Source organism: Anopheles merus, chromosome 2L (genome assembly GCF_017562075.2).
Source record: "Anopheles merus strain MAF chromosome 2L, AmerM5.1, whole genome shotgun sequence".
Taxonomy (NCBI): Eukaryota; Metazoa; Arthropoda; class Insecta; order Diptera; family Culicidae; genus Anopheles; species Anopheles merus.
In genome coordinates this window covers 17,074,352-17,146,440 of record NC_054083.1, presented here as the reverse complement: position 1 = coordinate 17,146,440, position 72,089 = coordinate 17,074,352, and the positions used below count along the sequence as shown (strand labels likewise).

General features: G+C 43.4%; 1 protein-coding gene and 2 pseudogenes across 1 annotated transcript; 1 reads left to right on the top strand and 2 right to left on the bottom strand.

The window, feature by feature from the left end:
* Positions 1 to 506, top strand: part of LOC121593172 — a 963-nt pseudogene extending 457 nt beyond the window's left edge.
* Positions 507 to 1,568: 1,062 nt separating this feature from the next.
* LOC121593500 lies at positions 1,569 to 7,202 on the bottom strand (annotated as a pseudogene).
* A 5,070-nt stretch (positions 7,203 to 12,272) lies between these two features.
* On the bottom strand, positions 12,273 to 32,841 carry LOC121592251. Its single transcript, XM_041913652.1, is given in 15 exon segments — positions 12,273 to 16,424; positions 16,427 to 24,162; positions 25,310 to 25,434; positions 25,521 to 25,754; positions 26,565 to 27,334; positions 27,403 to 27,425; positions 27,923 to 28,231; positions 28,320 to 28,339; positions 28,471 to 28,740; positions 28,811 to 29,080; positions 29,154 to 29,323; positions 29,405 to 29,599; positions 29,675 to 29,763; positions 30,633 to 30,732; positions 32,763 to 32,841. Coding segments are annotated over 14 exon segments (11,343 nt in total). The 5' UTR covers positions 30,661 to 30,732; positions 32,763 to 32,841; the 3' UTR covers positions 12,273 to 15,320.
* Between the last annotated feature and the right edge of the window lie 39,248 nt (positions 32,842 to 72,089).

The following is a 72,089-nucleotide window of genomic DNA, read 5'->3' as shown; positions in this document are numbered from 1 at the left end:
CGCTGGGATCGACCCTGTTTACCGTGTACGGTGGGGAGGAGATGGAGCTGCCGCGCATCAACAGCGCACTGTACGAACAGGCCCGTTGCCTCCGAATTTGGCCACACAAATGTACGTGAGCAAAGCGGAAGGTAAACGACAAGACAAAGAAGAGGTTTTATTCGAAATATTTCCCCATTTCAGATGCCGCTGAGTGCGACCAATTTTCTGTTCGAGCTGGACAAAAGCACGCAGACGATCATCGACCAGATAGCGGCGGCAAGGAAAATTGCCTGGACGGCCCGGTAGAGATACCGCAGGCAGGCATGCGTGCGGAAGTCCCGTCGAACATGAGTGTGGCGCAGCTGAACCGGCATCGGCGACAGTTTTTGAACTACGTGAAAATGCACACGAACGTTAGCTCGGATATTAGCAAAATACCGGCCATCTTTGTACAGTTTCTCAACACAAATACAAATGGCGCTTAACGATGAGCGTTTGATGCAACAATTTAAAACGTTGTAGCTGTACATTGATTTTTTTGTTCAATTCACACACTTACTGATGAATTTTAAAGAATAATTTTCTACTGCCTGAGAAAAAATAATAATTAAAAACCCTGCACAATCTGGCTTTTCTTTGTAACCACCATGTTTAGTTTGTAAAGCTTGTCCAATATTGACCTTTAACCTTTTACGAAATGGTTCACACTTCCGGTGCTCAAGACGAAAGCCTACAAAGATAAGGTGACGCGCATTAAAATGCAAATGCATCAAATTCATCAACGAACAAAGAATCTCAGGGTGAATAATTACTTATGCTGTGTAATGTAGAAAATGCATAATTTTGTTTAAAAAAAAAATCCTTCATTCTCTTTTCATATAGGCAAAAGCGTTAGAAATCCAAGAACTCAAGGTGAACCAATGTGCAACGAAGCTGCAACAGCTGCATTACGAAGAATCGCTGGTTGCGAACAGTAAACGAACCCCACGGAAATCTTAATCCCGTTTCCCGCTCAAGACCAGCAGGAATAGTGGAAGTGGTAATCAGCAATCCCAACCCGATACTGTTTGAAAAAACATAAATTGCATTTAATTAACGACATTGATCAGGGGACTTTTGTCCCCATTCTCCCCACCCTTGTTCGAAGACTAAAGACAGAGGCAGGAGGCAAGCAAGACTAATGATGATGCACTGCCCTCTCAACGAAGCAATCTTTTAACACAACAAAGCAACCATAGAACAAGTGGGATGGAATGGAAACGTATAGTGAGAGCTGTTTGGAAGCGCTAAAAGTCTCCGTTTAGCAACTTTGTTGCAAAAACAAAACGAGTGTGTCAACCGTGCCTGAAGGAAGGGTCCATGATTGGTTGCAATGTGTCGTGTTTGAATGATTGCCACACTGATATTGCCAAACTTAAAACAAAAAGAGGTAAAAACAAATCATAGACGAGTCTAATATTTTATCTTCCAAAAAAAAACGTGGGAAAGTTGGGATTTTACCGGTACACTTGTTAAGAGCGCAGAGAGCGCTAGTACGGCGAACAATCAAATAAAGTAAAACCTGTAATCAAAATAGTAATGCCCGCTTTTCGTGTCGTTTCTTCACTATGTAATGAGCTTTATTTCACTCTACTTCTATTATTGGTAAATATTGTAAAAAACACACACACCTGATCTCTGCAATAATGCCCAATATACCCGTTTACTCACATGCACACACACACACACGTATCTATTCTAAGCACACGCACATACACGCACTGGAATGTGTCTCACTTGTAGGATAAAGTTAGTTAAATGCATTTCGTCAGTTAAAAAAAAATAGTCAGAGACACGACAGGACACGATAAAATAAGCTTTCGCCGCGTGTGGCGCTAGTGAACGTTCCTTCCATTCCATTACTTCTGATAGCTGCCGCCGGGCACGATCGGTTCATCATCTTCTACGTTTTCCAGCGCCTCCTTTGGTGGTGCGTAACCGGGACGCGTTTCTGCAACAAATAGAGAAAAGATGGGAAATTATTTAAGAAAGAAAGAAAGCGTATTGAGAGAAAAGACGAGAGCAAACAACAGATCTAAGTAACATGCTGCTTTTCATGCAGGAAATAACCCCAACCTCAAGAAAGGAAAATTACACAAGGAGGACCACACGCTAGGTAAAAGCATATCAAAGATTAACGAATAAAAAAGAGGAATTGCAAAAGCAAACTAAATATGCAAACACAGACACATTTTGTGTGCTGAACCTAAAGAGGGGTGCTTGATGGTTTCAATTTGACCATCACGAGTGAAACACGTGGTTTAAGCGTGGCAGCAACACTAGCACGTGGAGCGTTCGCCGTGTCCGTCTCCGTGTTGGGTGCAATTGGAGGAGATATCAAATGGACGCCGAGACGCTTGTTAATTGTTTTAAAGCGCGTCGCCGACAGAAGATAGTGACAATCTTGCCGTTTAGTGGGTACGATGGCGATGTTTATAGATAGGTATAAAAGTGCACCGTAAGCTACATTATTGCGCGCTACGTTCCGATAGGAGACAATGTTGTCCGCGGCTACATTTAGCTGCCAAACGTTGGGAAAGAAAGAGCAATCACTCGCACATCTGGATAGCAGGAGTAGTAGCGAAGCAGGGCATCTTTAATTATTGTTCGCAGATCATGCACAATCTTGGAGCCGAAACGTTCTGATGGGAGTTTGTCTAGCATGTCTAGAGTGTGGTTCGCAAAAAGGGTATCAGCACTAAATCAACTCTACGAAAATAGAAATTAAATAAAGCAACCAACAAATATACGAGCAAACACACGGTTTACGCAGTGGTACGGTAAAAGAAACGTATTGTAATTGACACCCACCTTGCGCCTGGGGCGAGATGGCTTGTGGTTGCGTACGAAAGAGACGTGTTGATTGAAGCGCTTTGTACTACGGTAGCTATGGTAGCGAAAAACGTGTTGTTTGTACTTCCTATTTCATTTGTTACTGATTGCAACCATGTTTAGGGCAACAAACCCCCTTTTTGTTGTTTCTTTTATATGATTTCGTAATGTTGTCAGAGAACGCGTGTCGTCGCATGGTCCGGTAAATGAACTACTCAACGTGGCAGGGAAGCAAATAATGATGAATTATAATCGTATTTATTACTTGTACACAATGCTAGTCTATGAACATCATAGCAGGTAGAAAGATAGGGGACCGTCAAAATCAAAAACCAAGAAAAGACATAAATGCAAACTTATCGCAAACTAACAATCAGTTACCGAAAGAAAAAAATGAACCGCCGTTCTTTGTACGTCCATAATCCGTTCGATGGGAAGGATTTGGTGAGGTGAAGTGGTCTTTTTTTGTGTACGGATGTATGCGTTGGTATGTGTGTTGTATGTGTGGTCGTGGCAATGGTTGTGGCAGATTGCGAGAATGTAAAAGGTATCAGTACGCGGGCGTAGAGCTTACAACTAATTGATTTTCCAAACCCCCTTCCATTTTGCCCGGATGTGTAATATCATGTTGAATTGTTGAAAGGACAACATAGTAGGAGGAAGAAGCGATCTCTCCCGTTCAACCTAATTTAATGGCACTTCGTACAGCTGGCCTGGACAGCGGCGGCGGCAACCGTATTGCCGTTCGGCTGTTTTTCTCCCTCGTGTCCGGCCACGTTCCCGTTGGAGGCATTCTTCTGCCCCTCTGCCTGGCTGGCGGGGGGGCAATCGTGTAGCTGGTCCTGCTCATGGTCGGTTTCGTGCAGCACCTCCTGCACGGTGGACTCCGACAGGACGGAGCCGCTTTTGCCCAGCTGCCCGTTGCAGAGACCGTTCTCGCCCAGCCCGCCACCCGACCCGCAATGCGTTCCGTTTTCCTTGAGCTTAACGTCCGTCAAGCCGTTCATTTTCTGTTGCTTTTGCTTACCCTGGCTGCTGAAGCGGTCGGTCAGCTTCTGCACGACGACGTGCAGCACGAAGAGTATGAGCGCCGCCGTGCCAAACGCGCGGAACGTTGCACTGCCACCGATACGATGGAACAGATTGCCGGCCAGCAAGCTGCCGAGGGAGACACCGACACCTTCGAACACTGCTCCCACGAGTCCCTGGAGGGAGAAGAAATTCAACGATTAATTATAGAAGAATGGCGCTCCTTGTAGACATAGTTGCGTTGTATTGCCCTTACCTGCATGGTTGCTTCTGTGCCGGGCGGTGCAACGATGCTGGCGTAGGATGCCATCGTTGCGTAGAACAGACCGAACGTGATGCCGTTCATGAACTCGATCGGTATGACCCACCACGGATCGGTCAGCAGCGAGTACAGCAGGAAGCGTACGCCGAACCCAAGCAGCACCAGGCTCATCGCGTGGATGTGGCCAATCTTTTTCAGTATCCAACCGGACAGGAAAAAGAATGGCAGCTCACCGCCGAACGTTTGGATCGACATGATGATGCCTTCCAGCGTTTTAATCCAAGTCGAATGGCCACATCTAGCGAAGAAGAGAAAGAAAGAACCGTTTATTGTGCTCCGTCGAAGAGAAACACAACAGCAACACGCTTACCCTTCCTGGGCGCTGGCCAGATCCTCCAAATGCCAGAACAAAAAGTTCCAAATCAGTGCCGTTCCGAAGCCGATCAGCACACACCAGCAGAAAAAGACACAAATCCGGAAGTTGACAAATATTTTGCCAACATCTTTCAGAATGTTGGTGGACAGGCGTGTCTGGGTGTGCTAAAAAATGCCAAAAACAGAGATTAGTCGTGGCATCATCCGCTGTACGGTTCGTTTACTACCTGCAATTTGGAGGAGCAAAGCATATCGAACCCAATCAGCACGATCGTCATGTAAAACACGATCGTGTAGTCCTTCGTCAGCTTGCCCTCGGACAGCGTGTCGACCAGGAAGCCGGCAAACAGAGACACCGTGCCCCAGCCGATCGAACCCCACAGCCGCTGGTTGCCGTACAGGTGCGGCTTGTCGCCCAGCATCTCAAAGCAGATCGCATCGCCGACGCTAACCACACCGCCATACCGGCCCAGCTGACGATCAGGAACAGGAACAGCAACCAGAACTGATACAGCCCCGTCACGTCGCCGTCGGCAATTTTCGAGTGTGAGATTGCACCCATCACCTGCTCGTTGTTGCACTGCACCTGGCAGCTCGTCCGGAAGTCGGTCGCGTTCGCGGGACAGTACAGCGGTACCCGGTCGCCGTCCATCTGGCCCTCGCGCAGCATAAAGTACAGACACTCGTCGACCAGATTGATGTGGTTGTTGGGCACGACGCCCGTCAGTCGGAGGATGCGATCGGCCGGTATGTTCTTCTCGTCGCAGTACGCCGACACGTTCCAGTACTTGCACACCGTGTCCCACATCCACGGTTCGGTGCGGCACTCCATATCGCACAGCAGCGTGCCGTTGCTCTCGTTCGTGGTGATGCTTTCCACCAGGCACGCGTCAATGCTGGTCCCATTGTCCGGGCAGTACTTCAGGTCGGCCGCCCCATTGTGGCAGTGGAATGTGACGGTCGAGTCCTGTGGGATCGCCGGGATGAACATGATCAGAAAGAACGGAACGGCTGTAAGGATCTACAACAATAGAGAGAGAAAAAAAGTGCGTAAAATAGGAGGAAAAGAGATTGGCGAAACATTGGGATAACAGCAGTAGCAGCAACCAGTGCTGCAAAATGTCATGAGCATCACGAGATGTTCACCAACGAAAACAATGAACATATTCGTGGTTGCTTGATGCTCATTGCTGATACTCAATGAAAGTGTGTCATGACATGCCGAAGGCGATATACTTGGCGTGTGGTCCCAAGCAACAAAATGAGCATGCTTTCACGCTCTGTCTGCTTTGATTTCCTGTTGGGTCAAACAGAGCGAGAATATATCCTTATTATATTTTTGGAACCACTCGCAAGCACCGTATATCTCCCAAGACCATCGTGATGATCACCGACACAAAATGTCGCGACCAAGTGACTGACCAAAAGATCGTCGAACAAAATGTCACTAAGTTTGGTCGCACCAACTGTTTGAGGCTCACCTCTGATCATCACAGTAGAGCTCGTGACGCTTACATGAATTTGTTTCGGCAGGAATTTGTCATGACTATGTCAGTGACATTTTGCAGTGCTGATCACAGTAAAAAAAAGTCATGACATAGTGACTAACTAAGCGATGGTCACAAAAATGTCATGAAGCATGTATTGGTAGCACCAATCGTTCTGCGTATCACCTCTGATCATCACAATTGAGTACGTGACGCTGGCATGGTTTTTGTTTCGGTCAGATTTTTTTATGACATTGACAGCGACATTTTGCAGCACTGGCAGCAACACCTACCTGAAAGATCAGAAACAGCAGCTTCTGGCGCTGAAACCGATCGGCAATGATGCCGAACAGGGGTTTCACCAGCATGCCCACGATCGGCAGGACCGTGTAGATCGTTCCGACGATCACCGTAGAGAAGCCGAGCTGCCGCACGAGCGTCGGCATAAAAGGCACTACTGGAGCCGTTCCTGAAAGACGCACATCAGCATAAGAGAGCATAAGAATGTATGTAACGCTACCGGTGCCGGTATCAATGTACGACCAGCACGTGTCATGGGGTGTATGAGTGTGATAGTGTGTGTAGCCCTGCGTTTGGGCCCATTGGTGAGGGCTGGTGAAACGCCCGATTTTACTATGTGTAATAGTAGAGCGATTTGGACAAACTGCTATGTAAGAAGTACCGCTTACATAACTATGCTGCAAGTATATCTATTTTAAACGCATTCTTTGTCCCATCGGCAGCTAATGGTTACAAAATGTGAAGTACGGCTGCAACGGCCAACGAAAATAGCCCGTGTAAAAGTGGTGTAATACCGAAATTCTTCCGAGGGCTTCCGTTGCTTCGCGGACAAACCGGTTTACCGGGGTAGTCGTCGTAAATCATTTTTTGTGCCGTCCCGCGTGCGCACACACCTGGAAGATGCTGCATGGTCGCAGCGTTCTTTTGGACTGTTGGGAGGGGGGGGGGGATAAAACAAAACGGGAAGAAGAAAGCTTACCTGCATTGAAGAGGAAGTAGTGTGCCTTCATGGGCAACAGTTTCTTGTTAATCTCGACCATTTTGGATGCCTTCTTGCTGCGTCTTCAGCACGAACGTAACAGGCGAAAGAACCGAAGCTAAAACTGCGTACGACAGTGAAATATAATCATGAGCCAACGGGGCGGGGCGCCGTCGTTCCCTCGTGGCGTGTTCTACCCTTCCCGAAATTGGGGTAGATATTGGGCCAAATATTGGTTGGCAAACGGTAGCTCCTGGTGGGAAGGGGACTCTCGAAACGAAGGATTTCACTCTATTCTAACAGTACCGATAGGCGCATACGCACACATAACACACACACGCACTGTTCTGCCACTGTTTTCAGTTCATTTTCGGCATGTTTTTCAATGCAAATGGTCGAGGACGGGTTACACCTATAACATAAACACATGTAATGGAAACCACACTTTCTACTCGTTCCGGTACACAACGTTTCGCGGTGTTGCGTTTGTTTATGTTTTGTCGTTTTTTCCTCTCTCTCTCTTTGCAAACGCACAACACAGTGTGGACGGGCAGTGCGTCGAGCTAGAGCAACAACACCAGCCACGAGATCCCAGAACAGATGTACCGAGAAGCGTACGCGTCCGCGACGAAGGGTAGAGTCAGAATGCAACACACTGAGTGCGCTTGGCAGCTGCACCGCCCGGTCTCCGTGCTTGCGGTTTGGCAATTATGCAACTCACACTCTTTGCTGTCGGACGGCCTGTAACCAACACCACGATGTATCGGGTGTATCGATGCAGGTTGACAGATGCGATCTAGGGCACAAGGTTACAGGGGTCGTCGGTTAACCTTTCCGTGCGGTCGTATATGTTTTAATTTAATTTCGATAAATTAATGAAGAAATAGATTCAAATTGAAATTCTTAAATGTTTTTCCCAAATTTGTTTATGCTGGGTTGGATAATGTAATTTTTGCGATTGTGATTTATGCGTTTGAATTATTTGCGCAAAATATAGTTTAATAACAATTTTTTTAACGAGTTATTGCTGACTAAAAGCAGAAAGGCAACGTTTTATTCTAAAAAAAAAACCCCACATCCCACAGTTTTAATTTGAACAAAATCCGTCTTCAAATTTACTCATCCATAGCACCTGGAGGCACCTACAACTAAACCCCCTGCAATCGCAAAGTTTGACGGACGGTGGTTTCCCTTCGCACGTGGTTTTGATGTTGCGCCGTCGCGCGTGGAAAACCGTTGAAAATCACAAGTGGACGGTTCAAAACGCGCAATGCGCGCAAGAGATTAAATTGTTCGTGTTGATTTTACGAACGTGCCCGCCTGGTTTAAAGCAAAATAAATAAACTGTAATTGAATTTATTTTCCAAACAACGGGTAAAGTTGTATGCTGCAGTATTTTGATAGTTGTAGTATTAAAGAAGGGTAAAAGCTGTAGCCAAATAATCTGCATAGCATTTCGTACCAATATTAATTATTGCATTGATCTGTACTGAAATATGCCTGAATCTTATAATGGTTATGAGAATTTCAGTATAATCGGCTTATGGTTGCGTTTCATACACTTGATGAAATAATATTGAAACGATTTGGAAAGCGAGATGGCTGTCAGACCAGAACGATCACAAGTCTGAATGGATCACATTGCAACATCAGTATCAAAAGTACGCATTTTGTACACAATTCATCATGCATTCACTCAACATTTCTCTATCAAATGCACCAAAAGAGGATTTTTTGCGCATAATAATCCATGCGCAAAGTTTGCAATTTCTACCGCCTTTTTGTCATTTTGTTGCAGAGTATTGCGAAATGATTACAGAACGAAAAAAAGGAAGAACTATGCTGACACTCCGTAATTGGAATATGCTAATTGGTGGCATCTGGTTGCACTCTCTTCCTATCGCTAAAGGGTTCATGTAGAAAGTGCTGATGCGGCGACGAGGCACGAGTTAATCTTTTTGAGCTCTTTTTTTCAAAACAAACTTCTTTTACTATACATCTTCCCATGCCCTGTTACTATAGACAGCCGATAAGAAACCAATCAGTTGTGGGTACCAGCGCGGCGAGCGTGTAATTGTGAGCGATGGTGGATAATCGTCGCCCGCCTATCACTATCAATCGTTTTTCTATAAATACGATTGCACATATACGGAAAGCGGTAAATTGGTACCGGCAAAACGATAAGGGTTTTGGCTCGCCGGAATGTAACCACGTTCAAAGATCACTCTGATCACACGGGCCTTGAAGCAACGGACCATGTGTGTTCTCTCTAACCACACATTAAGACTAATTGATCACTCAATCAAGTTAGCAGCTGGATTGAAACGATGCCGCTAGAAACCTACAACGCAAGTTCAATTACACTACGACCCTGATTTGCTCGACAATGAAACACGAAGTAGCCGGGGTGAGTAGCTCGCCCGTTAAACGCCCGAATTCCAAATTGACCAGATCCCGATGGGCAATGACTATAACAACAGCACACCACAGAACAGGGTACCGAAATAAACGCACTTTCTGTTACTTTCTAGTACAACGACCGATCAAGCACGAACCTCGCCGTGGCGTGTATGGCACTGTACTGAAACCAACCGAAGTCGATTCATCCCATGAAGCTCCTTGGACGGACCAGCCACACTCGCTCGGCGGTTATCAGCGGTCATGCGGAGAGAAGAATCTGGGAAGCCGTCATCGATAAGATTGCTACTGCTGCTGTTGCTGCTGCTGATGGTGGACGAGAATCGTCACCGTGTGCTTGTGTCTGTTCTGGGTCTGGCGACGCGTTGATAAGAAGAATGCACTTTCTTTTCCATGGGGGGTGGCGAAACGAGGAGCGAGAAGAAAATGGGCGTTAAAGCGATTGCCGATGCATTGGCTCTACTAGTTCGGTGAGCTGTATGAGTGCGCAATTTGTGCACTTGTTGCATAGACCTGCAAAGAAGGGCAACAACAGTTACACACAATGACTCACTGCAATGGTATCAGCATCCAGAGAGCGAGAGGGAGTCGTGGGCCTTTCAGAAGGGGTAAGACAGAAGTCTCCAGAACTGAGAACCTGACCAAACAGTGGGGTGAAACTTGTTTATGAGTTACACAAAACTATTGCTGTAAACAAATCCAATGTGACAATCTAATGAGCACATTCTGGTACGTTGGGAGAATTATTGGACCGAGGATGAAGTTGCTTTTGATCATTTCTCAACATGTCAATATATTGTTTCTATATGACATCAATCGGATGACAAAAGGCATGCACCTAATTGTATATTAATAAAGATTGATAAGCTTAGATGCTCTAAGGGAGATCTCAAGCGACCATAATAAAAACACCACTTATAGCATACACCTGCAACCGTCATAGTTATGCATCTGATCTGACTAGGTATAGGAGTAGTGGTGGGAGCCGGGAATCGGAACGATGCTGTAATCGATTCCAATACCGGAGCCAATTCCGATTTTGGAATCGATTAAAATTAAAGAGCCGACTTCAATTCCGGAGTCGAATTTAGCTCTGGAATCAGAATCAGTTCTGGCATTGAAATCAGAACTTTTAGAAGTGCAATCCATTGCCCGGAATCTCGATGAGAATAGACCGTTAACAAATACATTTGGATCCTTTGCGGGTATCGATACAATCGTAGCTGCATACGACCCAAGTACCTATTATCATGAAGATGTCGAGGTCTCAACCTATAAATCTAATGAAGAACAATAAGCAAACGAAGGCGAAGTATCAATGTGACAAACGTAAAGTACCTTCTGGCCAGAGGCTCAATCCCGAAAGTGTATTAGTTGACGGCGACAATATCCAGGTGGTAAAGGAGTTTGGGTATCTTTGGACGGTCGTTACTTCAGAACGTCACTCCGAATCAGCAGTGAAATCCGAAGATGGATTGTGCAGTGGAATCGTACAAACTATGGACTTCACCATCTGTTAAGATTCAAACGACATCGAGACCGCAAGAAAATCTAGATATATCGCTCATTGATTCACCCGCGTGATCCTCTATGGACAGCGGAGGATGCAAACGCTCTGGGCATATTTGAGCGACGCATCCTCCGGACCTCCTCCGACGGGTCTTTGGCGGTGTGTTCGAGCATGGAGCGTGGAGGAGAAGGATGAACCACTGGCTTGCTGAGCTGTACGGCAAACCGAGCATCCTGACGGTGGCAACGGCTGGCAGGATACGTTGGCTAGGGCATGCCATGAGGGTGCCGGACTCATGCCCCACCAAAAAGGTGTTCGACAGTGATCCCCAGTTCGGAATAAAGCGCAGGGGAGCATAGCGAACTCGATGGCTGGATTAGGTGAAGGGAGACCTGTCAGAGATCAGGTATCTACATGGATGGCAGGCTGCACCCAGCGACCGAGCATCCTCAAAAATGATTGTTGGACGGGCCATGTCACACCGACGTGCTCTACCGTGAGCTGACCAACAATAGAGAGAAAAAGAGAGAGAGAGAGAGAGAGAGATAGGAGGCACAGTTTACTCGAACCTAGCTATCTTCAATAATAATTTTTGAAGATAATTCTTCCAAATGTTAAGAAATACTATAGACAGCCGATAACGAATTGTAGACAAAAACCTACATGTTATGTTCTTTGCACTGTACACGTAAATCTCAGGACTGGCGTGTCAAAAAAGGTACAACCGACTTTGGTTTAAAAAAAAACGACATATGACTCATGTTTTAATGGACTATGTTTTGTCCGAAAATTCTTTACGATTCGTAAACTATAGGTTATTTTTTTCACCTTAAAAGTATAAGTTCTGGATGCATAGGAACAATTAAGAAAAAAAAAGAAAACTAATCACACTTACATTTCTAGACTGGATTACAATACAGTTCGATGCACCTGATTTCTTTCATACGATGATCGTTCTCTTCGCTTTTTCATTGACTTCGTGTTGTTTGTTTAAATTCACTATATTTTCTCTTATTTTTCGCGGTGTGTGTGTGTTTGTTTTCTTTTTTTAATGTGTTTTGTATGTAGGTATGTTATGTCTTACATGTTTGCGATGTTCGCTTAGTTCTTACCTCTGTTTGCACTACTGTTTCACACTTTACAATCGATTTTGCATTAAAATATGGGATTACAACATAAGAGTGACTGAGGCGATGAAGAAAAAACGGACGTTTAACGTAGATATATGTATCTAGATTACATTTTGCGTTTGCTGCTATTTTGTTTTGATCTGCCGTGTTTTCCTTGTTTACATCTCTCACTGAATAATTCCTATTTTTATGCTGAATATGTATATTGTTTTTGTCGAATTTCGTTTTTAACTACCCCTTCAAATCCCGAAAACATTATGTTGTGGATAGACGTTAATAGTCTAAAACATAAAACATTACAACAACAAAAAGTTTTTCAGCTTTCTTAACCAAACAAGGCTTTTGTGGTGGATGCTGTTGGTTTGTTGCTCTACAACTTTTGCTACTCAAAGCAACTCAAACGCGCTATATCATCAGTTAACATATGCGTTAGTGAATTAACTTTTGCTAGAATTATTTCCTTTTCCTGTAAGGGGTAATTTAGCTCCTGTTGTTAATTATCCTCAACACAGCAATTATGAAATGCGCACACGACGACAGGCACACACAGCTGACGACTAACCTTACAAACACACACACACACACGCACACACACGCACACGCACGGAATTTCACTACACTAGATGTACGGTTTCGAAAACAGTTCTTTATGCCGTTGTTGCGTACAATTGTTGTGTTGTCTTGTATCGTTTAATAACTTATACTACCCACTTAATACGATTCTTTTTGTGTACGCACTCGCCCACATCCCCAACTGGTGTGAAACGCTGTGGAGGTGTAGGAAAGTCTATACTTAAAACGTGTATTAACTAATATATATTCCGATGGCTATAGCATTGTTCTTCTCTAAAATCGCATTTTGTCAAACGATTTTTTTAGCAATTCGCCTTGATCCACATTACGCTAATTCGACAGACTATGCGCATGCCTGTTTTTGTTCTTTTGTTCTAATAATTAACAAGTTGTTTAGCTTAACCTACGCACACCAGTACGCACAACATCTATACAAGGAACGGAAGAGTTTATAGTGTATGTAAGGTTTCCTTTCCAGCAAAGAAAACGCTACATTTGGTCGTGGGAGAAGGTTCGCCGCCTACAGTTCGTATTACCAAGAGCGATCGGATCGCACTCTTTATCCGACTAAATGTATGTACAAAAAGGCTTACTAGGGTGAAAAAGAAACCTAAACAACCGTAATGTTCATTGCGATCGTCATCGTCTAATGTTTGTGTTGCTGTAACTACTGATGTGCTTTTAAAAAACGACTTTTTACATTTTCTCGAATGCCCTCGGTTTAATTGTATGAAAGAGAAAGAGAGCTAGAAACAAAGAACATAAGATGAAGAAAAGGAAAAGCGAACATGATCAATTTGTCTGTTTTTGTTCCGTCCGATCAGTTTCTACTTTTGTTTACACACAAAAAAATAAAGAAATGAAAATTGTACAACCACAGTAAAAGAATACATAATTTTTGTTCTTTCACGCATGTGATTGGTAATCGTGCTGAGGGGTGAACCCGTACAGAAAGATCACAACAAGGATCAGAACCCAGATACAGATCGTGTAGCAATGATATACATTTTCAAATATAAATAGATCCTATAGTCAAATTTTGATTATTATTCAACTCCTAACAAATTTGTTGCCTTTTATATCTTTTTTTATCTCTTTCTCTTTCTTTCTCACTAATCTCGTTACGCTTTGCTCGGGGGTTTGATTATTGTGTTATTTTAAATTCTCCATTAGCTTAGATCGATAAACTTCTATTTTCCTATGTTCTGTTTGCATGCAGACAAACGATGATTAACCGTTTCCACACATTTTTTTTGGTGGAAGTTACGCTGACGAATAAGGCGTACAGTACAGGGGCTGGGGGTGGCGAGTGGCTGCACTTTTACTGTATTAAACGAAATGGTTACCATTTTGTTTTCATCTGCTTGTGTTATAATAGAATATTCTTCAATATTTACTTATTCGAACTATCGACTGGTATTATTTGTGAGTGTTACGGTTACTGATGAAATATGTTTTACCATTAATTGATATTTCTGTTTAAAAAGTGAAGGAAACTCATCGAGGGAATGTGGTAATGTATCTTCTTGGTAGTAAGGGAACTAGTTAATTCATATTTATGTAGCAGAACTTAAGCAGAATCGCGGCTAAGTAGCTTCGACAAGTTGAGGCTAAAGTTAAATGCTGTCTGATATTTTCACCCTTGAAACCTTTACACTCGACCAATTCTGAGAATATTCAATGTGTGTGTTCATTTAAGACCATAACAACGAAAAAAACCAAAAGTATACTTCACAAACTGCGCATAACTGAGTACATAATTTACGTTATTAAAAACAACCTAATTCATACAAAACCCAGCCGTTTGCAGTTTATAACATTCTGAGACACCACACACCAAAATAGGATAATAGCCGCTAGAGAAATACAATCTTTTCCTTTAGCAGCGACATACATTTATCACACAATCACTGCATCATCGTCTAAGACGAGGCATAAACATGACGTTTGCACAATGTGAACGAATCTACAACTATACACAGGTTTTGTAGTTTTATGAGACAATTCAACCTTATTCCAACTCAGTTCTGGTCGGAAAGACAATACAAAAAAAAACACGTAAAGAAAAATACTTCAACTTATTGACGGTTGTTTTCCCTTATTCCTTACTGGGACGAATAAACATATTGTATAAGCAACGAAACAATCTTGCAACAGTTGCATAAGAATGATACAAAACTAGGGACAACAAGGGTCTGGACTGATTACAAAACGAAAAAAAGGAAAAGAAAATAAGAGAGAGGTCTAAAACATAAAATACTAAATTGAAGTAAATGTTCGCAAATTCAACCTTTCACAAACAATTAGCGGTGGACCCTTGCAAGATGTGATTGGTGTAACTTTTTGCTTAGTTTTTAATGGATTATTCAAGTAACAACACTACCGTTCTTATTCCACTCTGTGCAAAAGGTTAGAAGAAGTAAAATAATCTGCCAAAATCCCCCAAAATAGAAAACATCAATACAGATGCACAAAGCATTTTAGGTTGCACAAACTCGTTCTACCCTTCGTACATCGTTCTTAGAACGGATGATAATGTCAACTGAAGTAAACCTTTTACTTTGTATGCAGGACGAGAAGGGGGACATCGTTTTTTAGTTTGTTTTCATTCGCTGCCATTCATCTCTGTCCCCACTGGTGCCGTTTTTCCCAAAAGTTCACCCGCAGCCGGTGGTTGCGGATGTTATAGGAAGGGCGAGCGGTTCATGCTGTTCATCGCGTCGTACGGCTTGTGCATACCGATCGCGGGATGATGGTAACCGGGCTGTCCGTACGCACCAGGCGGAGCGGCACCCGGCGCGCCCAGAAGCCCCTGGTTGATCATCATCTGTGCCCGAAGCTCCTCCTGTCGCAGGTACTGTTGGTGTAGTGGATCAAACTGGTTCATGAACTGGTACGGGCGTGTGCCGTGATGCGAAGCCAGGAACTGATGGTACGGCGAGGCAGCGGTCGGTGGCGGTGGGCCGTGTACGGAGGCAACGGCAGCGGCAGCGGCGGCCGCCGCTACCGACCCGGGCGGGGTAGCCTGGGAGCCGATCGGGTTGCCAAGCTTGTCGGCCTCGGTACCGGTGCTACCCGAGCCCGTCGCCGATGTGCCCCGATGGCTGGGCGGGAGGTAGTACGGATTTTGGGAGTTGCGGTACGACTCCTCCAGGTACGTGGTGGCAGACGTGTCACCGTAAAGGCCACCCGGTGGCAGACCGAGCCCAGCCGGCCCGGGGCCAAAATTGAACGCGCTGCCGGGAACGATGTTGGCCGTTTTCAGCGAAATGGCGGACGTTTCCGCGCTGCTTGCCGGATTCCCAACCGCACCGGGCGCAGCGGAAGCCGAACCCATTCCGGGTGGACCACCGCCAGCACCACCCGCACCACCACTGGCGGAGGAGGTAGAGTTGGATGGTTTTAGCCCAGGGTAGGCGGGGAATCCTTGATGTGGGCCGAGTGCCTGCTGCTGATGGGCGGCATGCATTGCGTGCTGATGTAGCGTTTGCTGCTGCTGTTGGGCTGCTGCCGCTGCCGCTGCTGCTGCTGCAGCTGCTGCTGACGCCGCCGCCGCCGCTGCCTGTTCCTGCGCTAGCTGGTCCTTCTTTTTCCGCGAGCGTTTGGGTTTAGCCGGTGGCGGCGCAGGTTCACTGCTGACCGACGCATTACCGGCACCGCCGCCCGAAGCCGACGGTACGTTGGCATTGTGGGACATCTTTTGCGGCTGGATGTTGGTTGCATTCATCATGTCGGTCCGCTGCTGATGCTGCTGCGGATGGTGATAGTTGGGCGATGGCACGTAGGAGCAACGTTCGGCTGCTCCCGGTTGGCGTTGTACGCTGCCATCGTGGTGGCCGCCATGGTGTTGTTGAACATCTGCTGCAGGGCCGACGTGGTGGCAGCGGAGGAGGACGCGACCGGCGGCTGGGATAGATTTTTGCCAAACATGTGCGCGGCCGACGGCATACCTTTGTCGTAGAAGCCGCCAGCCGTGGTCGCAGATGGCGCACCAGGACCACCGAGCAGTCGGTCCGGGTCCGGGTTGTAGAGGGAGGACAGGGAGGTGAGATTGCGTATTGCCGGGTCCATCAGCGATGCCGATGCGGCCGTGGCTGGAGTACCCGGTACACCATATGATTTGTAGCCGCCACCCGCGCTGCTGAGATCCGTCGACGCGTTGCCGCTGCCGCTTGGTTGCGATGATGGCCCAGAGGAAGCGGATGTTACACCGTGCTGTTGCTGCTGCTGCTGTTGCAAATGTTGCGGACTGCGCTGATCGTAGCGGGGCAGATGCAGCTGGTCCGCTGGGTGTTGATTGGCCTGTTTCCCGCCCGCCGGCTGCATGATGTAGCCGGTTGGTGCGGTGGACACGCTAGCCGTCGCCGAACCTGCTCCACCACCGCTCATATCGTGCGCCTTGTTCATGTTGGTCGCCTGTGACAACGAGCGGTGATGATCGTAGCCGCCGGTGCTGTTGGCCCCAACGTTGCCAGCGGGTGCCGGCTGATGGATGCCCGGAGCACCGAACCCGCGCGGGAAATTCATCGTCGCCGCACGATTAAACATATCGAACGCCTTCGATTTGCTGATGGAAATATCCATCGGGTTTCCGTAACTCATGCCCATATGATGATCGAAAGATTGGTGTTGCTGTTGTTGTTGTTGCTGCTGCTGCTGCAAATGTTTGTTGTCCTTCGTACCATCTGCTTTCTCCTTGCCCAAACCGCTCGAAGATTCCATGTTCATTGGAACGTCCTGCGCCGGTTTGCTGCTATTGGTATCAGGTTCGCTATAGCCTAGGTTGATCATTTCAGGTACTTTCGAAGTGTTGGTGATTGAGGCCGTGCTAGGGCTGTTCTTGTTGCTGATGCCGCTTAAACTCGGATGCTGTGGATGATGCGGCGCCGAATGCTGCTGTTGGTGTTGCTGATGATGAAGATGCTGCTGCTGTTGCTGCTGGGAATGATGTTGCGGCGCATGATGGTGATCAATGTTGGATGATGTCGCGGTCGTTCCCGATCCGCCCACCGTTGCTGCTGCTGCTGCTGCTGAAGCTGATGACGATGTGTTGGATGCCGACGCCGAATTGAGATCGTACGGCCGACCGTACGTGGAAGTGTAGGGGTTGTTGTTGGATCCCATTAGCAGATTGCCAAGATGGCTTTGCTGCTGCTGCTGTGTCGTCGCTAGATGGTGCCCGTGTGGCGTTTGCTGATGATTTGGTTGGTGTTGCTGTTGATGACTTTGCTGGTGTTGCTGCTGTTGTTGGTGGTGTTGCAGTAGATGCTGTTGCTGCTGCTGCTGCTGTTGCTGCTGCTGCTGCTGCTGCTGCTGCTGCTGCTGCTGCTGCTGCTGCTGCTGCTGCTGCTGCTGCTGCTGCTGCTGCTGCTGCTGCTGCTGCTGCTGCTGCTGCTGCTGCTGCTGCTGGTGCTGCTGGTGGTGCTGGTGGTGTTGGTGCTGCTGGTGCTGCGTGTGGGCGGGCGATGGATGCGTGTGCACGTTGCTAAGATGTCCCTGCTGAGATGGTGGCATATGAGCCGGTGCTGGGGGCAACGAGGACGACATGCTGCCCGCCCCGCCGGCCGTATCGCCCGGATGGTTCAGGTACGGGTTGTACTGATTGTGGTGCGCCGTCCAGGGCGATTGGTGCGAGTTCAGCTGCATCGGTGTGGACGCGATCGTCGTTCCCGGCGTGCTTGAGGGGGCAGAACTGTTGTTGCCCGTGCCCGTACTGCCGCCCGATCCGGTCAGGTTTTGTGCCTGATGCACACCGATCGTCGCGGCCGTCGTCGCTTGCGAATGGGCGGGAGATTCGGGTGGAAGTGTTACGCCAGCGGCAGCGGCGGCCTGTTGCGGCGTGATGATCGGGGGAGCGAGCTTAATCGCATTGTTGGCGTTGCTGTTGCTGGTGTTGCCGGCAGCGGACGGAGCAGCCGGCTGCTGGGGTTTCGGGGACATCGGCTGGAACGGCGACAGCTGGCCACCTTGGGAGGAGTAGGGCGAGTTGGGATCCTGCTGTGAGTAGGGGGAGCTTTGGTTTGACTGTGAGAACGGTGAGTTGGGGCTTTGGTGCAGCGGCGTATTTGGTTTCGACTGCAGCTTAGGTTGACCACCACTGGCAGCAACGCCGCCCACCGCTGTACCGGTCGATGGCGACGTCGAGGCCGTTGACGGGGCCTGATTGGTGTGGTAGGGCGACTGCCCCTGGCCCGGGTTGTACGGCGAGTGGCCACTGATGCTGGAGGGTGTGGTCTGTCCGGTAGCCGGACTGTGCGGTACCGCCGGCGGATTGTACGGCGACAGCGGACCCACCGACGAGGCGGGCGACGCAATCGACGACGGTTGATGCCCGTACGGGGAGGAGGAGGACGCTTGCGGCTGCTGCTGCTGCTGGTAGCAGGAAGGCGAGTTTGGCTGCTGCTGGTACGGTGATGACGCCGGGTTGTGATATGGAGAGTTGGGATTTGTACTGGGGCTCATCGACGAGTTGTAGTCCGACTCCTGCGAGGCTGGCTGTTTGTACTGGTCGTAGAAATCGACCGGTGATTTAAGCTCTTTGCCGTAGCCTTTGAAACTGTCGGCCACACTGCTTGCCGTAGCTGCTGCCGCTGCCGTACTGGGCTGGTTAACGTTTGTACCGGTAGACCCGATACCGGTAGGTGTAGTCCCATACGCAGAATAGCTGCCGTACACCGAGGAACCTCCGCCGGGGGCAATATTGTTCCCGGCGGTAGTTGTAGTACCACCGGTACCGGTCGCGTTCGCAGCGTTGGACGTGTACAGATGCTGCGAGTACTGCGGATACGGCGAGGGTAGATCCCGCGGACTGCAACTCTTTTCCGGGCTGCTCTTCTGCGTGGTGTCCTGATAGAACCCGACCTTGATCGCACCGTTCAGTGGATGGTACGGGCTCTTCTGCGTATCGTCCAGCTTGGGCGACGTCATGATCGGTGACGCCCCGATCGGGCTCGGGTACGGGGCGGGATACGCTCCGAGCCGTTCGTCGATACCGATGCGGGGACTGTCCGGATCTTGGCTGTACGAGGACCGCTCGCTAACCGTGCTGCCGGTGCTGGCCTTTCGCTGCCGCGGTACGGTTGGCAACGTGGGATAGCTGGGACTTTCCAGACTGCCGGGAATGGTCGGCAGACTGCCAATGCCGCTGGACGATTCGTTCGACGAAGGGTGGGTGGAGGTGTTCTCGTTCGGCTTGCTCTTATCGCTGGCCGGCGAAGCTTTGCCGGGTTCATCGGTGTCGTCCGATTTCTTCGGCTTTTTCGGCGCACCGAACGCCTTGATCCATGCGTTCAGGTTGGGCGTTGCGGCCGGTTTATCCTTGCCTTTGAGTGCGTCCTTTCCAATCGTTTCCTCCGCTTTGCCCGGCTTTCCATCCTCCAGCGAGAACAACTTGTCCGCTGCCGACGAAACGGTGCTGCTTTTGGGCTCTCCGGCCACCGCCAGATCGCTGGCCGGTTCCGTTTTCTCACCCGCGGCCGTGGTGTTGCTAGGTTCATCCTTTTTCGAGAGCAATCCTCCCTCCCGGCTACCGGCGGGAGAGCTTCCACCGGTGATCGCTAGTGCTGCGGTTTTCAACGCACTTATTAAGGGCTTTACAGCACCGATCGCTGCGGTACCGATCAACAGTTCGTCCTCCTCAGCGTCCTCGTCCTTCTTCAGCAACGAGGAGCTACGCTTGGGATCGTCCTCGTCGTCGGCAAAGTTGTGCTGCTGCACGATACCGAACCCTTCCGTATTAAGCACGGTACCGAGGCTTAGCTTCGGTTTTGACTCGTCCGTCTTCACGATCAGCGAGTTCTTCACCTCCTTCACCTTGTTCAGGGCACCGCTGCCGGTCGCACCGCTGCCTCCCGCGCCAGCACCACCACCCGCGCCGAGCGGGAATAATTCGTCCGGCTTGTTGAGATTCTGGATCGTCCCGATGAGGTTGCCCTTCGCCTTGCCCGGCTGCAACCGGTCGATCGTGGTACGGTGATGGTGCAAATCGCGCTTTCGCCCACCCGCACCCAGCTGGCAGAGCTTTTCCTTCAGCGACTTTCGCTTCGGTTCTTTGGGTTCCTTTTTCTGCGAGTGCGGCGGTATGATCGGCGGAGGGCCCAGCAGTGTGTGACTCGTCGGTCCAGCGGGTTTGCTGCCCGTTGCGGCAGCGGTGCTGTTGGTAGAATCTTTTAGTGCACCGGCCGAATCGGAACCCAGCGGTTCACCTTTGGAGGCGTCTTTCGCGTGTGAGGCGGATGGCGTCGTGCTGCCGCTCGCTTGTTTGCCGGTGCCCGCTGCAGGGCCGCTGGGCTCTTTTGAACTGGCTGCCGACCTAGGGGAGAATGCTTTCGGCGGTGTGGCGATGGTCGCCAGACCGGGACTTGCTCCACGTAGCGGGCTAGCGGCCGCTTCGTTCGCCGCCGGCAGCTGCGACAGGGGAATCGGTTTGCGGAAGTCGGCCGGTTCGATCTTTACCGGCACCGTGTCGAAATCGTCCATGATGTAGCGCGACGGCGAGTTGCTGGCTGAGCTGTACTCGGGAAACCGCGGCGTGTTTTCCAACCATTTGTTAATGTCCTTCAGTGTCTGCTCGGTTTCCAGCTCTAGCTCCTCCATGTTTGCACCAGCCGCACTACCACCACCACCGCCCGCTGCTGTAGCGGGTGTTTTGGACAATTTTCCCGTTGGTGGCGGTATGGTTTTGGAATTCGCTTTAAGATGTTTTTGAGCGGTTAAACCGGTCGGACCGGTCGCAGTTGCTGTTGCCGACGTTGACTTTTTAGCCGCCTTGGAAGAGCCACCGCTGGCAGCATGGGCTGACTTCGCGTGGTTCTTGTGCAGCTTTGTGTCGGGGCCATCGTCAACGAAGTCGTACTCGTTGCTTCGGTCCACCTTCTTCGTGCTGTCAGCGGAAGCAGCACCTGGGCGGGGGTGTTTTTTATCGCCCGGTTTCGCGTTGGAAGACTCGCCACTATTTGCCGTCGATTTATCGCGATTTTTCTTCCCCTTCGAGCCACCACCACTGGTGGTGCTTTTGCTGGATGATTTACTTTCACTGGAAGGCTTGCTGCCGTCTTCTGGGTCGCACACTTGCTGGTGCTTTTTCTGCTGCTGTTTGGCACCAGCGCTTGATGGTGAGGCACTTGCATTGACACTGCTGTCTTCTTCCACCGCGTGCTTTTGGCCACGGTTGCCACCTCCTCCTCCTTTGGTCGACGATTTACCCTTCTTTCCCGAGCTACCTGCTTCCTTTCCCTTCGCTTTCGCCTGCTTGGCTTTTGCTTTGCTTTCGGCCGCTGCTGCAGCCGCCGCGGCTGCCCTATTCCGGCGTTCTTTGATGAGATCAAACTTATCCTTGATATCGGGAGTGATCGATCGGTTCGGTGGAAGCGTGGAATCGTGCGCTTGCTTCGGATGGTCGTCTTCCTCCTCGCCACTGTCGCGTGCCGACCGACCGTCAGAACAGTACGACCGGGCCGGGCTGGGCGAACGTGACATCGATCGCGTTGCAGCGGCAAGGCGCGAGTCCCTGGACTGCTTTTGCATCGGCTTTGAGGCACTTTTCGACGCATCTCCGAGGTATTCAACTCTTCCCTCTCCTCCATCCGCACCTTCTTCATCCTCACCACCGCTCGACGTTGCTTCGCGATCGCCCCCGTGCGCACGATCATCGCTGGAGGATTTGGACTTTTTCTTGCCCTTGCCAGCCTTATCGCGCTTGTGCGATTTTTTGTCCATCTTTTTATCCTTCCCCTTCTGCTTGCTCTTGCTTCCGCCGCTCTTTTTAGTGCGATGATGCTCGCCCCCAGCACCGCCAGCTTTTCCCACATTCTTCTTGCTGGTTTTGTTCTTTTTGTTTTTTGATTTGTCGTACGACTTTTTCGCCGCCGGCTCCCGCTCGCTATCACCACCATCCTTTTCCTCTTCGATGCTGGTGTCGTGAGGCTTCACACGCATATTGTCAATGTCCTCAAAGTCGCTCATATCGCTTGCTTCATCGTTCCGCTCCCCGTTCGTATCCATCGGGGCCGGTTCGTGTCGTGCATTGTGGTCCGCTTCTTCCTCACACTTGGACCCTTCGTCGACACGCTCGACGGGGGAGCTTTTCTGTTTGCCACCCGCTTTCTTTTGCCGGCCCTTGCCACCACCCTTGCTGGCAGACGCCAGGGCGCCGGATTTTTTCGTCTTTTTGTCCAGCTTCGCAACCGAAATACCCGCTCCGGCCTTGGCCGCGCCACTTCCCTTCTTATGCTGTTTCCCATCGGCTTCCGACCCACTCTTATCCTTCCCTTTTTTGGACCCCGTTTTTTCCACCACACCCCCACCGGCATCCGACGACACGTTATCTTTTTTCTTGGGGCTCAACGACCCATTCGGTGACTGTTTGGAGGAGGGATCCTCCTGCGATGGGCTGGGCGTTCGCGACATTGAACGTTGCCGTACCGGCGAAAACGATTCACACTTTGCATCCTTCCCCTTGCCACCCTTGGGCGGTTTGTTCATCTTCTTTTCCTCCTTCTTCACTTTAGAACTGTTTTTCTTTTTCTCTTTCTCCTGCAGCGCTTTCACCGCCGCCTTCTTCTTGCTCTCGTACACTGGAAAATCTTCCTCCTCCTCCTCCTCCTTCAGATCATCCATTTTACCACCCGCCAACTGCATACCACTACCATCTCCTGCCTGTAACGGTGTCGTTGCAGGTTCGTCCTCTCCCACATCACCATGATGATCCTTTTTGTACCGTTTCCGTTCGGGTTCGCTCCAATCGGGCTCTTCTTCGCTTTTGAGATTCACCCTATCTTCGTCCCGCTGCAGCCCATCCTCCCCATCACTATGGTCACTTGTTTCGGTTTTTAGTTTCTTGCTTTTCACTTTATCACCTTTCTCCTTCTCCTTGCGCTTGCGTTTTACAGTTTTGTTGTTCACTCGCGATGCACTTTTGTCCTTTTCCGGCGGTTCCGGGTCTGGTTCCGGTTCCGAGTCCATCTCCGGCTGCTGTTTGTTTGCTTTGTTCTTTTTCGTACCGGCTCCACCAGCCGCCGGCGCGAACGGTTCCTTCTTTTCGCCCATCACATTTTTGCCACCTTTCTTGTCGCCCCCGGCACTCGTACCACTTTTCACCGACTTTGCTTTCGATTCTTTGCACGGTTTGTCCTTCCCTTGGAGGGACGGCGAATCACCACCACCATCACTGTTATCTTTGGAGTTTGCATTGGAGCTGCTGCTGCTTGACTTTGCACTTATGTTATTATTGCCATTGCCACCGGAGCCGCCGCCTTTCTTCGACCTGTCCTTGTTGCCGGCCTCTCCCTTGCCGGCGTCCTTCGGCGTGCCTTTGCTGTGCGGCTGTCCACGGCCGTTCATTGCATCGGAGGAGGTTGATTTGTTGCTGTCCTTTGAGGACGGTTTTTCCTTGAACGCAGCATTCGCGCGACTCACATCCGGATACTCGTGGCTCATCAGTTCCTCGTCTGATGAGTTCTCGTCAAAGTATTTCTTCCTGGCACGTTCAAACGCAATCTGAAGGTTGTTGACCATTTCCGTATATTCTGTTGAAATGAGCAAAGGAACAGATATACAATTAGATAAAATGATACTGGGGGCCATCTTCACAAACGCATACATTATATAGTCGAATATACAGTGCTGCAAAATGTCATGAGCATCACGAGTTTTTCACCAGGTACAATTAATACACAATTGACATATCCGAGGTAGCTTGATGCTCATTGCTGATACTCAATGAAAGTGCGTCATGACATGCTGAACACGACATGCGAGTACTTGAGTCGAACGCTAAACTCTGCCTGACAAGCTGAGCTTAATGCCGTTACTAGCATAATTATGATTTTTTCTGGCTGTAAACAGTGCTGCCAAATACCACTGTTTCAGTCACCAACACTCATGACTGAAACAAAGCTCAAATCAGCTCACGTACACAACTGATATGATCAGAGATGAGACTCAAACAGGTGGTGGATCAATCATATACTTGGGGACATTTTGCTGAGCACCCAACTCTTGGCCTCTCACTTGGTCATGATATTTTCGGTCGGTGATAATCACGACATTCTTGGAATAGACTTGGCGTGTGGTCCCAAGCAACAAAATAAGCATGTTTTCTCGCTCTGTCTGCTTTGATCGTCTGTCGGGTCTAACAGAGCGAGAAAATAGACTCTTTATGTTTTTTGGAACCACACGCAAGCACCGCATATCGCCGTCCCATGACCATCGGATGATCACCGCCACTAAATGTCGCGATCAACTGACTGACAAAAAGTTGGTCGCACAAAATGTCACCAAGCTTGTGATGTGCGCATCAACTGCTTGAGTCTCACCTCTGATCAACACGCGACGCTGACATGATTTTGTTTCTGTAGGAATTTGTCATGACTATGTCAGTGACATTTTGCAATGCTGATCACAGTTAAAAAAAGTCATAGTGACTGACTAAGCGATGGTCGCAAAAATGTCATGAAGCATGTATTGGTCACATCAATCGTTTTGAGTATTACTTCTGATTATCACAATTGAGTACGTGATGCTGACATGGATTTTGTTTCAGTCATATTTTTTATGACATTGACATCGACATTTTTTCATGACATTGACAGTGACACTTTGCAGCTCTGTAATTATCATTGACTTTCCACATTTCGAATCATTTTAAATAGAACAAAAATCGCCACCACTTACCATTTGCTTGACCATTATATAGCCGGCAGTTGTTGACGATCAACTTAAAATCGTTTTGAAAGTCACTGAAAATCATATACTCCCCATTGTCTAACTTTTCCTCCATCTTTTGCAGATCCATAGGCCTTCAAACGGGCGAATAGAGAGAGATAGAGAAAGACGGTTTAATAATTGTATTTTAGAGTTTTCAGCAAATAACCTTCGTTTTTACCTTCGTATGATCGAATAGTACTTTGGCGCAATGTCCTCATCGACCGGATCCATAAATGGCCAGGCATCGTCGTGGTTTTTGATACTTTCCAGCACCTTGTGCATACCGATCTGCAGGACCTCGTCAGTTTCGGTAAAGCTAAGAGACGACGATACGAAAATTGAGGTGGCGGAACAGTTCGCTTTGGTAAAACTACTGTTGGTGTAGCTAGCAGCAGCAGCAGAGGTGGCATTACTGTTCCGTGCGTGTACAACATTTACCGACCAGAACCATACACCCACAAGCGCGTGCGAGACACCAGTGCCGGATGCAGCCGTGTTACAGGTTACAGGGGATATTTTTACAGGATTGCCACGGTAAGTAAGTGGCGGTGTGGTTTTTTTCCAACATTCATACCGATGATGATCCCACATGAACCGGCCATAATCGTGCAGGTAGGATGTATGTGGGGGTGTGTGTGTGATAATGGCATGGTCACATACATGATTCGGTAGTAGGAAATCCGAGAGGATGCCAGGAATATAGTTAATGCACACACACGCACAGCAAGTAATCGACAGAGCGGGCCACGGGTGCGCGTTGGGTTGCGTGTGGAGTAAGATTATGTACAAGTGCAGGTTATATTGATGATATTACAGGTAAGGTGGTGTGTGTAATGGCATGGTTAGGGGAGGAAAGAGAAAAGGAACACAATCAAACAACTGTTACATTACATCTGTATGCATTTTCTCATGATTATATTCATTGCTAAAATGCACATTTTTTGCAAATAACTAAAGGTTTACAGTAGACCAATTATACAATTACAGTAAATCCAATACTTCAAACCCTCTTGAAAAAGAACAACGTAAAAGGACCAGTTGGACACGGCCAGTAAGATAGATTAATTGTTTTAAAATAATTAAAACGCAAATCCTAGCGATTAACTAAGTTAACAACTAACGGGGTTAATTTCTATCGTGCAAAAACTAAACCATACAGCTCCATACAGCTAGAGCACCACCACCACGGACGGACAGGCTCTTTCAATGGTAGTATACTTACACATTCGTCGACTTGCCCTTCTTTTTACGGCCCTGATTTGTGGCCGACGCGGCACCGTCACTTCCTTTGCCGCCGCTATTACCGCCATTGGTTGCGGCGCCCTTCGCAACTGGCCCTTCGCTGAATGGCAATATCACGGGCCCGGTGACGGACGACAGAGAGTTGTTCGTTTGACGGCCAGGCAGTTTCGTCGCTGTCGGAGCCATGATTTGATTGAAGCGCAACAATTTCTCTACCTCGGCGCTTACCGGCCGAACGGGACGCCGTTCCGCTTTTTGTTCCGCTTTCGTTTGCTGCCGCTGCTGACACAGTGGCTTGATGACAGCCGGTTCCGACTGTTCCACCAGCTGGTGGTGGTGCTGTTTGCTGTTCGTGTCGGTATTGCCACTGTTGATGTTATTTTCGGCCTCGGTGTCGCTGAAGCTGTGCACACTTTCGCTGTCCTCGCGCCGGCTTACAATGTAGTACGAATCGTTGTAGATCGCAGCGTCCGCCGTCGCGTGGTGACCACCTTCGCTTTCAACCGATCTACTTCGGCTGCTGCTGGCGTAACTTCTTTCGCTCCGGGCGTTCGATTCGACCGAGCTGGAGCGAGCTAGCGACGTTGGCGATGCACTTCCCGTTGCGCTACGACGTGCTGTGGCGCTGTACAGTCTGGCCCTCCAGAGCCGAGGACCTACTGACGGAGAAGTGGAACCGCTCAAATTAGTGGCGCTGTCATAAAGGTACGGACTATTTGCTCTACTACGGAACGCGTTTTCTTTTCGTGGCTGAAAAATAAAATCACGCGTGAGAAGGGATGCCTCGTCTGGGGAGCTTGCGGTTGGCGAAACTATACTTGTGACGGAATTCGATCGAGATCTGTGAATTAAGAGAGCGATAGAAGGGAAAAAGGAAGAAGAAAAAATATTAATGGCACCGTTCCAAAGCAAACCAACGGAGTGTGTGTATGTGAGTGTTAAAAGTTTCATTAGCTTTCCCTATTAACAGTGCACGTCTGGAAGTTATTTTGGCAATTGCACATTGAGTAGCGGTTCCGAAGGACAGGAGTATTAATCGGATCGTTTTGAACAAGGGCTGTTACAATGCTCATTATTGAAAGATGGGTTAGCACAATAGACAATCCTGATGGGACATGTGAAGACATCTTACAATGAGATGACACATTGGGAAGTACTTTGTCTGTGTTAATAAGTTGGGAATAATGAAACTTTTGGACGGTTAAAACAAGAAAAAAGGGAAAAGAAAACAGGAGAAAAAAAACATGCATACATACATATTAGCAAGCAAAGGAAGCCCGCGCTAGAGGAAGCAGAACAAAACTAAAGCATCGACACATCTATTCTTCAATCACAAACATTGTTTCACGCTTCTCACGTCTGTCACGGAACGGTTCGGTTTTCTTTTTTTTCGTGCTGTCGAACGACGATGTTTGTTGTTTGTCGAGGGGGGGATGGTCGTCGAGGATAGTAGGGTCGGATCAGACGTCGCATGTAGTGCCGATTCTGTGTTTGCTTTGCACTGTGTGTGCGAAAAAGGTTTTCCCGCGAACGTCGCCAACTTTAGGTAGTTTTCGTCGCCGTCGTCTATCGTCCGCCAGCATCGCACACTACACACTTGCCCCCGTGGTTGGACTTTGTGCGTACAAAAACCCTGCGGTACCCTTTAGATGTGCGTGTGCGCATGCTAGAGAGAGAGGAGAGTTATTTGGTGGATTTATCTGTGACAGTGTCACGTCCACGCAATAGGGGCTACCTAAAACACTTTGGCCTTGGCTATCGGAAAATTTTGGCTCGTCGGTAGTAAAGAGTTTTGCTATATAGTGTGTGTTTCAAGAGAGGGGGTGACCAACGGGAGATGGTTTGCCGTCTAGTTCAAGGGAGGGTGGTTGGTTTTCTGTTCTTGCTAGTGAGAGTTGTTGTTCGCGAGTGAATGTTTCGCTTCTAACCGTCGCTCAGCTCGTTTCGCACGCGCTTCCGACAGCAGTTCCGCCCGTTTCGGTTGTGGTACACGTGTCTTTTGCTGCACTTCGGTAAGATTGCTGCTGCTTTCCCGATTGATCTCTTCCTCTTCCAGTAGCAGCTGTTGTTGCTCTTTTTGCAGCTGTTCCTGCTGGCGGAGGTTTTTTACCTCCTGCAGCTGTTTTATGCGTGTTGATCTAGGCCGCTCGAAAAGTCTACAAAACAACGACAAAACCTCCATGTAAGGTTGTTTCATTTAAACTCATACCTTTTGGCAGTCTTTACCTATTGCGACGTTCCCTTTCCTTGTCGCGAAATAGTTTCGGAATGTAAGGCAAAAAGTTTTCCACCAGCAGCTCGTGCAGGGTGCGCTCCTTCGCGTTGGTGGAGTGATCGAGCTTGTTCGCTAGATTGCGCCAATCTTCCTCTGTGAAGCAGATTACCTGCCAGACAGGCGATTTGGCCGCTTTCGATTTACCACCACCACTCACGTAATCTTCCCGATACAAGCGCGTGCCGAAAAAGTGCCAATAAGAAGATCCGTTGCGATCGTACCTGGTTGGTCCGAAGATCGATAAGAAGCACATATTAGCAAAGAAACGGCATACCGGCATATTGAGTAACCTACCCTATCGGTTCCAGCCGCAGACTGTCCGCGTCGTAATCGGCAAAGGTGGTGCTGACGTGTTCGGAATCGAGCCGGAAGTCGCAAAGGTACTTCAAAATAGTGATCTTCGTACGAAGCGGTAGCTTTTCGAAATCAATATCGGTGTTAAACGGATTATCAACATTATATTCCTGTAACGAACACGGTGAGCATACGTGAGAATGAAGTTTCCATTTGTTTTGTTTAGCTGGAGCTGACCCTCTTTAACCTACCTGACATTTTTGACGAAACAGACGCCTCAGGAACATCTGATAGTTGCTCGGGCTGATGTGTGAACCGATCTGTGCAAGCGCATCACAGCCCTTCAACAGTGCGACGATTAGCTCCGGCAGCAGGCGCGCGGTGTACACTTTCAGGTCTACTTCACCCTCGGCATCGGCATCTGTTAGAAGGGCCTCTTCGAGATCCTGCAGGCGCAAAATAAAAATTTGAATGAATAACTTTCCCTAAAGCATACAAAAAAAAAACACATACACACTTACCTCAATGTCAAACCTAGGCAGCTGGAAGGTGGTACTAAACAGCGAACAAAAGTGCGCAATGCAGGGCACCTCCCACCATGATTGAATATCTATAAAATTCATGAATGATAAGAATTTTGGAAGCTTCCGTTAGCGTCCGCAGAAATGTGGCTTGTTTCGGGTGTTACTGGGGGGAGGTTTGGTTTCCGTTAGTTGTCGACGTAGGGGATGGACATGTGGCGTGCATTTGGGAACCGGAGAGTGCTTCGGGACGACGATGCTGACGATGATGAAGGTGGTGTGATGTGTGGCCATACGTGTGTAATGATTTTCGTGTAATAGCATAGCGGATCGAAAAAATGATAAAAAATGATGTACTTGTAAAGTGAGAAAAATGTATAAAACACAGGTAATGACAGATGACAAAACTACACGAACAGAAAGACATTACTACGGCGGTCGATGATTTTTATTTTACAAAACAAAGCAAATCCAATGAAGCATTTTCTGTTGGGGTTTTAATATTTTTTTCTATGCATTTCAAACGCGACCAGAACGGTTGTGAGTGCGAGTGCATAAAAGATGTGATACATAAGAGGCGCGCGCGTCCACGACTTTGCGAAGTAACATAATTGCGGAAAGCATAATTATGTGCGTCTCTTCTACTTGCAGTGTGTGTGCAGCAGTTGTGGTTGTGCGGAGAGTAGCAGCCAGAGGGGGGCTTGTGTAGTAAAACCTGCTTTTGGCGCCCAATACCGTGGGCATGCCGTTTTGAATAAGCGATTCAAGATGAACGGTTAGATGGAATGAGGGAAAGGTTAGCCGGAGAGCTCAGCAGAGAAAATGACGTACGACGAGGTAGTGAAATGTTAAGCTATCGCCTACAGGATGTTTCGATTAGGAAGGAATGCATTAGAAAAAAAAGTAAGTGAAACAACCTGCTTCTTCTCAGGCAGTTTTAACCAACAATAAAACTTACCAATTAAACCGATGAAAGTGGTAAACATGCCCTTCGACTCTGCAGCAAGGCCAGGTTTACGATCCGGTCTGGGAAGACCAATACTTGTATCTGCTGTGTCCTGCAGGATCGCGCGTGGGTTTTTCAAAAGCAGTGCCATCGAAATTATATATTTGCGTATCCGTTTGCCGAAGAAAAAGAAGAGAGAGAGAGAGAGGAAGAAAGCGAGAAGAGAAAAAATGTGCTAAAATTAAATTATGAACTTTCACGGTTTCGGGTCGTCGTTTGCCGCCACGTATTGGCCGAGCAGGTGGGGGTACATTTAGCCCCGTGGGTTGTTGTTTGATGTCCGAGATATGCTTTTTTTTGTGGGGTGCGTATTTAAACGATTTTTTTTGCCTTACACTACCCGCAAGACCTCTGCGTAACAAAAAGGAGGCACTGGCGTGGTTCAGTTTTAACGATAAGGATAAATACAAACGACCCAGAAAGAGCGCCAGGAACAAAGAGCAGAACGTTAGTGGTTTCAACGGACAGAAAAGAGCAAGACTTGTTTCTCCAGTCTCCCTCTACTCGAAGCTAAAACAAAAAACCGTTGCCTACTTCGACACCAGGAAGTTCGGGTTTTTCGTTCTTTGGTGTGTCTCTTCCGGTAAAACGGTAGCCAGCAGATTTGTACGTGGCGTCGGCGTCGGTCGCAACCCGCTACTGCACGATTCTCACATGACGTTTGTTTTTCTTTTCTTCCCCCCCACGGTCTGTGTGTGTTTTTAAACTGGACGGATGATTGGTTTTCTCCGATACGGTGCACGCCGCAGAACGGCATACACACCGACACGCACACACGCACACACACACACACACACACACACACACACACACACACACACACACACACACAACGAAGAGTAGCTCGGTGTGGTGCACGCGCTCTTCTCACTCGGTATATTCCAGCATAGTTTCACATCGTTTCACCGCCAGCGCCTGCTGCACACCACGGGCGTACATAATCGCGCACGGCCCAAACAACATAACACACGGGCAGCAGCATACAGCCAAACACACAAACACACGTACACACACTGTATTTCGCCTATTCGCTCGTCGTTTGGGCGCCTTCTCCACACGCCTTTGCTCTTTTTCTCGCTCGGGTTCGCTCTCACTCTCGCTCGTTTCTGCTCAGGCTGCGCTGCCCGCTCTGCGTTACGTTGCGTTGGTGTACGTATGCATCCCTTTCGGTGCCGCGAGTAGCGGAAACTCCACACGGGGCGGGCAAAAAATCAACTACGACGTTCGGCCGTACTACACCGTCGTCCCAAAGCGGGAGTTGCGAGCGCTTCGGAAAGATCCGCTATTTCGCCTTTTTATTGCTCTTGCCGCACATGCTACTTCTACGAAGAATCCACGTACTGTGCAGCTGGGTGTCTGTCCCTCTGGGCACTTGCAAAGCATGCCGCCCTCCCCACACACCCCCGGAACAGAACGGAACGGAAGACTTCACCCCACTGTGAAGGTATGCGCTACAGGAAGATGCATCTCGCAACATCCGGAACCGAAGCGGGAAGTTGGAGAGGATCGATAACCACGGTGGTCGTGCTGAAAGGAAGAGACCCTTCAGCGCTTTTCCGGTGCCCCCACGGAGAACAGGTCGCGTATGCCGTGAAAAATTCCTTTGCTCGTGGTGTTGGCAATCGTTTTGGCAGGATGGGATAGTGGGAGGGGGGGGGGGGGTTCGCTGGAGGTGCTTCCTATCACCCACGAAACACTACACTCACATCACAACAGAAGGCACCACGCAACACAAAGACGGGAGGGGGGGAGGGGATGGTTTAGGGTGAAAAGGATGGCAAAATAACGAACGCGGGGACGCGCAGAGCGCCGTACAAAAGCGACCGTAGCTTTAAGGGAGTGAAGAGCAAAGCAAGAAAAAAAACGTCACGAATCTTTAGCCAGCTTTCTTCGTGTGGCAGCAGCACCGCCAGCATTTTGCACCACCAACAGTACCAAGGGCCAGCAATATTCACCAAGGGAACACACGAATGCGAAACAATCCGGCCAGCACGTAGATTTTGCGACCTGCGATTGCACCTGCAATCGATCGTTTCGATACGCACCCAGAACGGAACACAAATATACGCAGTGATAACGCACCTTCCGTCGCGACCAGCTTGAGTTAAAAACGCTCTCTTTTTCAGTGACGATGAAAAATGGTCGCCTCTGGTGTTGTGCCGGAGCGGGTCGTTCCCGAGCTTGCTCCGAGCGGACGGATCGATTGCGATCCGGGGCCGGAATTTACCGTTGGCTGTCAGGTTTGGAACGGGGTTAATGTTTGCGAATTGAGCGTTATGAGTTTGATTGCATACGCAAATTGTATGAAAAAAATGACAATTGAAATGAAGATATTTTACCATCATCGTTCCATATGAACATGTAAAGACGAAAAAATGTTCTTTGCATTGAAACCCGCTTCGTGTCCATCCGATCCGAAGGAACGGGAAGGCCCATCACTAGCTAGAAAATACAAATTTATAGGACGATATTAGTTGGTGTGCGTGCCGTCTTCAGTTGTGCATTAGTGTGAGTGAGAATATGAACCGTGATGTCAAAACAAATTTGGCGCTAAATCGATTGTGATCAATTTCGATTAAATTAGCTGCAAAACAATAATCTTTCATTATTTTAAACTGAAACGTGATGAAACAGGCCAATTAAAAGAGAAAAATGAATTAAAATTGCCACCTCTAGCTTGAGAAGGAATTGGGGTGAAAGTTGCCTTCGCTGTGTGTGGCAGTACAAGTTAGAGGGGTAGGAATGGTTTGTTTTCACCCAGTGCCAGACAATTTGAAAATGCCATTTTCAACGGTTTTAACGGTTTTTACTGATTTCCCAGGTGACAACTGTTCTACATTTTTAGCTTAAACTCCTCGTGAACAGCTCGATTTAACCCATTGCCTCATATAAACGCTTGAAAACATGGATGTGTGAGTGAACAACGATGTGTTGAAGCGTTGAAGTTTATGTCAGAACTTCGGTAGAAGCCGGACAAACAAGAAGCTTGCCGTTTTGTCCTCAGTGTACAACAACCAAAACACTGAGTAAGAATAAATAAACGATCTATCTAGGAGTATCAGAATAGCGGTGAAACGCATGGACCAACAAAACAACATGAAAAGTGTTTTATAATAAACTTTTTGTTTGATATGGATTGAAGAGTACGAATTTTTTGTTTTGGGTCGGTAGCTTGTGCACAACGTGATGACAATTCTCAAAATGGCACCAGAAAAAACGCTTCACTCTGACGTTTCAACTGTTACAATAAGCTTAAACTCTGCAATATCGCTTGCTCTTTAAGCCAGTTTTAAGCCTGCTCTTTAAGCTTGTAGGAACTCGAAAAAGGCTAACAATCTGCTCGAAAATGTCACTTGGGTTGTTTCATATAAGAATTAGAGTGACATTTTGATATGATTGCGTAGCTTACTGTTGTGTCCGCACAAATAAGACATGATACGTGTTGTACGGCACACACAGAATATGTGTTTTATTCCTACTCTTTGGTATGGTAATAAATAAACACGTATATAAATAGAAACGCACACACACACGCAATGCGGGAAGAGGACGACTGGTCCTGCTCGCGCCGCGATCCTCACTGAGGGCGGTGGCAACGCTCATCGGATGCGATTTTATCGGACGTGATTTATATGGGATTTGACAGATAACGTCGCACGTGCGATTTCGTCGTCCGACGTCTGTCAAATCCCATATAAATCTCGTCCGATAAAATCGCATCCGATTAGCGTTGCCACCGCCCTGAGGACGTCACAGGATGACAGCCCTGCTGTCAACAGTGAGCCCTCAGGATGAGGCAGCGGTCTGTCCACAACACTTACCAATAAAAATATTGTTCTAATTTGATTAAAACATATATTTGATTAAAACATATTTAAAAAAAATTGTTAATTTGTTAAGCTAAGCTATTTACTTTCCTGTAGTTTGGAAGCAAGCAGACAAGGTGCATTTACTTCCATTGTGGCTAGGTGCCATCCATTTTAGGCTACATCCTGGGTTTCAAAATGGGTAGTAATTGTTCGTCGGAGGCCTTGTATCGACTTTCTACCTTCTTTGCTTTAGCGATATGGTTTTCATCAGCCCCAGTACAATAGCTTCCACTATTTTGTTCTGATCGCCGTAGAACTCAGGTGTCCTTTTTCGAAGTGCAGGGAATTTATCGATGCCTATCATCAAAGCTGCATTTAAATCATTCCTGCACTGAGCTATCGTAATCTTGAAGTAACCTAAATGAAATGTACAATGAAAATGTCAATGTACAGTTTGAAATCATTTAATTCTTAACATTAAGAATAAACAGATACGCTACAATACGCTGCATTTACATCCATAGTTTGTCGAATGTTAATTGGAAACAAAAAGTTCAACTGTTGCTGCTACGTCCTCAAACCATTCCGGTGTTTTGAAGTTAACTTCAATCGATCAGAGTATGACTTTACAAGCATAGCGTTGTTTATAGAGCACCGTTAAAAGGTTTGATGACTTTAGCAATGTTCATCATAACCTGCGTTTTTATAAAAAGAAATCCCTGCAATATCCACAAAATCACTGGAAATAGAGCAACATAAACGATGTATCAGAGCACTAACTCAAACTTTGAATATTCATCAATACATCAATCGTTTTGTGATTGTAAAACGTTATCAACCTTAGCGTTAAATTACATAAACCCGGTTTAATATTGACTCATTAGCTTGAGAATGTTAGAAGCACGCCATCGCCATCATGCTGTGACAACAGACACTGTTTGATGAGAGAGGTACAGAAAAAAAAGTTAAGTGTATCTTTACGTCCCATTTGAATAACAAATGTCTGCTTATAAAAACATTTAGAGGTGCAATTATGGCCAGTTGCACTCATGTGACGTTAGTACAACGAGTGTATATGGAGCGAAAACGCTAAGGGAAGTTTTAAATTATTCAAGCAAATATGTACGATTGCTTGCAGTTGTGTTTCTTGGTATGGTTGATAATATTAGCACATACAAAAATTAAAATGTGAAACGTAACAAGTTGTTGCGAATGACCTTTTACTTCGAGAATTGGGGAAATTGCATAAAAAAAAGTTGTATATACATATGAACATACATATAAGAACATGGATCTGGCTATCCTGCTAAAGGTAATCAATAAGTTACTGATAGCCCAGTTAATTAGTGGTATAGGACAGGCCCTGGCCGTCAACGGTCAAAGCGCGGAGGACGGAGGACGGAAGCGCGGAGGAAGCGCGTCAAAGAAGAAGAACATATCAACAATCACATTCTGTGACTTCTTGTTAGCTTCTAAAACAAAATCTTCATGCTACTGAAAAAACTTCCAAACCTCTGTCCTTCTTCTTCTGCTTCTATTTGGCGTAACGTGCTACGCGGACATGCCGGCCTATACAGGCTTTCGAGACTTAATTCATTACCACGTTGCCAGATAGTCAAATCCTTGCTACGGGAGGGCGATCCATTCTGGGCTTGAACCCATGACGGGCATGTTATTGAGTCGTTCGATTTGACGACTGTACCACGGGACCGCCCCAACCTCTGTCCATGTTCTGCAAATAAAGTAATCTAAAAATGAAATGAAATGAAACATCAGGTACTACTCGCAAGGCAAGGTAATTGAACTTCGTTTGATTCGTAATTGCAATAGTCAAAAAATAAAGTTCTGGATACAGCTCGTCATTGTTGGAAAACAATTTGTCTCGCAAGAAATTACTTTCTATTCCACGACTCGATGTAAATAGTTTTGCAGACACCGGACGGTGGTAAGACAAACAACCACAAATACATCAGGTATATCCTTCCTAGCCAACTCCAGGGTTGAAATCGGGGAAGCAACAATTGAAACTTTTATGACCGGAAAAGTGCTTGAACACTAAGACTCTTTTGGTACATGGTATCATGCGATGCGAAGAACTGATAACTGGATGAAAGTAGTGAAGAGAGCATATTTTGTAGAAAAAAATATATGTAGTTTATGATTCGTCGCATACGAACGTCACATTCCTGGTGCAATTGATTGCGGTTGTTTGAAAGTGCTTGCCAAAATAAAACCCAAAGTAAATTAGCTTTGTTTATTTCTAACGCGTGGTTGAAAACTTCCGGTGGATACCAAAAAAGGAACCCGCGCACTTCCGCGCACGTGGCTCGTGAAGGTACGAGCCCCTGAAGATAACAAAGTCAATGTCCGGTTACATTGTGGTACCGTAAACGCTTCTATCGCCGGTGGTGTCCCGCGCTGATCTGTCGCCAAAAGCGGATCGGGTTTGTTTGCGCGGGAGTGGAAAAGTTTCGTTATTTTCCTGCTGTCTGCAGCCTCACCCCATAAGCTGTCCGTGCCATCCACTGCATCCGTGCCCGTAGTTTCCACATGCACCAGCAGTCAGCACCAGCAGCAGCACCCCGGCAGATTGATATTGTAGCAGATAAAACAACAATCCTCGAAGCACTTGTCGGAAATTGGACTCGTTTCGCTTTTCCGATAGTTTTCCGAAAACTGTTTACGAGAGCATCTTTCGCCAGCGCGATTGCGCCAATGCCATCCCGGGTGGTGTTCCGGATGCGCCGGAAACAAATAGTAGCAAACAAATAATAAACTTAGAGTTTACTGCTTCCGCTTGATCGCGATTATTTCGTGCTGGTGCTTTTTTGTTGCCGTTGAGAGGGTTTCGAGTTTTGGGTTGCATTCGTAACGCGGCATGTGTGCGTTTGTGTGTATGTGTGTATGTGTGTGTGTGTGTGTGTGTGTGTGTTAGACACCGACAGTATGATTGGATTAGAATTGGACGCAGATCCTGCACTGCTTTTACTGCGAAAGTAGTGCATGATCGTGCCGGCTGCATTCCTGATGGCAAACGGGTACGCCATGGCCATCGGCCACTCGAGAATGAATATCTTACAAACAATTCTCCGCCACCGTGTGCGTAGATGGCATCCAGGAACGCGTGCGGCGTGGTTGGAACGTCGAAATAAACATTGAAGTGGAAATATCGTAAAGGGGACCCACTAGCCGAGAATGCATTCAAGGGTGTTGGATTCGGTATTGGAAAGCTTTCACACAACACGTGACGATTCGTTACGGTCGCGTGTGCTGTGTCTGTGAGTTGCTGGAGTTTCCGCGGCATTGGTGGATTATTTAGTATTTCCCTTTTTTATATCCATTGCAGCTGCAACATCGGGTAACTGTGTTAAGGGTAGGCTTTTAAAACTCCCATATCGAATGGGAAAAAATGTATCCAATGCATAAACACCCAGTGAACCGGTAGACATTCCGACATTCCAGCTGCTCCGAAACCGGCCGTAGATATGTGGTCCGTCCGTCGTTCGTGCTTGTGGCGTTTGTATCCGGTGCACTAGGAATGAAGTGCCGCTTGCAATATGCATCGTTGTCGTTATTTATGGGCACAGGCCCCATTTTCGTTTGCCATCCGTAACCGAAACCGGAAAACCATTCGAATGTGCACTGCACTGTGTCTCGGGGGAGATTCCTTGGGAGAGCTTTTGGTTAGGATTCTGTTTTGAGCGCTTGGCATAGTGGGTAGGCTTTTGGATACCGAAATGGATGGGAAGAATTTCGTAGCGAGTTCACTAAAAGGTCTTTGGTTTATTTTTGTATGCATTCCTACTGCGGGGATATTTTTGGCCATAGGTATAAAACTTTCATGCGAGGCATGTTGAGTGACAGAGTCATCAAATTAAAGGTTATTTTTAATATTGGATGAGTAGCAGATCTAATTGAAGGATAAAATTATCATTATTATTATTTTTTATGTAGCTTTGAGATACTTCATACTTAATACAAAATAGGTATTTGAGACATTGTTTTTCTTCATCTTGACCCATCTGAATCAAGTGTTGTGAAAATATTGATATTTGTAGAGCCCGTAAAGCTCAGCAAAATTAATTTTGTCCTGTGGTGTTATTCTTATGCATAGTAAGGCTGATTCACTTTTGCATTTCATTTAGTTCAATTATTCCCATTAATTACAAATTCCCAATGTACCACTCTGCTGTGACAAAAAATTTCAGGAGCTTTTATCACTAGCCCAAACACCACAATACTTTATGAAAGTGGGCAATTACCTCTCGATCATGTTGTAGTCCTTAAAATAGTAAACCTAGCTGGCAGACTCATTGAAAAAGGAATCGAAGCAAATTCTTTTGTAGATAGAGCCAACAAGGTGTTAAAATAACTAACATTTACAGGGTTTCACACTTTATCTCAAGACCACGGAACCCCTTCCCGAATCTGTCTTAGCCAATGCCAAGACTGCGGACGCAATGCTGAATCTGCGGCACATTTCTCGAACACACTGGTCCGCACCGAGGACATGCGGTTGAATATTTTTTACACGGATAACCTTTGTGTACATCAGTGTACTGAAAACAGTCAATTATTTTTTCGTGTTTTTACCAAAAAAGATTATTTAAACAGTTCAAACTACTTTCTTAACACTTGTAAATATTTTAATTAAACAAATATGCATTCACTCATTTTATTAAATTGTCTTTTTTTTGGTAAAAAAAACGAAAAGGATAATTGAGTGTTTCTACTACACTGATGTACACAAAGGTTATCCGTGTAAAAAAAAATTCGACCGCATGTCCTCGGCGCGGATCAGTGTGTTCGAGAAATGTGCCGCAGATTCAGCATTGCATCCAATGAATTCAGGTATCATCAACGTTTTCAGGTATCATCAACGTTTTCAAGCATCATACCGCAGACAAATTCGGGAAGGGGTCCCGCGGTCTTGAGATACAGGGTTTCACACTTTATCTCAAGACCGCGGGACCCCTTTCCGAATCTGTCTTAGCCAAAGCCAAGACTGCGGTATGATGCTTGAAAACGTTGATGATACCTGAATTCATCGGATGCAATGCTGAATCTGCGGCACATTTCTCGAATACACTGGTCCGCGCCGAGGACATGCGGTCGAATATTTTTTTTACACGGATAACCTTTGTGTACATCTGTGCAGTAGAAACACTCAATTATCCTTTTCGTTTTTTACCAAAAAAAGACAATTTAATAAAATGAGTGAATGCATATTTGTTTAATTAAAATATTTACAAGTGTTAAGAAAGTAGTTTGAACTGTTTAAATAATCTTGTTTGGTGAAAACACGAAAAAATAATTGACTTTTTTCAGTACACTGATGTACACAAAGGTTATCCGTGTAAAAAAATATTCGACCGCATGTCCTCGGCGCGGACCAGTGTGTTCGAGAAATGTGCCGCAGATTCAGCATTGCGTCCGATGAATTCAGATATCATCAACGTTTTCAAGCATCATACCGCAGTCTTGGCTTTGGCTAGGACAGATTCGGGAAGGGGTCCCGTGGTCTTGAGATAAAGTGTGAAACCCTGTAACAGCATGTCCAACATAGCTAAACTCACAAGCTACAAAACTATCAAATGCTCATCGCCAACAAATATAAAATATATAATAAAAATTATACTGATGGCTCGGTCTACAATAGTTCTGCTGGCTGTGGCATAACATTGCCAAATGCTCGCTGTAGTATTAAGCTTCCGGAGAATACATCAATATTCTGAGCAGAGGCTATTGCTATTATGATAGCAATTGAAGACGCAACCGTAAATGACAGACCTAACGTTATTTTCACAGAGAGCGCTAGTGTTCTGAAAGCATTATAGAAAGGATCCTTACGAAACCCCTACATACAAACTATCGAATCACTATCAAAAGACAGATCAATCGAATTCTGTTGGATACCAGGACATAAAGGTATCGCAGGAAATGAAGTAGCTGACCGTCTTGCGAATGAAGGTAGAATGATCAAATATCATGTAGATGGACCTATCTCCAAAAGTGATGCATCCTTGTGGTGGAAAGGATCAATAAATCAGAGCTGGCAAAACATTTGGAACAAATCACCCATTACCAACCTTAAAAAAATAAAACAAACTACGGCACCTTAGAACGATCCACTAGATCACAGCGATCAAAAAGTGTATTGGCACGATATCGACCTCGTGCGGATTTTACCAAGCGAATGTTATGAAAACAACGAGCTGTCAAGGAATGCTCGAATAATTTATTATGAAAACATCAGATGGCGCTGCTGGACAGACAAGGGCAGAAAGATAACCCTTAATATAAGACAACTATATTAGCGATTTTAGGGCCAATTAGAATTAAGTTCGGCTAAGGTCGTTAAGCAGGGTCAAACGGGTTCAACATAGATCAGCCGTTGAACAAAAAGGCGCCTTCGAGGCAGTAGCAAAAGTCAAGCGACAGAAGACAGACTAATTTTTAAACTGTGCAATAAAGTCAAAATAGGCCAGTTCTAGAAAAGTACCCAGCTACTCCAGTATATGAGTAACAGTAACAACACGTAACAACAGAGTGGTAACAAGATAGAGAATTGGACGCACCGACTTACGCATACCTACAAACTAAAAAAGGAATCACCTTTAATTTTGTGGATGTGATACTACGGTAGAACACATTTTAATAGATTGTCTTGGATATGCCGCTGAAAGGAAAAACACACAAACTTGGAGAGCATTTGGACATTGTACTTTCAAACAATGACAATGAAATTGAAAAGCTTATGAATTTTTTAAAGGACACTAATCTCTACAAAAAAGTGTAAAAAATATGGATAAAAATATATTTATAAAATAGTTTAAATGAAAAAGCATTAGCAGAATTAACAAACATTTTCACCTTTCACCATTACCATAAGAACTCTAAACTAAAACTACTAAAACTGAATAAAACTAAAGAACTAAAAAATAAGAAAGTTTTTTCTTCATGAACTTTTAATTCTTTTTTTATCTCAACTAGTATTAGTAGTTTCTCAATTGTGAATTACGAGAAGCGAATGCTAAAAAGCCTCTTAAAAAAAACAACAACAATTAATTACAAGTTGGTATAACTTGTAATTAATGTAAATGCGTACTGACATTGTACACATCGCAAAATAAAATATGATAATGATTTAATTTTAGGGATAGATTCTCGTTAACCGTCTTTGCAAACGGTTCTGAATTTAATTTTACAAATATTAAAAGGTAGTCGGCTTTAACACACTTAACTTAGTTTACTTTTCTCGTCCCTTCTAACTAGGTATGGCTTCAATTAGAATCGTATAAACTTTCTCTCTTTTCTTGTCTATCGTCGTATCTAGTGTTGCCTGTTGGATTTCCTTAACATTCGGCAGATTTCAAATACTCTATTTTCGCCCGGCCAGTGCAGCCAGTGCGTATGTCAGGGGCGTCGAACGATTTCGTCACAACATTGATATTGATTTTAAGTGATGGTAATTTATTGTTTTCTTTGCTATAGTGTATGTTAATGCGCTTTTAACATACCCATCGGAAATACTTCTATGATCGTATTTGCAACTTCATTGACTTATTTCAATCCGGTGATCAGATGAGATCCTAAATTTCATTCCAAACTCCCTATCACATTTGGGAGTTTGGAATGAAATTGAAACATCAAATGGCGACCGATTTTACATAAGAAAAAATGAATTGGTCCACCCCCAATGCAGATTCTGTCAAGGAAGATAATTCCACTTTCAAGGTGTAAAACGGTATTTTTTTAGAAAGAAACACGTAAAGCAGTTTCGAAAGTGTCTTTGTAAAACAACTCCTTCGGTAAATAAATATTATTTTAAATAGAAAGATATATTTTACATCAATATATGTTCCGCTAATCCAAGCGTGTAGGGATTTTGCGGATTTTGCTACCAAATGTGGTCGACGACAGATGAATTCCGCAATTATTCCTGTAATGTATTAGGGTCTATTCTTGTAACTAGTTACTCTACGTAGTTAACTGGTTATTTTTTGTGGCTGGAGTTTGAAAATAAGTTGGAGTAGCTTAACAGTTTTCTATTTTACATTCACGCTCTAGTCTAGACTTCAGAAATACGGCTGCACTAAACAGTTCTTCCGAGAACAAGAAAAATATCCTTTCTTTAAGCTTGGCTGTGAAATTTGGCTTTATATCTAAGTATAGCTCTACATAACAAGTATACAGTATACCGTAAAGTTAATAAGCAGATGCATCGTTGACAATTTTATCCAGATAATATTTTGGAACTGCCCTTCGACTAACATTTATCCTTTTCATGCAAATAATAATAAATTGCTGGAACTTCGTTTCATCCTTTGTTTTTCATCGAAATTAGCTTATTTGGGTATCTGGTCTAGTTCATGACGAATTTATGAAACCCTAAGTACTGATGTAAATATTAAAGAAAAGCTTTTTGATTATAAACATAGATATTTTATATTGATCGAGATTGTCACAATTCTTTTTTTGATGCTTGGAGAGAGTTTCTAGAGGAAAATAGTCATCTAATAATTTGTGTTTAATACATAATTTATCTTGATAAAAATTGATAAAAATATCTTGTAAATAAACCTAAACTTTTCCGAGACAACGGCTCCTTGATCTTTGGCACTTTATAAATCCGATGCCGACGGTAACCAAAGCCGTCTCATAAACACACTATTACAGCCTTTCACGTCAAGCATGCACCCGATTCCTACCTCAACTCGTGTGGTGTGGGTTTGTGGTTGTTACTTCCGCAAATTTCCTACTACCTTCCGCAACAGTAGTTCATCGTGCATCTACAACGTACAACGCTTCCATACCTCTGGGCACAATGAGCACACACACATCATCGCGTTAAAGGTTGCAGCGCGTAAACGTTGGTGAAAATCTTTGATCGAATTCTGACCACGTTACCATCATCGTCAGCGATATGTGCTTGAAGATGGGAGAATGGTACCGCAACGAGCTAGCCGAGCCACCCGCCGTGTTGGTAGCGGCAATGCATATTTCATGCAGCATCGTAGGATATCATCGTCTTGCAAACTCGGCTCATCGGCGCCCGATCGGCGCTCATCAGGACGATAAAAATAAATTGATCTCCATTCGGCAATATCGAAGCGAGTGCCAATATCTAACACACCGAAACCTTAGTCGCTTTCCAGCTGCCCGGTCGGGTGCTGCGTACTCACGCACGTAGCCCGTCGTCATTCTGCGACGGCTCGGTGGACGAGTCCTTGAGGGACAGTTAATGCAATGGACATCCGGGTACGAAGCGGCCGGCGCTCGAACCAGAGCGGCCGGGTGGGCAATCTTGAACAGGAAAGATGGGTGGTCAGGATTCGAGCGCATATCCTGATCGCCCGGAATGCTTGAACCGGATCAAGGATGCGGCTGAATATCAGCGGCAGACACAAAACTTCCAGTGATTGTACCGAAGCTAATGCAGAAGCTCTCGAAGCGGTCCCGAAGGAGGCAAGGGATGATGCTGAAGGTTTCGCTCTTTGTGGGCGAAAGAGCGTGTGTATGTGTGTGTGTGAAATGGATGATGATGCTTTCTAAATCAAGATGCCTTTCCATTGCCACCATTGCCAAGCCACGTCCGTGGCTTTTCTGTCGACGGCAAACGTTTCGATACGGCGTGTGTGTCAAGATCGAACACAGCACGGGTCGAGGACGATCAACACCGGCGACACGCTCGATGGCGTAGTGGTTGGCCGTGCTGATGGGAACTTTGGCCACATGGGGCCGCTGGAGGAAATACCCATCCATATAACGTTGTACATATATATTTCTGCACATTTTCAATTGATAGGGAAAGCTTTATTCTCGGTTTCATAAAATCCGTCCGTCCGGTTTTGGGGTACGATGTACGGTGATGGCTTGGATGGCTTAACAAGCTCACCCGCGAGGGACTTTAATACCAGGACGACCGAGCGAGGGGGGGGGGGGTTCTTTCCTGTACTTGCAGCCCTACCTTCCTACCGTTCGACACGGGGAGAAAATCTCACAATGATGCAGGATAACGGATGCACGAAACGAAAGCTCTGCCAACGGGTACACCATTATCCTTCGGAGTGTGGGTAGGTGGGTGTTTGGATCGGCCGGCATTTGGCCTTGGTGTCTGATGTGTTCTTTCTGCTCGTACGTAAGAACCACCTCCACCCAAACCAAACAACTAGCCTGCTCGATCGGTATTATGTAGGATTACTGGAGTGTGGAATATAAATTTGCTGATTCGAAAGTTGCCAGCTGATATCGCGCTGCCTTGCGGAAGCGTGCACTGCGGACCAGCTAGAGACGATGAATGGCTATAGAAACAGAGAGTATCTGTTCCGTTTCGCTATTCTTCTCGAGCACTCAACACTTGATTTTCTTAATATTCACTTTGAAGGGTTGGGAGCGACAGTGTGTTTGGCGCGTAAGGTGGTAGTGGTTGGTACGTATCTCGTCGATTCGTTAGGGTACACGCATCTACGTAAAATGGTGGAAAACGATTTCGATATGCAAAAAAGGGACTAGACAGTTTGTTGAGCGAAAATTGTTCGCACTTGTTTAGGAATCAAATTTAGATGAAATTTAAACGTCGGAATTCGGGTAGTTTCTAGATTCAACAAAATTGTTTAACATTTTGTTTGTTGGTGCAAATATACATTTTTTTACCGTTTTCCACTAACAAAAGGATCTATACAACTGGTTTACATATATTCGATTCGATTTAAATTGGTTGAAAATAGGCCAGCATATATGCATTATTCACACACATGTAGTGTTATCGATAAAACAGATCGAGTTATCGATAAAACGGTCAACTCGATGAGATAGCTTCGAGTTTGATATCCATAAAAGAATATTTATTATGAGTTGAGAATGTTTGTTGAGACTGCAACATTTTAAATTTTTTAACATTAACTTAAACCTTTTTTATAAATATTTAGAGTACTTTATTTATTTACAGTGCAGCGCAGATTATCCGGGATTATCAGGACTTGCCCTCGCCCAGATATTCGAATATCACGGATAATGAATCAAATGATATATTTAATAACAAATTCCTTGTATTTTTTGGAAATAAATCGTATGTTTTGATAAAATTTGCCCAGTTTTTATTAACTACATGTTTTCCAATGAGAATATTTGAAATTTTCAATGAATAATATTGTTTTTTGTTATGCCCATGAGCTATGATAACCGATTTTTTAAATATCTTCCTCAGAACGCAATGTCACCATTGTATTGAACTGTCATTTCTCAACAGCCGTATAGCCGTACCCGTACCCGTATAAACGGCGCTCAACTGTATTTATCTATTTATTTTATTGATTTCAAGCTTAGATCATCTATCAAATTACTTCCTACATGATACATCTAAATCGAACATAACTTTGATAACTAACATAACTAACAATTCACCACCCAAATTAAAAATAAATAACTTAAGAAATTAATGAAAAATAAGAACAATGTTAATAAAGGCCTCTATTCTACTAATTACATATATTTTGTTGTAAAGATGACCCGGTCTCATGGTTAGGCGGTCTCATGGTACAGTCGTCAACTCGTACGACTTAATAACATGCCCGTCATGGGTTCAAGCCCCAAATAGACCGTGCCGCCATACGTAGGACTGACTATCCTGCTATGGGGGGAAATCAATAAGTCACTGAAAGCCAACCCCACAAGTGGGTTGGTAGGCCTTGACCGGCATCGGTTGTTGAGCCAAAGAAGAAGAAGAAAGATGACCAGACAATACTCGCAAACTCAACTACAGGACGGATGAATGTACAATACAATGATTTTAAACAAGATGAGTTTCGTGATTTTTTGGACACCAAAGTAGCGCTGAGTTTTGGTGACTACACTTGCATGGTGGTTTGTTAAGTTAGCTTGCTTTTGTTGTAGTTTACTTTGATAGAGGCTTTGAACCGATTGGTCCCATTCACCTCCTTTAATTGGTAGATCAATGCTAATCTTAAAATATGAGCTGGTGACCACTCTCTTTCTTTCATGTTCTCATTCAATTTTTCCTCTTCTCTTCATACCAAGTTTTTCATTGAATATTAGTGAGAATAAGTGTCACCCACCAATCGTCACCATCATCACACTTTAATTATTTTTATTACTTGCGAAAAAATTTCATGATTTTTTTATCAATCTTCAATGTTTTATGAATATTTCTACTACTTTGCAATTGTTTAATTCTCACTACTCCTCCTGCACTCCAAAAAAGTTGGTTTTTCCATACCATAGGAATTTACTTACTCACTCAAGTAAAGGAATAACTCATACTAGTGCATCAACTTTTTTTTAACCCATCACTAGTATGTACATTGCACAGCTATTCAAGCAATAGTACTTTTGATAATCTTTCGGTGTTATCATTAACAGCGTTTATCAATTTTATAGCGTTTTATCGATTCGCCTTGGTACGAATGGCCACAATGAGTGGTGCAAATATCAGATAACGACATTTTACGAGTTCTGGTTAATTTCATAACCTAATCGAGAAAGACAGTCGATATAAGCCCAAATAGCGCTAAGTTCCGGTCTCATGGTACAGTCGTGTTTGATGCCGGTACATGTACATGTTCCGGTGCCGATGTACATGTTCCGGTAGCCGGTCTCATGGTACAGTCGTCAACTCGTACGACTTAATAACATGCCCGTCATGGGTTCAAGCCCCAAATAGACCGTGCCGCCATACGTAGGACTGACTATCCTGCTATGGGGGAAATCAATAAGTCACTGAAAGCCAACCCCACAAGTGGGTTGGTAGGCCTTGACCGGCATCGGTTGTTGAGCCAAAGAAGAAAAGCGCTAAGTTCCATACAAACAGTTGAAGTGCACGCAACAAGCAATAGGAATGAGCAATAGTGATATGGGATGAATTTCATCTTCTATGTGGAGATGTGAATTGTGTCTTTCTTCACATTCATAGGCAATAATGCAGTTCTGTGTGAATATTGAAAACAATACGTTGAACTTGAAAGTTCATTACTTGTGATTCAGATTGATTAATTTTGTTAGAATTATCCTAAACTGTATTGAGTAAGTAAATTCTACCTTCCACCTTCAGTTCTGTGCGATACTCGGAGCTGATCGGACGTGTTTACGAGAGACTCTACTGAGAGAAATATATAGTGTTATCAGCTATCGTTAGTTCGAAGCAACGATCTCCGTTGCTGTTTTTTTGGTGAGAGAAAGAGACACTCACCTGGAATCTGGAAGATTGAAGAGTGTAGAATTTCTCTCGCTTAAACAGCGCTGCCTCTCGTGGCGCGCACAAGCAAGTGCTGAAACAGGTTTTTTCTCTTTCTAAGTAGAAACACTTTATCTAAAAAGGATTTCAAACGTTTTAACACCATGGGAGGACCAGGCACTGCCTTAGGGGACTATCCCACAACTCCACCGAATATTAGAGGTAGACAAGCACCTATATGGATGGATGGAGAAGTCCCAACGAGAAGTCTGTTTTACCGAAAAATCAATTCATAATTGAAAAAAGTCTAACCAACCACGCCGGGAATATTGAACCCTGCAAGCCAATCGACAAAGGTTCGAAATATCTAGTGAAAACCAGAAGCCGAGCTCAATTTCAAGCTCAATTTCAGCAAAACTCATCGGCGATACCAGTTTCAATATTATAGCGCACCCATACTTAAACAGTTTTCAGTGCGTTATCGTATGTAACAGCTTAGAAGGTCTTTCAGACGATGATATCCTATCTGAAATGAAGGAACAAAAAGTAGTGTCAGTGAAGCGTTTTTTCGTAAGGAAAATGGCGAAACCTGTGAAACCAATCATGAAATCTGTTGCGCAAATTGCGGTGAAAAAGAACACGGAGTCTGCTCTTCTCCCATCAAATGCAAAAACTGCTCGGGTAGCCATGTTTCACTTAGTAGATCCTGCCCAACGTACATAAACGAACAAATGATAATCAAAATTAAAATCGACAACAGTATCTCTTATACAGAGGCCAAATCCGTCTTTGAAAACAAAAGAGCCCATTCGGTAAACGAGGGAATACAAAACGCACAACAAGAATCTGTGAAAGATCAAATTATAGCAGATTTGAAAAAAAGTAGCCCATCTCGAAAAAAATGGACAGCTTTTTGAAAGCTAATGATAAACTGCAAAAAGATATGGACAAGCTCAAAAAAATGTATCTGCAAACAATCAAACCAAAATTAATACTAATACTACATCCGAACCCATCGACAGCTCAGATAACGAAAATACTGCACCGACTCGATCCCACGCACACATCTTAAACCTTGCAAGCAACCTTATCACGCAGATGGATACTGATAACAATGCTTACGATAAACCGATACAGAAACGCAAAGTCGATTCATACTCATCCACAGACGAACAACACAGCGACAAAACTATATTGAATACGGACGAAAACAGCTCTGATTTTGTTAAACCGAAAACAACTAGACCAATCCGAAATATCGCAAAAAGGACTAATTTGAAATTTATAACTGAACAGCCTTTGATAATAATGATTCGCTATTTCTTCCTATGACTTCCTATTTGATTCAAAAATTAATAATATAAATATTTCTCCATATATTAGTTCTTGGAATATCAGAGGCATGAACAAAAATATTGACGTACTTAAAATATTAATCAACAAACATAATCCCTCTTTTATCGCTCTTCAAGAAACAAACTATATGTCTAATACTCTACACCATAGTCCACTGAACAATTACATGTGGAGATTTCATAACAAACCAACACTTCAACACAGCGTGTGTCTAGGTGTTAGGAAGAACATTTTGCACACACAACTTAATATCTCATCCGACCTTCCACTAATAGCTATCTCTACAAAAATACCATTCGATACTACCATAGTTTCTACATACTTCCCTAATAAAATACACCTCACAAACCAACTTTCTATATACTTAACACAAACTCTTAACCAAATAAATGGCCCAATACTACTTGTAGGCAATTTTAATGCTTCTAACATGTATTGGAGTAATACATGAACTAACACTAGAGGAAAAATTCTCCATAACCTATTTGACCTGAACAATTTACAAGTAATAAAAATACTCTTCACCCACTCGCATATCTCCAAGCGACGGTACAGGATCATGCATTGATCATTGCGTTGTGTCGTCTTGTTTCACTGAACAATCCAGTTTGGTAGTTGAGGAGGATTTGCACGGTAGTGATCACTTCCCCATCCTCATTTTTGATAAGCATGGGGATACGCGGCCACAGTTGCGACCACGTTGGAAATATAATGAGGGTGATTGGTCTAGTTATCGTTTTCTTATCGAAAGGGTTATTGATGGGTCGACACTGCTTTCGGTTTTTGCTGTATTATTCTAAGGTAGCAGAACTAAGCATCCCATGAACGTCAGGAAAAAAATCCTAAATAGTCGGTACCATAGTGGAATGACTCGGTTGAAAAAGCAATAACAGCACGAAGAAAAGCTCTACGGAAATTGAGGAAAGCCAGCACTATCAGTAACAACCCGAATACTTCACACATAGCTTTGAAGTACCAAGAAGCAAACCAGATAGCCAAAAATGAAATAGAAAAAGCAAATAAAGTAAGTTGGGAAAAATTCGTCACAAGCATTGACCCATCTCTTTCATGCAAAGAAGTTTGGAGTATGGTGAAAAATTTGACAGGAAATAGTCAGTTCTCATTTCCAACACTGTTGAACAACAACGAACCAATCATTTCTCCATCCTGCATTGCAGAACATTTTGCACAACATTTCTATGAGGCATCTGCAACTTCTAAATACTCAGCTACCTTCATTCAACGCCACAAATCTAGATATAGATATAGATCTAGAAATATCATCCATATCATTTGGTGATACAAATAATCAATCGTTATACAAACCATTTTCCACAGAAGAACTAAGCTGGGCTTTGAGAAAATGTAGAGGAAACTCTGCGTGTATAGACGATATCGGCTATCCACTCCTCAAGCAGCTTCCTCTGCGTGCATTACACTGCATTCTAGAAATATATAACGACATATGAAGGACAGGTGAAATTCTAAACTAATTGGAACTAATAATTGGAAAACTAGTCTGATCGTCCCAACTCCAAAGGCAGAAAAAGACAGCTTAAGTGTAGACAGTTATCGACCAATCTCTTTGCTGTAATGTATGAGTAAAGTCCAGGAACGTTTAGTCAATCGACGACTAATTCAGGAGCTAGAGAGCAGAAATCTGTTGAGTGACAAACAGTACGCTTACAGAATTGGCCGTGGTACAGAGACTTATTTTGCTTGTTTAGAAAACGTTCTCACTGAGGCCAAAAATAAAAATTATCACACTGATTGTGCAGTAGTTGACCGATCAAAGGCCTTCGATCGTACCTGGCGTCCGGCGATCCTTGAGCAATTGAAGAAATGGGGATTTGGAGGAAGTTTAACGCGCTTAATAAAAAGTTTCCTAACAGACCGGACCTGTAAAGTACTGATTGGATCATATACCTCTAACATCAAGGTTTTGGAGAACAGTGTCCCTCAAGGTGCTATATTATCACCTACGCTTTTTCTAATAAGCATGGAGTCTTTATTACGAACGATACCTACTAAAATAGACACATTCATTTATGCTGATGACATAATACTAATTACTTCAGACAAATCAGAAGCAAAAAATAGAACCAAACTGCAAAAAGCACTAAATAAACTTCATCATTGGTGTTGCTTGACAGGTCATGATCTATCAACAACAAAAAGTAAAATTCTACATATATGTAATAAATCCCACAAACGAACACTTAAACCTATAAAAATTAAATCAGCTATAATTCCAAACGCAAGAGCAGTCAAAATTTTGGGAGTTATCATTGACTCAAGGTTAAAATTTCGACAACACTTTCTCTACGTTAAAAAAATGATGAAAAGCAGATAAAATATTCTTCATATGTTAGGTTGTGGAAATAAGAGATCGGCAAGACGCACACTTCCCACTATTTTTAACAGTTGGTTTGTTCCAAAATTATTGTACGGCATTGAATTCATTACCATGGGCGATGCCAACTTTGGCTGCAAGCTAGCCCCAATGTACCACTCTGCTCTGAAAAAAGTTACAGGAGCTTTTATCACTAGCCCAAACACCGCAGTACTTCATAACATCGCCAAATGCTCGCTGTAGTATTAAGCTTCCGGAGAACACATCAATATTCTCAGCAGAGGCTATTGCTATTATGATAGCAACTAAAGAAGCGACCGTAAATGACAGACCTAACGTTATTTTCACAGATAGCGCTAGTGTTCTGAAAGCATTAGAGAAAGGATCCTTACGAAACCCCTACATACAAACTATCGAATCACTATCAAAAGACAGATCAATCGAATTCTGTTGGATACCAGGACATAAAGGTATCGCAGGAAATGAAGTAGCTGACCGTCTTGCGAATGAAGGTAGAATGATCAAATATCATGTAGATGGACCTATCTCCAAAAGTGATGCATTCTTGTGGTGGAAAGGATCAATAAATCAGAGCTGGCAAAACATCAGTCCATGCAAAACATCAATCAGGCATGGACTGATGGGAAGATGAGAGATAATTGTCGCGCCTACCATAAAAATGCAACGATTAGAAAACAAGGCATGCTTCTAGGAAGGATTCAAATAACACATTGAACATGTAAACGATTGGTCAATGTCGTCGTCGAAACTGCTGCTGTTCAACCGCAGGACGGTCTATGGATCTATGGATATTAATGCTGCTGGCGGATGTGTTGCTCCGTCGCAGCGCCCAACTCCGAGTGCTTTAGACCGAGTCGGATATATTTTTCCTTCGTTGACCGGAGAGTGCCTCCGACTATTAAGAAACGAGCGATTCTGAGGTTTGTGTTCGAATGCGCTTACTTTATTTAGGTTCTCATCTCTTATATGCTATTTAGTTGCTGACCGCATATAGGTCAGCTAACTGTAACTATGACTGTTTTGATAACAAGTTTTATTTATACTTAATGCGACATGTACCTATGGTTTATGAATTGCGTTAAGTTACTTCCTCGTTTGAACCGTGAGAACGGTTGACTACCTGTTTATTTTTGTTGCGTTTCTGAAGCGCGCGCTATTGCTTGAGCCGTGTTTTGCTCGAACTTTGTTTTAACTTGAAGTGTCTTAACTTGAAGTGTTTTACAATGCTACATCCGCATATATGCTTTTACTTCATAATGAGGTCGTACGCAACATCCCGGCCCCCGTAACTTCTCGTGAGAGGTTACGCTTCTGTTGTTGCCTTGAATGGCGGAGGACGTTGACGTTTTCTATTACATCTTTTAATCGGAAAAATCGCAAGTATAGTTAATGGAATAAGCGCGAGCATTGTTATTCGGTCTAGGATTGTTTTATCTATTATTGAGGAGTACTCTTGATGCTTTACTACTTTTTATAATTTCTCTATGAGCTTTAAGCCTAGTGCGAGGAGCGTGTCAAACTAGAGCACCAGTCGATTGAACGCGTTTTCCTATCCTTAATTTGCACCGTTTTTTCTCTAATCATATGTACCGGTCGAATTTCTATGTTTGTAGCAAATTGTTCTGATTTGGGGGCTGCTAATGTTTTTTGTTTCAAGAAATCTGGACCATCTAGCCATATCGAGTGCCCCTGTTTAGGTTTCGTAGCTTCGTCTGCTGGATTGTCCTTTGAAGCTACCCAGTGCCACTGAATTCTTGATGTTCGATGGGTAATTTCTCCTATTCGACATGCCACAAATTGTTTGTAATTGCGAGCTTCTAAATTGATCCATCCTAGTACTGTCTTTGGATCTGTCCAATAGAATTCTTCATCTATATTCAGTCTAAATTCCTTTTTAATGGTATCGGCAAATCTGACACCAAGTATTGCCCCTTGAAGTTCTAACTTTGGTATTGTAAGTGGTTTTGTGGGAGCTACTCTTGACTTAGCTGCCAAAATATTTACATTTACTGTGTCACCCTGTATTGTTTTTAGATACACCACGGCTGCGAAAGCCCTTTCTGAGGCATCTACAAATGTATGCAGCTCTCTGCGACAGTTTCCTCTAATGTTTGAATAGGATCTGACGATCTTAATATCTTTAACATTTTTTATAGCGTCGAGCCATTCCTGCCATTTTCTTTGGAGGTTAATTGGCAATATGTCATCCCAGTCAACCTTCTCCTTCCATAGTTCTTGCATGAGGACCTTTGATTCCGTAGTTAGATTGATGACCAGGCCCAATGGGTCGTAGATTCTCATTATATTTGAAAGTATATTCCTTTTGGTCAATTTCTTATCCTCTAGTGGTGGAATTTTTAGTTTATATCTGAAAGTATCGATTCTCTTCTGATTTGGGGGCTGCTATTTGGTAACTGTGGGTTGTCTTCTTTCCAAAGTAATCCTATCTCGTATCGATTTTCCTTATATGCCAAGGTATCCTTAATAATTTCCAGTGCCTACTGTTCTAATTTTGGCATTGGCGCTTCGTTCGATTTAACTCCGTATTCTTCAGTTGAGAAAGATTTCTGCATGAGTGACGACATTAATTTTTCATCTTCTTCTTTCTGACCTTTGATTGTAAATAGAGGACTACACTTGTTTATATCATTTTGCCAATAATGTTTTCCTCCTCCGAATATTGTCAATCCCAGACGAGTCTCTTGAGCTACCGGCTGGTTAGGTTTTCCGGAGCGATATCCAATGCTTTGAGTATGTGGGAGACCTAATACAACTGTGGGAATGGCATCATAGTAACTTTATAAATCGATATTTTTAAAGTGTTTGTACATTTTGCCTAATTTCTTAGCATCTACTGTTTGTCTGGGAAGGTCGAGTTCCTTCACCGAGCGTAGATTCTTGATGTTGAGCATTTTATTATTTGGCCCACGTACCCTCAAAGAAACAATTTGACTATGTGGTTCGTCTTGTATGTTTCCATTCGTCCACGATAATTTAAGAGGCATATTGGGCCCTGTTAGTTGCAGCTGTTTTCTTACGTCATCAACAATAAGACTTGTTGCTGACGCTGGATTCAACAAGGTAAATGTTTTTATTTCAGCACATTCGTGATACAATGTGATCGGTATGATTTGATAGTAAAGCTTTCTGTCCTCTTTGTGGAAGTTTAATATTTGTGGAGGAATGTATGAGGGAGATTGTTCCTCTTTCCTATGGAGCAACGTATGGTGTTTTTGTGAGCAACGTTCCACTCTGCATTTAGCGGGAAGGCGGCAGCTAACTGCCTTATGATTTTTTGTATTTGCAGCAATTAGTACAAATGCCCTTTTGGGTTAACAGTTTCCATCTCTGCCATACTGGCTTATCTATGAGCTCTTGGCATAGAGTTGTTTCATGAGCCCTTCCACATATCAGACAATGATTGTATTTAGAATACATCTTGGGCTGTAAGTGGGCATTTAGTCGGTGCCCTCGAAATTTCTGACCATTTTCATTTGCTACCAACACTGCCGCTAGGTCCTCGGTTGGTTTTATCCATAGTGCCAGATCACTTAATGTGTGAATCTCTTGGTCATTTAATGTTTTTGCGATCCATTTATGTCTTAGATCTGTTGATAGCCGTGCTATGAGGTCGCTTAGAAGCCTCAGATCATTTAAATATTGTGTTCTCCCCAGTAAATTCATATTATCTACCATATTATTCAACGCATTCGAAAACTCTATTATTGATGTTGGATTTTCTATTGAAATGTGCCTGCAAGCTGTGAGATCGTTAAGCAAAGACTTGTAGACGCTTTCGGGATTTCCATAAAGTTTTTCTAATCGGTCGATAATTTTCTCAAGATTATCAGGACTTAACATGAGACCACTGACTGATTTTAATGCATTCCCTTTTAAGTATCGCTGTAGTCTATTCAGATTCTCCAGCTTTGAAAAATTTCCTTTCTTAGTTGTTTCATCAAAGGCCGTTTTAACTCGAGGCCATAGTGTATAACTACCATCAAATTCAGGAAGTTCCATAAGCGTACTTTTGCCAGGAGAAGAACTAGCAGTTAGTGCGCTTACAAGTCTGTTAATATTTTCGGTAAGCGAAATATTTTCCTCGCTTTTTTCGGGATGCAGAGCCTTCTCGCTTAGCAATTGTTTTGTTTCCTGCTTTTTTGGTTCTATTATGATTTGATCTTCAAGAGTCTTCTGCAATCTTTCTATTTCTTCTTCTTGTTGCTTCTGTGATTCTCTGTTTCGTTTTTCATTATCTATCTTTTCCTGCAATAATTTTTCTGTTTGAATTAATGCTTCACGCATTTCTTTCCCATCGTTAGCGGCTTCGTTTAATTCCTCTTGTAACCGCTCCAAATCCTTTTTATTGTTATTACTTTGTTCTAATTCTTTCTCTCTTTTTTCCTTTAATAATTCGCAAAGTATTTGTGATTCTTCTAGAGCCTTTTTTATCTCCTTCCTTTCTTCTTCAGATTTCTTACATTTTGAACATACGAAATTCTTTGGGGTACTCTTTACTCCCAAACAACTCAGGTGAAACCACCTGTCGCATTCCGTGCAACTAACCTGTTTCCCCCACTCATCTTTGTTAGTACAAAGTTTACAATGACCGTTTGGATTAGTAATAAATTCCATTGATACTCACTCAGCGTTTGAGATGCTTTCGTATGCCGTATCACGGATGCCCGCTTGCTGATGATGCTAGTCGATCTGGTGGGTTCTTCTCTGGTCCGGTTACCGCTGTATAGTCTCTAGCAGGATGCTTTCTTCAGTCACGTTATTGCCGGCCCCGCTCTGCTGCTTGGAACGTCTGCGATCACTGTCATTTAAAATCACTGCGATCATTTAAAATGAAGCCAAATGTGATCAACAAAACAGTCTTGAAGGAAATTTTCGTGACTGTATCGAATAGAACAGATAGAACTGATATGGTTGATACTTGATAGCTAGCTCAGAGAGAAACTAGAACAACAAGTCTGAAATCTCCCAAATATATGCAACTAGATTAAACGATGCTTATACGAAACCAGTTGTGGAAACCATCATCTATGCCCTGAAAAATACGCCAAACAACGCTATTGATTTTAATTTGCCACTCAATACCAACGGTGATGTTGGAAAGCCCTTATAACGCTCAAGTCTACCGCTTCGCTCAGGATACCAGACAATATCCCAGCTTTGATCCTAAACCGGTGCTGGTGGTACAGTCGTTAACTCGTACGAAGTAACAACATGCTCGTCATGGGTTCATGCCCCGAATGGACCGTGCCTCCATACCAGTGTCGGATTTACAGTGTCGGGGGCCCTAAGCAGTAAGAATTATTGAGGCCCTCTGTACACGATTACTGGGTGCAACCCGTTATCCGTAACATGGAAAATGTAACATTTTAACATAAATTTTGTTTGGGGGGACGAGGGTTCCCAACGTCCATCGCCCACGGGGCCCTCCTTGCTAATACAGTTGCATATTGCATAGGCTTTTTGACACTTCTTTCTAGTAAAAAGGGAAAGGATTAGCAAACAAACATATGCGCTGTGTACACGTACCTGTTTTAAACTGTTTTAGTGATTGCTTCCTTTGCTTGTTCGTTGACAATAGTGCCGATTATGTGACTCAACTGCTTGAGAAAAAGTATCAAAAAATGCTCATTTTCTATTATGATCCGTGTTAGAGAACTCAATTTGTCTCTGGTTTGATATATCGAACTGAACGAAGGTCATTTGCATTGCCTGACTCAAACGGAGACCGTTTTTTGTCCAACAGCTTTCCGTTAGGTTAAAGCTTCGGAAAGCGTTTTGTTATACGGTTTAATTACTAAATAAATATATTTAAACCACACGAATTGCATGTAATTACATTCAAAAGAGATTTTTTGTAATTATTCACTGGAAAATGATGGGAATAACAAAATACATAGAAATTAGATATGATTTCTGTGTATTTTGTTATTTTTTAACAAGCGCTACTTTTCATGACATTGTCAAACACGCTTAAAGAACAATAATATGCCACACGTAGAAAAAAAAAATTGGTACGAGACTTCCTGCGTTACGCGTTGCAGTTTGTTTTGACGAACAAATCCATTTCAGATCAATTTGGTAGCAATGTCTCGAGTCAACGAAAGAAGTCTCTAACAAGCTTGTATAATACCGATTTTGTTTCAGTTCGTGTAGCGCGGTTTTGTTTGATACTTTTCCGTTTGAATCAGATAATCGACACTAATAACTAACCAAAGAATTTGTTAGCGTTGCTACTCGTACGAGCGATTTTTTATTTATCAAATAACATGTATCATGTATTTTTTTTTCTTTTTATCAAATATTGTAGGATCAGCAGTAGTAACATCCTAAAAAAAGTGTTTGTAAAACTCAACATTTTTTTGTGATTTTGTTCCAAAACTGAGACATTTCTAACGAACCAAGGACTAGCAAAAAAAAACTTGTCGTGGCTAACACTAGTTTTGTCTGGCAGCAGCAACTGAGTTAATCATTTCCTAAGGTTCAGAAGGTACATAAAAGCCTCCAATCCATATAATCTAACCGAAAGCAGATAAAAAATTACTTAATGCGCATTCTACATTTCATACTACTTCTAGTTCCAACGAAACATGGAGTCAACCAGCAAAAGATCCCCCTTTCACGGCGTGGCTTACCACATTCGATTGACGATGATCATTCTTTTTCGTGCATACTCTTTGCACCGCCAAGGAAAGTTGCCTCAATTTGAGTTGAAGATGGAGGTAGCAGATGCAGGAAAATTCGACGACCTGGTGTTTCGCTACTCATCACTAACGAAATCGGAAGGTACGGTTTTCATACAAGCTAACCATAAACAACCACCCGAAAAGCCAACGAAATCTAAAAAAATCCACCCAAATCATCCGTACACGCCAACGCGAAAACAGCGACCAGCCATTACGGAAGGAACGCTGCTCACGAAATGGAACTCCAACGGTCCCTTTTCAATTCCCATGTACTTTATTTCCTACCTGGAAGGATATGAAACATTGTCCCCAGGTTCGCATACTTACCTTCTGTGCACTAATGCAACGATCGACCACAAACTCAAACAAAAATTAACACTACGACCACAGGACAGCAGCGATATACTTTCCTTTTGCGACGACATTGGAGCAACGTGTTACAGCTTCAGTAAGGAGCAATTTAATACGCTGGCAGATGAATTGCGGCAAGCTAGTTTAGAAAAGTTAGGACAGATGCTCGTATTGCATGTTCGTTACAACAAAGAAGTTAACTCGAATTATTCTTCGTTAAACGTTTACGTCGATCTGATTTCTATATGCGTCGAGGAGCTCGAAGGAGGAACAGGGAAGTTTAAACTAAGCCCTCAATTACTAACTGCTTGTGAGTCATCAATAATGGGGAAGCTTCGAGCTGTTCTTCATAGAGAATATGAAAGGCTTATAAGAGCAAAGCAGGGTGATGATAGTTGCGCCATCTGGGAAGAGATGCAATTCATGATCGATAAGTCTTTCTTTCAATCAGGTACAATGGTAGCAACGACTTCAATGCACGACGAATCATGTTTCTTCGAGAAGGTGGATCGTGTTATACAGCAATTTTACCAAGAGTTTATGCTTGTTTGTGGGTCATTAAACGGGGAAGAGCTGTACAACAGTGTTCTAGAAATAATGCCACACTGGGTCGACGATAGAATGACAACGCATAACATGCTGTTCATGCGACTGTTTGATTCGATGAAGTTGCCCCAACCTATTCCTATGGATTTAGACTATTTAAAACAACAGTTTGTCAGTATGAAGGTGAATCATTACTTTTCTAGATTTCAAATTGAATCACAGTTTAACCTTAACCAATGGAAATCTAACTATCGATACATAGATGTTCGATCAGATCGACTTCAAGACACTAAACTGTATAAATTTCTCAGTAATGAATCTGCTTATGAACGTTACCAATATCACACAACAACGGATATAATAGTGTATTCTCTTGTTGCATCACAAACAATTACATTGGTTCAATGCAATGCATTATTCATACACTATGCAGCGAGAGATTTTGAGGAAAATATATGCGATGTACTTCGTAAATTAATCGAGTTCATTTTAGAGGTAGATTCCTACTCTTACACCATTATAATGTCCATCGATCAGTCGAAGAAATCGATGCTGCCAGAAATTCAAAGATATACTAAAGAACATAAGCTAAAGTTAATAGTAGTCGAAGAAGTACTCGAAGCATGCCAAGATGAAAATTGTTTCATAGTACGCGATCTTACCGAAGAGGCAAGACAACAGTTGTATGCAAAACGTTCCAATACAACTTTAAATATTTTTGGAACCACGATATCGCCGAGTGGTATTATGAATGACGATGATAGCTTAAGCTTCGTGTGTTTCTTTTTGGACAACTATTATGAGCTCGATAATATAGCATATATTGAATCGAAGGAAAAAAACTTTGAAGCAATCAAGCCACAGTATATTTCACGCACAGTCGTTCCATACTCGAGAGAAAATAAAAACCATGCAAAAGAACCGGAGGAAACCGATTTTTTCTTTTGTCCACTGTACAAAAACGAAATATCGTTTGACGAGTTTCAATTCAGTAGCCCCAAGTTTTCTCAAATGCTCAAATCAGTTTCATCTGCAAATGATGATGTACAGTATACCGTTCCTGATGTTTTCACGCAGCACGACGAATATAAAGTACACAGCTTACTCGATGAAGCAGGAATGGGAAAGTCAACGTATGTCACGTGGCTTACACATGCTCTATCGATCGCTAACCCTACACATTATGTGATTCGAATTAACGATTCACAGTACTGCACGGATTACAAAAGATGGCAAAACTCTGACATTAAGTTGCTTGATGATACCGCAATCTTAAGATTTCTCTATCGTTTAATCCATCTCACGCATTTCGTTTCGAACGTTTACAGTTTTTGGATCAAAACGGCTGATGTTTTCCGAAATCAAGCTGATCGAGCTGCAGACCTATTTACTTTAGTTAACGGTAAAATTTATGTCAACACGCGTAAAGCAAACCCGTCAAAATTAACATGGGCACAGTTGATCGAGCTGAAGATTTTCCAAGAAAAATTCAATCAAAAACAACTAATTATCTTATTCGATGGACTTGATGAAACAGCTCCTTTTTATAAAGAGTTTGTAGTGCAATTATTTGGAAGGATTGCAAGTTTGGATGGTATTCGAACTCTGTTCATCTCAACAAGACCGTATGATTACATACAATAGTTAGAAAGTACATTTTCTAGCTGTAGAATGTATTGTCTTAAACAATTATCACAGTACGATCAGCTGCTGTTTATTCATAATTATTTTATGCATGAGCTAGAAGATTATAAACATTGCGATGCAAACAAGCGGCTCAAGATTTTAGGGTTTCAATATCACTGGATGGTACACTATTTGATGGATTTAAAGCGAATACCTTTGCTTCTTCATATGGCATGCGTTATAAATCTACCCAATATAAAAAAACACGTGGACTTTAAACGCTGCATTGTACCTAAAGCATATCTAATACAAACAAATGCTAATATTTTAGATCAAATCGAAGATTTCATCAAGCAGAAACTAAAAATTTTAAGCATTCATAAAGCTGGTTTGACAGAGATTGCCCTTTTAAATCCTCATCAGCAAGCGATCCATGAAAGGTTTTGTGAAAACGTTAAAAAACGGCATATTTTATCAGCAATGCTTGTAATGTTTGAGCAAAATCATGTAAATATGCTATTGACATCACATGACATCGTGAGAAGTAAAAAGATTATTAACGAAGTGCATAATGGAATTGAAAAAACTGGATTCATTACTGGAGCTTATGATGGAATTCCTCAGTTCACACATAGAATATTTGCTGAGTACTTTGCAGCTTGCTGGATGAACGAAAATAAGCAACGTATGAGAAATGAGAGCTTCTTCCATTCGTGGTCATTTTGGATAGTTCATTTACACAAAATGCGGGACTTTTTCAATCGAATAATTCTAAGAAATAGCAAAGGATGTGATCTTCACATGGCTGTTGCAAATCAATCCACCACTATAGTAAGCGAGATACTGTCGAAAAATCCATCAACCGTATTGGTGAGAGATGATCTTGGTCGATTTCCTCTTCACTTGGCAGTTACGTATCCATCACTGAATATAGTAAACTTGTTACTCGCTAAGATGTCCGTTCAGTCAATTAACACAACAGACCATCTGTTTGGATGGAGTGCCACAGACTACGCATTCGCCAACCGATGCATTGAAATAGCTAAAAAAATAGTATTAACCGGAGCAACAGTCAACGAACACGTACTTTTTCAACAGATACTTTCAAACAACTTATATCAACTGTTGTATGGTGTTTATTTTTATGGAGAATATCTTCAGTCAAATGAATGCTCAAGAACAATTGCAAATCGTTTGCTCATTCGAGTGGTGGATCATATACTTAACAAACAGCGTGTTGACATCTTTTCTCGTCTTGATGTACTAAATTCTAAGACAGTTCTTGAGTTTTGCATAACTAAAAACTTTCTTAAAATATTCAAACAATTTGTATTGCAAATCAACGACCCATCCAAGATTTCTGATAAAGAATTAAAACGATTCGCCCGGCTGGCACTAGAGAACAATGCTCACGACGTAATTGTTTATTTGATCGAAGATCATAACATTCCTCTACCCCAAATGAACAGCATGGTCGGTCTTATTTCTGCTCTCAAATATACTATACAAAACAATAAGCTTACCTCATTCAAAGCAATCTTTCATCATCTCTGTATTCAACAAAACATACTTATGAATGAGGAAACTGATATTCCTGACGACTATTGTATTCCAAGCATGCCACCATTCGAGGTATGTTGTAAAATGTATGATCTTTCTCCTGAGGTATGCTGTGTACATTCCTGTAGTAACGTTCGTTTACCATTGCCTGAATATGATGAAAAAGACATCCTTTATAATGGATATGTTCTCGAAGCTCTTTTGGCTTATTCAGTTCACGAGGGAAATGTCCACATGCTCAGATACATTCATCGTAAGACCAAAATGGCCATCACCAACAGACTCATCGCAATGATCATGAGATTACTTCCGAAAGGTAAAGATGTATGTCATAAGAAGTCGATGCCTGCATTTCTGTATCTTCTCGACAATTCCACCGATCTGGACGGTGTGGACGATGAGGGTCGAAATTTGCTTCATATGACTGCTCAAAATGGCTGCTTCTTCATGATGCATTGTTTGATTGTACGAGGATTCCACCCAGCTACAGTAAACGCCGCAAATAGCTGGAATGTGTTTCACTATGTTGCGTTCAATGAGAAAGGGAATCGTTCGAATAAAATCTTGGAATATTTGTTGAAACGTTGCAACATGATTTGGTTCGATCAGTTAGATAACATGCTACATTGGAATGACAGGAATGAGATAGCTGACAGCTTCTCCATCAATCTGAATGTAACTCAAGATACAACAAATATGGCTTGGCTTACCAAACAACAATACGGTTTGCTGGCTTGGTTGTTTTTGCTTGACAAACGACATACAGCTAAGGTGTTGAATGACCTGGAACATCAGAAAGCTTACCAGTGTATGAACCATATAGTTAAAGGCAATCATAAGACTTTGTTGATCAAAGAAGTTCGAGATGACATTCCTCAATTCACACATAGAATATTTGCTGAGTACTTTGCGGCTTGCTGGTTAAATGAGAACAAGAATCGTATGAAAAATGAGAGTTTTTTCTTTTCGTGGTCATATTGGAATAATGAATCAAAAATAATGCGTGACATCTTCAATCGAGTGATTCTTAGAGAAAGCAAAGGATGTGATCTTCACATGGCTGTTATAAATCAATCGCCAGATCTAGTACGCGAGCTACTGTCGAATAATCAATCAGCTGCAATGGCAAAAGATACCTTAGGTCGATTGCCGCTTCACTTGGCAGTTACGTATCCATCACTGAATATAGTAAACTTGCTGCTCAAAAAACTTTCCATTCAGTACATTAACACAAAAGATCACCTGTTGGGATGGAGTGTCACAGACTACGCATTCGCCAGTCGAAATTCAGAAATAGCTCAACGAATATTGGCAGCTGGAGCAACAGTCAATGAACACATACTTCTTCAACAGATACTTTCCAACCAACTTTCTTCGTTGTTATGTTGCATTAATTTTTACGGCAAATATCTTCGGTCAAATGAAAGCTCCAGAAAATTTGCAGAAAGTCTTAACATTCAAGTGGTCGAAAATATACTTAACGAAAAGCGCGTTGACATTTTCTCTCGTCATGATGAAACATATTCTAAAACAGTTCTTGAGTTTTGCATAACTAAAGGTATCCAGGAAGTATTCAAACAATTTGTATTGCAAATCAACGATCGTTTCAGAATTTTTCAACAAGAAACCAATCATTTGTTTGAACTGGCATTGGAGAATGATGCTCACGATATAATTGTTTATTTTATCGAAGATCATAACATTCCTTTACCTCACATGGATAATATGGTCGGTCTTATTTCTGCTCTCAAATATACGATACAAAACAATAAGCTTACCTCATTCAAAGCAATCTTTCATCATCTCTGCATCGAACAAAACATACTGATGTATGAGGAAACTGATATTCCTGACGACTATTGTATTGCAAGCATACCATCATTGGACGAGGATCTTTCTCCTGAGGTATGCTGTGTAGTTTCCTGTAGTAACGTTCGTTTACCATTGCCTGAATATGATGAAAAAGACATCCTTTATAATGGACATGTTCTCGAAGCTCTCTTGGCTTATTCAGTTCACGAGGGAAATGTCCACATGCTCAGATACATTCATCGTAAGACCAAAATGGCCATTACCAACAGACTCATCGCAATGATCATGAGATTACTTCCGAAAGGTAAAGATGTATGTCATAAGAAGTCGATGCCTGCATTTCTGTATCTTCTCGACAATTCCACCGATCTGGACGGTGTGGACGATGAGGGTCGAAATTTGCTTCATATGACTGCTCAAAATGGCTGTTTCTTCATGATGCATTGTTTGATTGTACGAGGATTTGTTCTTGCTACCAAGAACTCCCGAATGGCGACCATAGAATATAAAATGTGTAAAGAACAATGACACAATTAAAGAAAATCTGTAATACATACTAGAACGGATCCAAAAAATTTTTTCTGGCAGTACTTAGTGGGGAATACTGAAATGCTGTTAGTGTTTGAGTTAAACAACAATGTTGATTTGCATTTAGTATTACACTTTTAATTTATAATAATTATAGGCTGCTGTCATACAAAACAAAACGAACGACAAACATCATAACGAAAACAAAATGACAACCGAAAAATAACGCTTGTTAGTGTACACAACAATAAAAAGGGTTGTTTACTACAATTTTGATCACAAGAATTGAAAACCGTAAAGACAAGGGTACATTTATCGCACTCGCCTAGTGTAATTTCGATTTTCACTACCACATCTGGCAGTTGCTAATCGAAGCATTTTGCCTTTAAAATTCTGGGCAGCTTAAAATATATTATTTTTCAATACCTACGGCCATCTTTCTTCGCGAACCCCTTCCACAAGTGTCAAAAAAGAAGCCAATATTTTTGCGTTCACATAACACGAATCTTAGCAGCATACACTTATCGTAATTTAACACAATAATTCGTAACAAACGGGTTCTTGTTGTAAGAAATGCATAATATACAACCGTTAGAACATTTAAAATTTGAAAGCAATCGAAAACTAATGTTTAAACACGAAAAAACACTATATTTCTCTCGGCCATTGCATGCAAATATTTTTGTTGTTCATCCAGCGATGGATAGTTTGGATAGCTTGAAAAAGAAACGCCACAGGCTGCTAGACTTCCCTTACCTCAGTGAAAAAGTGTGTTTGACATATATTTTCTAGCAGAATATGCCGTGTCTGAACGCGTCTAATGAATTTGACTAAAAAGTTTTGTAATTGATAGATAGGTAAGTTGGGCATGCTTTTTTTTGCATCCAACAACGATGACAGAGCATCTTAAATTTGCGATCTGACACGACCATTCTATCGATGACAAAAAAGTAACTTCCATCAGCTGCCGTAAGAGTGAAAATCGAAATTACGCTACTAATTACGATCAATGTACACGGGATTTAAGGATTGTTTACAGTTGGTTTTGTTCTCACATTGCTGAGGTATTGCGGTGTCGTTTAACAAAATTAATAAAGAATGAGATTTAGATTACAAATATAAACAAATATAAAATTATTATACATACAAAGACGCAAACCATGCAATAAATAAGTAAAAATATTACAGAACTGCAAGTTCAGCTGTATTTTCAATTACTTAAACAATACTGAATTTATCTTCGTACAACTTTTACAAGTAAGGATATTTTATAGTTCCCTGAATCTACTGGTTTTTTATTGCATCCAGCTTACAGTGTGAGTACCGCAAATGGTTGCCATTGATTGCCATAAATGTGCAACCATTTTTCACATGCAACATCTTTGTCAGAGGTGAAAATTCTCACCGCATGTGCAAATGTGTTCGCATTAACGCGTCCACTTGCGATGGCAATTGTAGCGGGTATGCCTGCAAAATCTTTCAGAAACAAAATACCAGAGTTCTGCAATAGGACGGGGCGCACCTGTACATCAAACACTCGTCCCCGTCGAAGGTTTTGCCGGCGTGGACAGCGGGATTAGGATACATTCACGTACGCACGTACGGCTATGGGAGAGCAAGATCGCGTTGGTAGAAGGTAGGGATGGTTGGTGCTGATAAGATTGCACTTTTCTCTTTCTTCCGACCCTCGGATGGTTGGATGGTTAAATGAGCGTCCCTGTTGGATACGTGCACGCTCATATGACTCGTACGGTATGAATCGTTTATCGGTGGCTGCTGTGAAATGGTTCGGAAGCATTTGAACTGGCAAGGAGAAGCAGGGGGTGGGCCTGGTTGTAGACACGGTGCAAACTAAAACCGAGAAATGTAGGTACATTTCATCTGCTGGGAAAGCTGTACGACACGACTTAACAAGGATTCCTGTGCGCGGCGGAACGTGTGGCGGTGAGGGTGCTCGCATGCTCGCAGAAGCTTGAATTATTCAAACACCAAAAGCTTTGCCACGGACCGGAAACCGATGCTTCAAAGAGTAAGTTTGATGTGTGTCCCAAATGACAATAATAGTTTCGAACGGGATGTTTTGCCTGGCGAGTTGGAAAACGATGAAGCAAGAGCTTCCAGTTTTCATCCAGAACCTGCTGCTTCTGCTTTAGGTGCACTTGGATCCGATACACCTGGACCCGGGGACGGTCGGGGTTTATCCGGTATGTTTCGGTCGGTTGTTGTAGCAGCACGTGTATCAGCACCACGCAGGATGGTCTGAGCATAGATTATAAATTTATTAATATTGCAACAGTCTTATCACCTATGGCCTGAAACCGAGACATGAGCAGTACAAGACACGAGCGAATCGAGCTGAGATGGGTAAGTTCCAGGGAGCAGACCAGAGTACCGTAAACCGGGCGTGTACACAATGACGTAGTTCAAGTTTTACTTTGCATTCCAACATTCGTGTCCCAACGGCCGAACTAAAACGGGGCAACAGAATTCCAGGCCATTCGAGAGTGATCGGCTTGGGAAGGAACGCCGCTCCATGTGCTGGGGAGGAGTCGTGCAGCGAAAACGTGCACGAGGAGGTAAGCCCTGGGAGACTCCCGAAGACTCTCGATAGTTTCTCGCGTAGGTTGTCCTTTCAGAAGTTCCTGCACGAGGTTTTAGACATACTGGCTGTGGAAGAATCTCGTGGGTGAGACTGCCCCGTGCACCGGTGTGTACAATGTGTTCCCTTACTGTCGGATCGTATGTCAAGTTGAGGAACATGCAGAAACAGTTTGAATAATTTGTTGCCGCTTCTTGTTGCTTTGCTGACGGTTCGAAATTTTCCTTCCACCTCTCATCGATACCTTCGGTTCGGTTGTCACCGGCTGTCAGTGCGTCGTCAGTGATGCACGATGGAGCACAGGATATGATGCAGCCCGATACGGTACATAAATGATAATATGCTGCACTGGTTTATGAAATCACCATTAATGTGCGGCGACGTGCGTGGATCGTAATTTGCGTAACGATTGAGGGACTCGTGGAGTACAAGGACACAGGCTCAGTGGGATTGGAGATAATTTTCCCAATAATTTAGATACAAAATAACAAATGTATGATGGCAGATACTTTGTGAAACATTCACTGTATATTTAGACATTTGGCAGAAGATGTTCGAGTTGTTTATTTGTATTGATTCGACAGTTGTTTCATGAATAGTTTAATAAAAAAATCGAACTTTATTTAAAATTATTTCATGAGCTAACCTTTCTAAAAAAATTTCATTTATAATGAATCATATTTATCAATGGCTGGCTTTTCTGTCTCAACTTTTTTGTTAAAGTAGTAAAGTAGTCAAAATTTATAACTAAAACAGTCGGAACAATGGTTTTATACAAGGGAACATTGGGTTTCATTGGTTTTATTATACATTTTATGTTTAATAACTAAATTGTGCTTTATGTATTGCGCGATTACGATACTAGTGTAATTTATGTAGGAAAGCAGAAACTTTGCATGTTAGAGGGACAGTATGCATCATCCGGTACCCAATTCACCGGATGTATGTACCCAAATTCGGTATGTACACAATTCACATCATAAAATGGGATCACGTCATGCATCAGGCATTTTCATGACAATCATCTATTGAAAAAAGTTTTGTTTTACATTTTTTCTGTTTGAAATGAGTTTTAATATGATTAACATATTTTCAAACGTCAATTTAAACTAGTTTAGCTGTTTTCAAAATGTATGCTTCAGCAAAAAAAAACTGAATCCTGAATTCCTAGATATCGGTAGATTCTCATCGGATTCGTTGATTAACGTCTGCTTTAAAAAAATCTGCAGCATCTTCCTCTCGAAACGCGGCTAAGAGGGTTTCGTTAGATTTGGACTGTGTCCATGTCTCAGAGGCGTATGTGAGTGTTAGTAATATATAGGTACTATATAGTCCCAGCTTCGTCCGTCGCGGCAGGTTATTTGAAGTGAACTAATTTTTCAGACCGGTTGGTAGCATTCCTCCATGCAACTTTGCTACCATGCTATTGTCGTTGCTGACCTTTGACCCAAGATAGGTGAATTGTGATAGGTGAATTGGGTGACTTCAAAAGTGCGTTCACCTATCTGTACGTCACGCATACGTAGGTTCTGATAATTTATTGATAGGGCTGCTGATCATCAGTTTGGTCTTTGCCTCGTTTATCTGCAATCCGAGGCTCTCTGCCGCTTGCTCGATCCCTTGGTAGGCTTCTGCTACATAGGAGAGCCGAAGACCAATGATGTCTATATCATCAGCGTATGCCGGGATCTGGGTTGACTTATAGGAGATGGTTCCCGTGGTCTCCACCCTCGAGTCATGGATGGTTTTCTCTAGCGCCAAGTTGAATAGGAGGTAGGCAAGCTTGTCAACCTGGCGCAGACCTTTAGTACGCTGGCTTCACAGCTGCAAGCAATGACGCCAAAATTCAATTCGACTATTTTTGGTAAATTTTGGCTGTATTTCATTATGACACTATAGTAAGCAAACCAATCCATTCTCCCCCAACTACGTCCCATCGAAATTTTCTAGACCAATATATTGCAAAAACTCTACTACATTTTTTTTTTCGCGAAAACTGAGGAGGAATTGTTAAAAATCAAGGTAGGTCTTAAAAGCATGCCTGCATGCATGTCTTCGTACGCGTTGGTGAAAATTCCGGATAACTGACGTCAGGAGGCCCGCAAAATCATAGGTTTATGTTTGTAAGTGAGCTTAAATATTCAGCCGAGTCGCCATACGTAGGACTGACTATCCTGCTATGGGGATAATCAATAAGTCATTGAAAGTCATTCACTGTATATTTAGACATTTGGCAGAAGATGTTCGAGTTGTTTATTTGTATTGATTCGACAGTTGTTTCATGAATAGTTTAATAAAAAAATCGAACTTTATTTAAAATTATTTCATGAGCTAACCTTTCTAAAAAAATATTTCATTTATAATGAATCATATTTATCAATGGCTGGCTTTTCTGTCTCAACTTTTTTGTTAAAGTAGTAAAGTAGTCAAAAATTTATAACTAAAACAGTCGGAACAATGGTTTTATACAAGGGAACATTGGGTTTCATTGGTTTTATTATACATTTTATGTTTAATAACTAAATTGTGCTTTATGTATTGCGCGATTACGATACTAGTGTAATTTATGTAGGAAAGCAGGAAACTTTGCATGTTAGAGGGACAGTATGCATCATCCGGTACCCAATTCACCGGATGTATGTACCCAAATTCGGTATGTACACAATTCACATCATAAAATGGGATCACGTCATGCATCAGGCATTTTCATGACAATCATCTATTGAAAAAAGTTTTGTTTTACATTTTTTCTGTTTGAAATGAGTTTTAATATGATTAACATATTTTCAAACGTCAATTTAAACTAGTTTAGCTGTTTTCAAAATGTATGCTTCAGCAAAAAAAAACTGAATCCTGAATTCCTAGATATCGGTAGATTCTCATCGGATTCGTTGATTAACGTCTGCTTTAAAAAAATCTGCAGCATCTTCCTCTCGAAACGCGGCTAAGAGGGTTTCGTTAGATTTGGACTGTGTCCATGTCTCAGAGGCGTATGTGAGTGTTAGTAATATATAGGTACTATATAGTCCCAGCTTCGTCCGTCGCGGCAGGTTATTTGAAGTGAACTAATTTTTCAGACCGGTTGGTAGCATTCCTCCATGCAACTTTGCTACCATGCTATTGTCGTTGCTGACCTTTGACCCAAGATAGGTGAATTGTGATAGGTGAATTGGGTGACTTCAAAAGTGCGTTCACCTATCTGTACGTCACGCATACGTAGGTTCTGATAATTTATTGATAGGGCTGCTGATCATCAGTTTGGTCTTTGCCTCGTTTATCTGCAATCCGAGGCTCTCTGCCGCTTGCTCGATCCCTTGGTAGGCTTCTGCTACATAGGAGAGCCGAAGACCAATGATGTCTATATCATCAGCGTATGCCGGGATCTGGGTTGACTTATAGGAGATGGTTCCCGTGGTCTCCACCCTCGAGTCATGGATGGTTTTCTCTAGCGCCAAGTTGAATAGGAGGTAGGCAAGCTTGTCAACCTGGCGCAGACCTTTAGTACGCTGGCTTCACAGCTGCAAGCAATGACGCCAAAATTCAATTCGACTATTTTTGGTAAATTTTGGCTGTATTTCATTATGACACTATAGTAAGCAAACCAATCCATTCTCCCCCAACTACGTCCCATCGAAATTTTCTAGACCAATATATTGCAAAAACTCTACTACATTTTTTTTTCGCGAAAACTGAGGAGGAATTGTTAAAAATCAAGGTAGGTCTTAAAAGCATGCCTGCATGCATGTCTTCGTACGCGTTGGTGAAAATTCCGGATAACTGACGTCAGGAGGCCCGCAAAATCATAGGTTTATGTTTGTAAGTGAGCTTAAATATTCAGCCGAGTCGCCATACGTAGGACTGACTATCCTGCTATGGGGATAATCAATAAGTCATTGAAAGTCAAGCCCACAAGCAGTGGTACATGCAGGCCTTGACCGACGACAGCTGTTGAGCCAAAATAAGAAGAAGAAGAAGAAGAAGAAGAAGGAAAAGAAGAAGAAGAAGAAGAAGAAGAAGAAGAAGAAGAAGAAGAAGAAGAAGAAGAAGAAGAATATCAACTTATAACGATATAAAAACTAATAACAAATTAAAACAACATGAGGTATGAATATTGCTTAGCCTTTATTTGCAATATTTTAATTTGTTTTGGGAATCTTGGCAATGTATAATATGCAACAACAAAAATCATGTTTATCATATTCAAAGTTTAAGACAACCTAACAAAATAATAAAAAAAACATACTTTTATCATATTTGTAGCGTGTTCCTAGCAAAAATGTATCATGATATCAATTTAACATAATATTTAAAAAAATATATCTAAAAAAATATGTCATACGAGTTAAATATGTCAAGCAGCGGTCATACTTCCGTCATACATACAGACTTCCGTTTTTTTTAAAGAAATACAAATATTGTTCATCGAGTTCGATCGTTCGGCTCGGGAATTTATAAGTATAAGTGAATATTAGCAAATAAAATACATACTATGATACACTTTATAATAATTGTGCAGAAATGTTATAATTCTTATTCTAACATAAAATCAAATTTGAAACGCGAGATAAAACGAACTTGTTGCAAATACTCTAAACATTTATTTCATCAAAAGTGTGCCACCGCCATTTAACGTGATGCAGGTAAGGTTCGTTGACTCTTCAAAGTTTTCCACGCTCATTAAGCTTTATCAATAACTTTTCTTCGTATGTCTTTATATTGGGGTTATAGAGAAAAAGAATGTAGAAAAAATAAATAAACGTATTTCGTGTTTCTTACTCGTTATTAAAGTAGATATTTTCTGCGAACATACATCCACTAACACAACCATAGCACAGTAAAAATGGTATCAAAAGTTAGCTGTAGCGCAACAATTGCAGAAGTAAGGAGACATTTCCACCGATGGCTCTTGGGCACGATTCTTGTGCACGGCCAGCTGCAAAACATTGGCCGGT